The following is a 69,654-nucleotide window of genomic DNA, read 5'->3' as shown; positions in this document are numbered from 1 at the left end:
CTGTGAGGGGAGAACAGGCTACCGTGGAAAGCGGGAGGGGGCTCGTTGGAGGGTCTTGCCCACATCCCCCTCCTGCGTGCACAGCACGTCCATACACACGCACTGAGTACCTGCCTGAGGAATGGTGGGCCTCCTGTACTTTCTTAGAGTCCAGGAGGAAGAGGAGGAAGAAAAGGGAAAGAGGAAGACCCAGGTAGTAGGGTTAGGGGTCCTGGGCACTCCCCCAGTATTGACTGCCCCACAGGGTGACTCAGGAGGGGACCTGGTACTGGAGCCCACCTGGGGGTGGCAGGTCCCCATGCTTCTTGTTAGTTTCTTCATAGAGGCCCGAAGATGATTAAGAACAGTGTCATCCACAAACAAATGGAAGAACATTCCATGCTTATGGATAGGAAGAATCAATATCGTGAAAATGGCCATACTGCGCAAGGTAATTTATAGATTCAATGCCATCCCCCATCAAGCTACCAATGACTTTCTTCACAGAATTGGAAAAAACTACTTTAAAGTTCATATGGAACTCAAAAAAGGGTTCCAAGACAATCCTAAGCCAAAAGAACAAAGCTGGAGCATCACGCTACCCTGACTTCAAACTGTTACTACAAGGCTGTAGTAACCAAACAGCATCGTACTGTACCAAAACAGATATACAGACCAATGGAACAGAACAGAGCCCTCAGAAATAATACCACACATCTACAACCATCTGATCTTTGACAAACCTGACAAAAACAAGAAATGGGGAAAGGATTCCCTATTAATAAATGGTGCTGGGAAAACTGGCTAGCCATATGTAGAAAGCTGAAACTGGATCCCTTCCTTACACCTTATACAAAAATTAATTCAAGATGGATTAAAGACTTAAACATTAGACCTAAAACCATAAAAACCCTAGAAGAAAACCTAGGCAATACCATTCAGGACATAGGCATGGGCAAGGACTTCATGCTAAAACACCAAAAGCAATGGCAACAAAAGCCAAAATTGACAAATGGGATCTAATTAAACTAAAGAGCTTCTGCACAGCAAAAGAAACTACCATCAGAGTGAACAGGCAACCTACAGAATGGGAGAAAATTTTTGCAATCTACTCATCCGACAAAGGGCTAATATCCAGAGTCTACAAAGAACTCAAACAAATTTACAAAAAAAACAAACAACCCCATCAACAAGTGGGCGAAGGATATGAACAGACACTTCTCAAAAGAAGACATTTATGCAGCCAAAGATACATGAAAAAATGCTCATCATCACTGGCCATCAGAGAAATGCAAATCAAAACCACAATGAGATACCATCTCACCAGTTAGAATGGCGATCATTAAAGAGTCAGGAAAGGGCAGGTGCTGGAGAGGATGTGGAGAAATAGGAACACTTTACACGTTGGCGGGACTGTAAACGAGTTCAACCATTGTGGAAGACAGTGTGGCGATTCTTCAAGGATCTAGAACTAGAAATACCATTTGACCCAGCCATCCCATTACTGGGTATATACCCAAAGGATTATAAATCATGCTGCTATAAAGACACATGCACACGTATGGTTTACTGCGGCACTATTCACCAATAGCAAAGACTTGGAACCAACCCAAGATGTCCATCAACTGATAGACCACTGAATTAAGAAAATGTGGCACATATACACCATGGAAATACTATGGCAGCCATAAAAAAGGATGAGTTCATGTCCTTTATAGGGACATGGATGAAGCTGGAAATCCATTCATTCTCAGCAAACTATTGCAAGGACAAAAAACCAAACACCACATGTTCTCACTCATAGGTGGGAATTGAACAATGAGAACACTTGGACACAGGGTGGGGAACATCACACACTGGGGCCTGTTGTGGGGTGGGGGGAGGGGGGAGGGATAGCATTAGGAGATATACCTAATGTAAATGACTAGTTAATGGGTGCAGCACACCAACATGACACATGTATACATATGTAACAAACCTGCACGTTGTGCACATGTACCCTAGAACTTAAAGTATAAAAAAAAAGAAAAAAAGAACAGTGTCATCATCCAGGGCCCAGGTATGGAAGAACTGGTCTCGAAAACGTGCCCACAGGCCAGACCTGGACATCTTCATGTGGCGCTCTAGGGACAAAGTGGGCATCAGCCAGGAGAGTTCCCTGGGAAGAGTCAGAGCCTACACCCCATGGCCACTTCAGTCTCCCACTGGGCAGTGCCAGATCCTTTTGTGGCCACCCCGGGGGTCCAGATGTGCACAGAGCGCTGTGGCTGGGGGTGCGGCCTGGGCAGGGAAGTGCTCACCACACTCCTGACTTTCATCTGGGTCATGTGAGGGATGGGCTCGGTGTCACTGTGCCCTGCCCAGCCCACCTGGCCAGACCTCCCTCTGGGCCAGAACAGAGGATCATGAGGACAGTGTGAGGAAGCTGCCCTTAGGCTAGTCGGGGTTTGACCCCAGTGATCCCCAGGCCCCACTGGGCACACGTGGACTTACTCCTCTGAACCTTAAAGGCAGTGCTTGTTATCGGCATCAACATCTGTTCCCCTTCCAGCAAATACATGTCCCACAGGCGCAGGGTGAGCCCGAGACAGATCTGTGGGGAAAGTAGGCATGGGATGACCTGGCCCTTCCAGGCTGGGGCTGGTGGCTCGAGCTGGCCGTTGGGGCTTCAGTGACCCTCCCCATGAGGGTCACCCGACCCCTCCAGGAGGCTGGTCAGACAAGGTCTTGCAGCTTCTTATGGGGGGCACTCATTTCAGTGGAGAGAGGGGCTTCCCCAGGGGCCCCTGGACTTGAGGCTCCCTGAGCCCTCCCAAGTCGGTCCTGACCCAGTCTGTCCATGAGGCTGGGCCTGAGCCCCGCCCTCTGCCCTGAGATGAGCCGTCTTGGGCAGAGGGTCTTGCTTGTGTGTCCTGTGGGGATCTGCCTGAGCCTCCTGTGGGCTGGAGGTGAGTTGGACCCCCGGCCTGGGGAAGCAGGACACTGCAGGGCAAGGAGGGTCCCTGAGCCAGGGTCTCCCTGTGCCTTCTTACCCCATCATTCAGCATCCGGAGAAGCCAGCTGAACGAGGAACCCTGTGTGCATAGACCTTCCTTGTCCTAATGGGAGGAACAGAGGTGCTCAGGGCCCCCTGGGCTGCCCTAAAAACCTCCCTCTTCCAGGGCCCTCTGAAGATCCTTCCCCAAGTGCAGAACACTGGCCAGTGTCCCAGGCTCCCCGCAACATCTTCCCCTTCCGGCACTCCTGGTGGACACACTGCTCTTAGCCCTGCTCTGTGGGAGCTGGGCCCCCATCCCTGTGCCTCTGTCTCCTCCAGGGCTGGAAAGGAAACCCAACTCCCAGCCCGTGGGGAACCCGACATCCCAGGTCAGGCCCTGGCTGGGACCCAGCCTGTCACCAGCCCCACGAGGGGCTCCAGCCTCCGCTGCTCCTCCAGCCCCCCAAGATGCAGGGCCTCTGGGGAAGAGCCGAGGGGACCATAAACTCACCAGATGCCACATGGTCTTGGGTTGTGACGTGGGTACCACATGCTCCTGATGGTCTTGAAGCCCCTGGACTGTCCCACCATTTGGGCTGTGGAACCCTGAGAAGCCCTCAGCCCATCATGAAATCAGAGCCTCTCCCAAGTTGTGGAGCCATCAGCTGGAAGAGCTGGGCAGCTGCAGAGCCCCCCAAACCCCAAGGCCTCCCACCCTTCCATCTGGTAACCCCACCATGTGGCCTTGGCACTGGGGAGGAGGGGTGGGAACATCCCCTGGAGCCTGGCTGGAGGTTCTCCTGGAGGTCTCCTGGGCCAGGGTGCAAAAAGGGCAAGCCTGACTTTGAGGCCACGACAGGGGGCGGCCAGAACAGGGTGGGTGCTGGGCTTCGTGGTCATCTCCTGGAAGTGGCGTTGGGCCAAGGGACACGGGATGGGGAGATGCTGCCATCTGGGCTTGGCTGGCCCGTTTGTGGGTACCAAGGGAAGCTAGAGCCTGGGCAGCTGAAGGGCAGGAGGACTCTCAGGGAGGGGAGAGTCAGCTGCACAGAATCAGAGCCGGAGGGCGTGGCTCCATGATACCGAGGGCGGCCACGGGGAGGATGCGACGCCCTCTGCTGATGAAGATGAAAGGTGTCTGACTTGGGCTCTGGGGGTCAGCCCTGGGCTCCTGTGGGACCCTCAGGAGAGACATCCTAAAGGCTCCCAACAATCTGGTGACACAGGGAAGGTGTCTTCACTGAAAGCCGAGATCACCTGGCCAGGGTGGCTCTCCCTGGGTCTGACTGGGTGAGGCAGAGACATCCTAAAGATTCTTTCTTCTTTCTTTCCTTTCTTTTTAAAGCAAAGCATAACCTTTTAGATCCAAGTTACTGAAAACTTCTTTATGCAAGTTTAATTTACACTTCTCTTTCAAATTGTGTCTTTATTGGGACCATCAATTCTTTTTTTTTTTTTTTTCTGAGACAGAGTCTCTCTCTGTCACCTAGGCTGGAGTGCCGTAGTGTGATCTCGGCTCACTGCAACCTCCTGGGTTCAGGTGATTCTCTTGCCTCAGCCTCCCGAGTAGCTGGGACTCCAGACATGTGCCACCATGCCTGGATAATTTTTTGTATTTTTAGTACAGACAGGGTTTCACCATGTTGTCCAAGCTGGTCTCAAACTCCTGGCCTCTGGTGATCCACCTGCCTCAGCCTCCCAAAGTGCTGGGATTACAGGCATGAGCCACTGTGACTGGCTTCAATTCTCATTTTATTTAAAGATTTTTCCTTGGCTCTGGAGACCTGTCACACTCCTGACTCTCCTGATTCTCTTTGTGTGTGTGTGGGGGGTGGGGGGTTTACATATTTGTTACATAGGTAAACTCGTGTCATGGGGGGTTTGGTGCACTAATGATTTCATCACCCGGGTATTAAGCCTAGTACCCATTAGTTATTTTTCCTGATCCTCCCACTCACCATGGCCTTTCTTATCCTACCCTTCACATTAGTATTTCGACTGCATAGTGAGAGTTCAGGCATAACACATATTGTTAGTCAAATCAGTGATTTATTTATCCATCAAATAGAGATTATGTTTCACTATATGTCAGGCATTGCGATTATCACTGGAGACACACTGGTAACTAACACAGACAGTGGAATATAAAACTGACCAATTCCATCTGCATGACCCTGGGCACGTCATTTCAACTGGGAACATCAATTTACCACCTAGGAAATGTCTAAGACCCTCCCAACTCAACCGATTGATAGAGAAAGTCTTACAAATATATAAACACTGAGATAGAATTATATATTCAAGAAATCATCTTTATTAAAAAGAACACAATGTTAAGAAATACAGACTAGGTCGGGAGGCTCATCATGTTATAATCATCATGTGCTAGGATTTGGTTTAAATCAACCAACAAGACATGGTGTGAAGTTGGTTTACAATCTGAGAAGACACTCTAAAAAATCTGCCATGATAGGATTGTTGTGAGGATCAAATATAATAAGTTGGGGTACAGGACGTGTCGTGTGTGATACCTAGAGTCAGACTACCTGGATTTGAATCCCTGCTCTGGTAATCATCAGCTTTATGGCCTTAGGAAAATTGCTTAACCTCTATTTACTTTGGTTTCTTCACCTGTTCTACTGAGAAAGTATAATGGTAACTAAGTCCTAGGGCTGTTTTGAAGAGTAACAGTTCAAACATGTAAACCCCTGTTATGGAAATTGGCACATGGTGACCACTCAATAAATATTACTTATTGTGAACTAAAATTTGTGTAGTTGCTAATCTATCATTAGCATGAAATAAAAGTTTGTTTTCAAACTCCCACATTGCCTTTATTAAACTATAAATTTCTTGAGAACAAGAAACTAAAATAAAATCAACAGGACATGGTCTAGATTTTTGAAGAGCAAATTACATAGATAACTAATCATAACACACTGCGCTGTAATCACAGAGGTAGAGGATGCCCCTTATCAGAACACTGACTGATTCGGCAGTTTCCATTTCCTTTTCTTGCCATCCGCAACTCACAGAAGCCAGCTCTCAGAAACGGAATCACGAGTATGGAGGGGGTTCCCCTAAGAAGTGAGTGAGGGAATGCAATTCGGGGTATCAACGAGAGCTGGGAGGCAGAGGGTGGGGTAAGAAGGAGGCATTGCCTGTGATGTAGGTTTCTAATGAAACAAGTGGCAGAGATACCTTTATTTGGAATTGGTAGCAATATGGGAAGATACGTGGATGCCAAAGCTCTGGTGAAACCTACCATAGCCCCTGATCTTGTCTCTGCTTCTCCTCCCTCAAGACTGGCACTAGCCATCATTGGGGTGGGATGGAAACAGAGCCCATGTGTATTAAAAGACCTAACTCTGCAGACATTTAGGAAGGACAGAGTTCCAAAGGCATGGTCGCACTTGCTTCTGTCCTCCGCTGTTCTCCAGCATTAAGCGTGTCAACTCTAACGCCATTGGGGGGATTTCAAGGCCTGTCCTATTTTGGTCCCAATTTAGCTTTATCATCCATATTCGCCCCCACTGCTCTGCAGCTCCACTGAAGCATCCCCTCTTTCCTCTGAGCCCACAGTGGCATACCCAGGATTCTGCCTCAGCTGGGCCTCCACTACCCACCCCTCTATAGATGCCTAAATCCCGGGTAGTTATGCAGAGACAACTAAAGTTCCATCCCTTCCATGAACCCTTCCCCAACCCTCTGGTGGAAGGTCACTTCTTCCCCTCATGGGGTTCTGAGCTTTCATTTATTTTTCTACTAAGAGTCTTAGCGCTTTCTGCTAAATGCTACAATTACCTGTTCACATACTCTACCTGCCCCACGAGACCAGGGGCATCTCAGAAACAAAGATCATTAAAACCAACTAAATCTATTTCTCATTATAAAATGAGGTATGCTGATTGACTGTGATAGAATAAAATAATAAAGTATGGAAAATTTTTAAAAAGCATATAGATCTGGCAGAGAAGATAGAGACCCTTCCACACCACTGAAATTATGTATTGAAAAGAACAAGGAAAAAACTGCTTCAGTTGGCATGATTTATGTAAGTATAGTATAGGATCCTTAAAATAGTTCAAAGAAATGGAAAATCAAGACTTCATTTTGGCAAAGGCCATTGAACAGAAACTTTAGCATATTTATCAATAATTTCTTTCAGATTAAACAACTGACCACAACCCACTTTTCAACCAGTGATGTTCTAAGTTAAATTAAAAAAATTAAATTAAAACAAAATTAGTTCATAAATTTGTGGGCTGACCAAGAAGATAATAAAATCTCACTAAATAAAATGAGAAAAATTCAGAAAAAGAAAAAAATAATAAATCACCCATGGACCTATTACACAAATATAAGCACTATTCATTCTTTAAAGCATATATTTCCAAGCATTTTTATTTTTTCCATGCCTAGGGTTGGCATGGAATATATATATATATATTTGTACAATTCTTCAAATTTTGTAGAATTTGTATAATGTTGCTATCTGGCTTTTTTTCGCTTTTTTTTTAAACCACTGATGTTATAAGCATATTTATGCTACTTCCATTCATTTTATAGAGACTTAATAATAAATGATCTAGTGGATATATCATAATTTATCATTCCTTGATAGAGAAAAATTTAGCTTTGCTTATTTTAGAGTTATAAATGATGCTGGGTCAGGTATCTTTATGTTTGAAGATGGCTCCATATTTTGGTTGCTTCCACAGAACTCTTTCCTAGAAATGTTTTTTCTAGGTTAATGGCTACAAATATTTCTAGGCACCTGACATACTGACACCCACTTCTAAAGCATTTTTATCATCCACAACTAGCATTTAACACAGCCCCTACTCGCTCCGTGACTAATAAATAGACAAATGACTGAAACGTGACCTCATGCTTTCTATTCCTCCAGCTTTCATTGAGTTCCTTTCCTCTGGGAGCAGTGGGTGTTGTCCAGCCCTCCACAGAAGCAGCCCATCGACCCTATCCCTGTGGTTAGAGCGGCTGAGGAAGCAGAACTGCAGCTCTGTGGAAAGGAATGGGGCTGGAGAGTTCATGCATAGACCAGTTTTTTATTTTTATTATTTATTTATTTATTTTATTTATTTTTGGTGGGGGGACGGAGTTTCACTCTTGTTGTCCAGGTTGGAGTGCAATGGCATGATCTCGGCTCACCACAACTTCCGTCTCCTGGGTTCAAGCAATTCTCCTGCCTCAGCCTCCCGAGTAGCTGGGATTACAGGCATGTGCCACAATGCCCGGCTAATTTTGTATTTTTAGTAGAGTGGGTTTTTCCATCTTGGTCAGGTTGGTCTTGAACTCCTGACCTCAGGTGATCTGCCACCTCGGCCTCCCAAAGTGCTGGGATTACTGGCATGAACCATCCTGCCCCAGCCACATAGACCAGTTCTTATGAGAAGGGATCAGCTAAGAACAGCCTTGGGTCGACACACACGCCTCTTCACACTCACAGGAGAAACCATTTCCCCATGAAGCTAGAGATGAAACCATTTCCCCATGAAGCTAGAATAGCTCAGAGATGCTATTCTTGGATATCCTGAGCCCCGTGGTCACCAGGGACCACTCAGCATGACAGCATCACTATGCTTAACAATTTCCCTCCTCACCCCAAGATTCCATTTCCCCATCCTCCAGGGCTGCCTATAAAGAGAAGGAAAGATGGCTTCAGACTTCAGAAGGACACAGGCAACACAGAGTGGTCAGTCCCTTCTTGGCTCTGCCGACACTCGAGCCCAGATTCCATCACCTGCTCAGAATCATTCAGGTCTCCACTGCTGCCCTTGCTGTCCTCCTCTGCACCGTGGCTCTCTGCAACCAGGTCTTCTCTGTACCACGTGAGTCCGAGTTGTCATTGTGGGTATCACCACTCTCTGGCCATGGTTAGACCACATCAGTCTTTTCTTGTGGCCTGGGAGCCCCCAAGAGAAAAAAGAGAACTTCTTAAAGGGCTGCCAAACATCTTGGTCTTTCTCTTCAAGACTTTTATTTTTATCTCTAGAAGGGGTCTTATCCCTCCTAGTCTCCAGGTATGAGAAGCTAGGTAGGGGCAGGGGAGTTACAGTCCCTTGTACAGATAGAAAAACAGGGTTCAAAACAAATCAGTTGGCAAGAGGCAGAATCCAGGGCTGGTTACTTCCCAGTGGGATCTGTTGTTCACTCTCCAGCTCACCCTAGGTCTGTCCCTTGGATGTCTTATGAGAGATGTCCAAGACTTCTCTTGGGCTGGGGTATGACTTCTTGAACCAGACAAAATTCCCTGAAGAGAGCTGAGATAAGAGAACAGTCCGTCCAGGTATCTGGATCACACAGAGAAACAGAGAACCCACCATGTAGAGTCAAGGAGAAAGAAGGATATAGACAGAAACAAAGAGACATTTCTCGGCAAAAACGCCCAAATGCCTCCCAGTTACTTGGTCTGAGCAAGGCTGCCTTCCTCACCTGCTCGGGGATCAGAAGCTGACTGGCCTTTTCTTCTGAGCTGTGACTCGGCTCATTCTCTCCTTTCTCCGCAGTTGCTGCCGACACGCCGACCGCCTGCTGCTTCAGCTACATCTCCCGGCAGATTCCACAGAATTTCATAGCTGACTACTTTGAGACCAGCAGCCAGTGCTCCAAGCCCAGTGTCATGTAAGTGCCAGTCTTCCTGCCCACCTCTAGGGAGGTAGGGAGGGTTGGGGTGGGGGCAGAGACAGGCCAGAAGGCCATCCTGGAAAGGCTCAGTCTTCCAGAGCCAGGGCTCTGAGGTGTGACCTGACTTGGGGCTGGAGTGGGGCAGGTGTTACAGAGTCAGGAAGGGTTGCACCAGCCCAGAGGAAAGGGACAGGAAGAAGGAGGCAGCAGGGCCACTCCCCCGAGTCCCTGAGAGAAGCTCTCTAGACGGAGATAGGCAGGGGGCCCCTGAGAGAGGAGCAGGCCCTGAGCTGCCCAGCACAGACAGTGGGATGGTGGGGCCATGGTGGGCCCAGGGTTCCCCTGCTGGATTCCCCAGTGCTTAACCCTTCCTCCCTTCTCCACAGCTTCCTAACCAAGAGAGGCCGGCAGGTCCATGCTGACCCCAGTGAGGAGTGGGTCCAGAAATACATCAGCGACCTGGAGCTGAGTGCCTGAGGGTCCAGAAGCTTCGAGGCCCAGTGACCTCGGTGGGCCCAGTGGGGAGTAGGAGCCTGAGCCTTGGGAACATCCCTGTGACCTCCACAGCCACCTCTTCTATGGACTGGTTGTTGCCAAACAGCCACACTGTGGACTCTCCTTAACTTAAATTTTAATTTATTTATACTATTTAGTTTTTGTAATTTATTTTGGATTTCACAGTGTGTTTGTGATTGTTTGCTCTGAGAGTTCCCCCTGTCCCCTCCGCCTTCCCTCACACTGTGTTTGGTGACAACCGAGTGGCTGTCATTGGCCTGCTGTAGACAGTCATGGTACCAAAGCCACCAGACCAACAAATGTATATCGGCTGCTTTTGTTCAGGACTGTGATCGGCCTGGGGAAATAATAAAGATGCTCTTTTAAAAGGTAAACCAGTATTGAGTTTGGTTTTGTTTTTCTGGCAAATCAAAATCACTGGTTAAGAGGAATCATAGGCAAAGATTAGGAAGAGGTGAAATGGAGGGAAATTGGGGGAGATCGGGAGGACTACCACAGAGTTAACCACTTTACAACGGAGACACAGTTCTGGAACACTGAAACTACGAATATGTTATAACTCAAATCATAATATGCATGCTCTAGGATAATTCACTACTTGAATGGACACCATTAAGCAGAGTATTCTGTAGTGCATATTCATGATGAATCAAGCTGTTAATAGCAATTACTTACATTGTTGAGGCTTACTCCTACTGAGTGCTTTTTATACATTGTTTGTTTAATCTTACCAATGCAACAGTACAGCTTAGGTACTATTAATATCTCCATTTGACAGAAAAGTAACCCAGAGCTCAGAAAGGTTAGGCAACTTTGCTGAGGTTACACAGCATGTAAATGGTCAATTGCGTTCCAAAACTGGACTTTTATTGAACTACAGACTATACTCTTAACCACTGACCAAGGTATTTCCCAAAACATGATCCACCTATACTCAAATCTTACCCTATTCTTTAACAGATGATATTTCATCCATTGCAACCACTTTCTGATCAGGATTCTGAGTTGACGTAGAGTATTTGAGCAGTGATTGTTTAAGCCACTTACATCAGGATCTTTAGGTGTAGAACTGGGAACTGATATTTTTATCAAGCTCATGAGGTGTTCCACAGCCTGTTAATGACTGAGAGCCACTGTCAATAGAATTCACCACTGTTTTCTAAATGTGGTGAGTATCTTCATATGGCAACAGGTGTATTATACATTATTTCTCTAGAATCTACACTCTACAAAATAAATAGCTAATGTCAGAGAAGGAAAAGACAACCAGCTTCTGTGTGGAGCAGGATGCTGTCTATAGGTTTACTGTGAAAGGTAAGTTCTTTAATAGATGGATTGCTTGCATTATATGTATAAGAAGTGCATACTAAGGTAGGGCCCTTTTTGCAGAAGAAAGAGAAATTCAAAATGTTTGTGTGAAAATCAAACGTGTTAATTTTTATGAGATATGCTTATTTCATTTTGTTTAAAATAATCTAATTTTTCTGTCCAAACATGTTTAGAATTGTAGTGTTCAAACTCTTTAAAGTGTAATTAAACACTACTACTTAGCAAATATTAAAATGCACATACTATGTGACCTACATCCCATTTGACCTGATCCCATTTCTAGGAATCTGCTTAATAGAAACACTGCCAAAAGATAAGACTATGTAGACATGAGGATATTCTTTGCAGTATGGTTGATAAAGAGCAAACAAATGCAAACCGTCATTAGTAGAGGATAAATCAGCAGAGGATTAAGATGTCCATCAATGGAATATTCTGCAGTCAGTAAAAAAAGCAGCACACATCTGTATCTGTGGAAAGTGTCCATAATATTATATGTAAAAGGCATATCTATTTACATTCAGTATATGCATATATATTCTCTACATATGCTACAGAACTATCTGTAAAGGATATTATTTTGTTCTTATTTTTAAAAGCCATATACACATATATATTTACATAGGCAAATATTTGGAAAGATACACATCAAATAGCTAACTGTTGTTTCTGAGGAAATGAGGCTTTTTTTTTTTTTTAGGAATGAGGGTTTTTCCTTTTTATATTCTGCACATTTAAAACTTTGAGTTATTATTTGGTCAGTGATGACCAGCTACTCAGGAGGCTGAGGCAGGGAGAATTGCTTGAACCTGTGGCCCACACCTATAATCCAGCAGTTTGGGAGGCCGAGGTAGGTGGATCTCTTGAGGCCAGGAATTCAAGACCAGCATAGCCAACGTGGTGAAATCCCATCTCTACTAAAAATACAAAAATTAACCAGATATAATGCCACGCCCCTGTAATCCCAGCTATTCAGGGAGCTGAGGCATGAGAACTGCTTGAACCTGGAAGGCAGAGGCTGCAGTGAGCCGAGATAGGGCTACTGCACTCCAGCCTGGGTGACAGGGCAAGACTCTGTCTAAAAACCAAAAAATAGGCTGGGCGGGGTGGCTCATGCCTGTAATCCCAGCACTTTGGGAGGCCAAGGTGGGCAGATCACAAGGTCAGGAGATCGAGACCATCCTGGCTAACATGGTGAAACCCATCTCTACTAAAAATACAAAAAATTAGCTGGGCATGGTGGCAGGCGCCTGCGGTCCCAGCTCCTCGGGAGGCTGAGGCAGGAAAATGGCGTGAACCCGGGAGGTGGAGATTGCAGTGAGCTGAGATCACACCACTGCACTCCAGCCTGGGTGACAAAGCGAGACCCCCTCTCAAAAAAAAAAAAAAGAAGTAAACTGGGTATGTGGCAATATTTACTTTGGTCCACAGATTTTTGGTATCTTAACTGGTTTTGGATCTCTTCCACTAAAGGAATTGCCTGTTGAACGTTGTTAGGAATGTAAGTACTGAAGGCAAACTGCCTGGGTTTGAATTTTGTTCTGTCCCTTGCACCCTGCCTGGGTTCAAATCCTAGCTCTGCTTATTATTAAGTTCTTTTAAGGTGATGATCTTTGAGCAAATGTCTTAGCTTCTGTTTTCCCAAGTAAATGAACACAATAGTTGCTACCTTGTGAAAGATTCGTGTAATTGACCAGCATTTACCAAGTAGCATCAGTGGTCAGTTTCAGTCATTGGTGATTCTGCAGTTGGACTGTGAGGGGGTGCTGGGGTGGGGGATGGTGTGTGTGTAGCACTTAATTGCATGCAGAAAGGAAAAGATATTTTTGATAACTAAGAGGCAGCTTTTCTCTGCTTTTGTGTCAAAAGGGAAGAAGGGAGTTTGGAGAGGGAAACCAATTCTGTTCAATACTAAGCTCTCTTCCTCAGAATCAGAGGTAGATAGAATGTGTAATAACTTACAGAATTTCTAGACTTCAATAATCTGAATTTTTTTAAATGTATTTTTGTTTTTTCAGGTTGAGATTGAGCTAAAGCTAAGCTGTGGCGACATTCTGGATGTACTGGACAAACACCTCATTCCAGCAGCTAACACTGGCAAGTCCAAGGTTTTCTATTATGAAATGTAGGTTCTATACTAAAAATTAACAAGTGTACTTCAATAATTTTAAACACGCTCAGGAATAATTTCCTTTGTTTCTTTTTTTATTAGATATTTCCTATTATTTTCCTTATTAAATATAACCAAAAATCCCACAGAAATTAACTGAGGAGCCTCTAAATATCAACAAAATTATCACTTGATAGACTAGAATTAAACAAGCAAGTGGTTCCAAGAAATGGCACAAGTGTATTAATCGTAAAATAAAATTTCTACATGAAACATTCAGCCAGCACTGTGAAATGTGTGGCCGTTTAGGGGAGGGGAATGAGATAGGTCCCATGAAAGCAAAAGAATATAAATAAGTAAAGCAAAAGCTAATGCATTTTTATAATAGCCTGATCATCTTTTTATTCCAACATTGTCCTTCTAACATTAAACAATTATTTTTAAATAAAAATTGGAAACCTATATAGAAGAAAGTCATGATTCTAAAAAGGCCAACTTTTAATCTTACATTTTCCTTTCTAGTATAGAACCTACATTTCATAATAGAAAACCTTGGACTTGCCAGTGTTAGCTGCTGGAATGAGGTGTTTGTCCAGTGCATCCAGCACATTGCCACGGATTAACTTTAGCTCAGTCTCAACCTGAAAAAATAAAAATACATTTAAAAAATCAGATTGTTGAAGTCTAGAAATTCTGTAAATTATTGCACATTCTATCTACCTCTGATTTTGAGGAAGAGAGCTTAGTATTAAAGAGAATTGGTTTCCCTCTCCAAACTCCCTTCTTCCCTTTTGACACAAAAGCAGAGAAAAGCTGCCTCTCGGTTATCAAAAGTATCTTTTCCTTTCTGCATGCAATTAAGTGCTACACACACACACCACCTCCCACCCCAGTACCACCTCACAATCCAACTACAGAATCACCAATGACTAAAACTAAACACTGATGCTACTTGGTAAATGCTGGTCAATTACACGAATCTTTCACAAGGTAGCAACTATTGTGTCCATTTACTTGGGAAAGCAGAAGCTAAGACATTTGCTCAAAGATCATCACCTTAAAAGAACTTAATAAGCAGAGCTAGGATTTGAACCCAGGCAGGGTGCAAGGGACAGAACAAAATTCAAACCCAGGCAGTTTGCCTTCAGTACTTACATTCCTAACAACGTTCAACAGGCAATCCCTTTAGTGGAAGAGATCCAAAACTGGTTAAGATACCGAAAATCTATGGACCAAAGTAACTGTTGCCACTCATCTCTATTCATTTATAATGCTGAAAATGTACAGCACCTCTAAACGCACATACCCAGCTTGCTTCCTTTTTTTTTTATTTTTTTGAGACTGAGTCTCACTTTGTCCCTCAGGCTGGAGTGCAGTGATGTGATCTCGGCTCACTGCAAGCTCCGCCTCCCGGATTCAAGCTATTCTGATGCCTCAGCCTCCGGAGTAGCTGGTATTACAGGCACTTGCCATCATGCCTGGCTAATTTTTGTATTTTTCTTTTTCTTTTTCTTTTTTTTTTTTTTTTGAGACAGAGTCTCGCTCGTCGCCCAGGCTGGAGTGCAGTGGCACGATCTCCGCTCACTGCAAGTTCCGCCTCCCGGGTTCACGCCATTCTCCTGCCTCAGCCTCCCCAGTAGCTGGGACTACAGGTGCCCACAACCATCCCCGGCTAATTTTTTGTATTTTTAGTAGAGACGGGGTTTCACCGTGTTAGCCAGGATGGTCTCGATCTCCTGACCTCGTGATCCGCCCACCTCTGCCTACCAAAGTGCTGGGATTACAGGCGTGAGCCACCACGCCCGATCTTATCACAGTTTTTTTTTTTTTAAGAGACGGAGTTGGCCGGGCGCGGTGGCTCATGCCTGTAACAAAAAAAATCTTTCTTTTCCCCCAAAGGTTAAAATCTGGATTGAAAAAGCAAGTGAGGTTTGACGGCCTCTCAAAAAGTGGAGCATAGGCTGGGTGCGGTGGCTCACGCCTGTAACGCCAGCACTTTGGGAGGTCAAGGTGGGCGGATCGCCTGAGGTCAGAAGTTTGAGACCAGCCTGGCCAATATGGTGAAACCCCATCTCTACTAAAAAGACAAAAGTTAGCTGGGCATGGTGGCGGGCACCTGTAATCCCAGCTACTCGGGAGGCTGAGGCAGGAGAGTTGCTTGAACCCGGGAGGTGGAGGTTGCAGTGAGCCAAGATCATGCCACTGCACTCCAGCCTGGGCGACAGAGCAAGACTCTGTATCAAAAAAAAAAAAAAAAAAAAAAGAGCAGAGCACAGGATTCCCACATGACTCAACGATGCCACTCCGGCTACAGACCCCAGAGAACTGAAGGCAGCGCCTGGTGCAGACACGAGAGCACCAGAGTCCACAGCAGCCCTGGTCACAGCCACCAGGAGGTGGAAGCACCCAAGTGCCGTTGACCCATGAGTGGACAGACACACAAGTCGTGGTCCAGCCACATGTGGAACAGGGTTCAGCATTGAAAGCTTTTTTGCTCGCAGCCTCGTTGGCGGCTGGCCGCGGCGCTGCACTCTCTCTGCCCTTTGTGGCTCCCGGCTGGCCGGGCCACCTCCACCCCTCCCCATCCTCACCCCCACCCGGGCTCCAAACCCTCCTTCTGACCTCCAGCTGACCTCAGCTGTCAGTTGTTCCAGAAAACAGCTGCTGGGAGATTTCCCGGGGCAGGTGGGGAGGGGGCGACCTGGGGGGCCCATGTGGGATTTTGAGGATGGACGACCCTCAAGATAGTCTCAGCACGTCTCTGTCTCTACCCTCAAGGAAGAGTCCCTCAAGTACCCCCTCCTCAGCCAACAGCCCCCTCTGCGTCCACTGCATCCTGTAGAAGGGAGAGCCTGGCCCAATGACCTCAGAGTGAGAGGGGACAGCTAAGGCCAGGTGTTCTGGGCCCAGCTCAACCACAGAGGGCTCGGTCCAGGGCTCCCGGGAGGCCCGGGCGCCAGCGCCACCCGGAATCCCCTGCAGCGGGAATCGGGGCTTGCACCTGGCATGCAGGGGCTGAAGGAACCCGGCTGCCACCCAAAACAAGGCCTGGCAGGCTGCCACTCACAGTGCCCCCAGGATGGCCAATCAGAGGAGGACCTGCTCTGATCACGTGATTGGGTTTGACAGAGCTGAGCCAATCAGCCTTCTCAGCAGTGGGACTCTGGTGTCAGCAGAGGGCGCTGTGGTCTTTGGGGAGTCCAGTGGGGATGGGGATGGGGATGGGGGTGAGGATGGGGGTCAGAGTCAGGGCCGGACTCGGGGGATTCCCTCCATGGGCAGCTAGGATGAGGCGGAGGGGCCGGTGGCAGCAGCTGGTGCAGGGCCCCTGACCTGCTCCTGTCACCCCAAGTGCAGCTTCCCTTTCTGCGTAGTGGGGGTTGGATCCTGGGGTCTGTGCCGGGGGACTCAGTGCCGGTGAAGGGTAGGTTAAGCGGGGCCACAGGTGACAGGCGTCGGCCACCACCCGGGGATCCCGCTCTCCAAGTGTGGTCTGCAGCCCCACGGCAGGACCCACAGCGGGCGCCCCTGAGAAGCGCAGGTGTGGGGCTGCTCCCAGGAGGCCCACGTGCGGAACTCGGGCTGGGCCCGCCATGGGGCTTCCCACGTGAGACCCTCTAAGGTGTGCCCCACTGGGGAGTCCAGGTGTGAAGCATGAGTTGAGACACCGGGGCGGGGAGAGTTGTGGTGAGAGCGATGGGCAGAAGCGAGGCGGGACTGGGGCCTCCAGAAGGCAGGTGGGCACCGGGAGCCAGGCTGCGGGGAGAGGTCCCAGCAAGGGTGGTGGGGAGTGCCGACTGGTGCCCACCCCCTCGGCACAGGTCTGAGCTGCTCCCACATTGATTACTTTGATGCTGTTTGGAACCATCAAATATCAAATCATTTCTAAGAAGCCCATAGTGTCCTGGCTTTGCTGGTGCCCTTCCCTCACTTTTGTCAGTTCCTGGGTGTCCAGGCTGGCCGGGGGCTCAAGCAGCCTCCAAGATGGCTCCTGTGGTCCCCTTTCCCACCACACTGGTTTGCAATCAGCCGTCCATAACTTAGGCACTGGGCCACAGGGGGTGCTGGGAAACGCAGCCCTGTGCCCAGGAAGAAGGACAATGAATGGGGTTCCCTGAGTCCCGGTGGGACAGGTAGCTTGGGCTCACTGGTCAGGGTGAGACGCCGCTCTGTCTCCCTGCTGGGCGGCCTTGGCCTCTCCCTGCAGCCAGCTCTCTCCCCTTTGGGCCCTAGCTTCCTGCATGTGGGCTCCTGCCTTGGGTTCCAGAGCTTTTGACTGGAGGGGAGCTCTGAGAGTGAGAAACAGGCAAAACGGTTTCAGGTGCAGCATAAACACTGTCTTCGGCCCAGACTCCTGGAGGGCTGTGACCCCAGTTAGCTGCAGGACAGGCCCTGGCATGGCATCAGTGACCCAGGTGGACAGAAGTGTCTGTCTGCACAGCTTTCCACAAAGCTCTGAAGACAAGCCATGTGGCCAGAGTGAAGAAAGCTGGGGTGGGGGTTGTGAGCCTGGGCACCAGTTCCATCACATTGGAAACTCCTAAAAGTAAATGGGGGACTTAAGCCAGTGTCACTGGGGTATTTTTTTTTTTTTTGAGACAGAGTCTCACTCTCTCCAAGTCTCACTTGGCTCACTGCAAGCTCCGCCTCCCAGGTTCACGCCATTCTCCTGCCTCAGCCTCCCGAGTAGCTGGGGCTACAGACGCCAGCCACCATGTCCGGCTAATTTTTTTTTTTTTTGTATTTTTAGTAGAGACGAGGTTTCACCGTGTTAGCCAGGATGGTCTCGATCTCCTGACCTCATGATCTGCCCGCCTTGGCCTCCCACAGTGCTGGGATTACAGGCATGAGCCACCACACCCGGCCATCACTGGGGTACTAAAGGAAACTGTGATGAAATCCAAAAGCCATAACCAGAAATAAATGTATTACACAAAATGTTTGACATTTCTGCATGATAAAGACATCATCCTTTATTTTATTTTTTGAAACAGAGTCTTGCTCTGTTGCCCAGGCTGGAGTGCAGTGGTGTGATCTCGGCTCACAGCAACCTCCGCCTCCCGGGTTCAAGGGATTCTCCTGCCTCAGCCTCCTGAGTAGCTGGGATTACAGGTGCATGCCACCATGCCCAGCTAATTTTTTTGTATTGTTAGTCGAGATGGGGTTTCACCATGTTGGTCAGGCTGGTCTCAAACTCCTGACCTCGGGTGATCTGCCCACCTCGGCCTCCCAAAGAGCTGGAATTACAGGTGTGAGCCACCACACCCTGCCAAAAGAGATCACTCTTAGCAAATGTCAAAACACAACACACTGATCAGGGAAATGCAAATTAGAATCACAGAGAGATACCACCACACCCCTTCCAGTGTAACTAACATCGGTAGGGCAGACACTGTCTGTTAGCGAGAATGTGGAAGAACTGGAACTCTCATACTACGGTGGGAATGTAAATGGTGCAACCACTTTGGAAGGCAGTTTGGCAGTGAGAGAAAAAATTAAACATCCACCTACCGTGTGACCCAGCCACTCCACTCCTAGGTGTTTACCCCAAAGTGAAAACACGATTCACACAAAGCCTTATACACAAGTGTTCATAACAGCTCTACGTTATGAACTGGAAGAAACAAGCCAAATGCCCACCAGCAGGTGAGGGGTGCACATGCTGGGCACCCAGACTGTGGGGGCTGCCACATGCTGGGCACCCAGACTGCGGGGGCTGCCACATGCGGGGCACCCAGACTGTGGGGGCTGCTTGGCAGCTAGGAGGTAGAACTGTCGGTGCATGAAACAGCACGGGTGAATCTCAAATCGCCATGCTGAGCCAATGAAGCCAGAGCGTGCTGCCTGACTCCATTTCTATGAAATTCTAGAAAGGGCAAAACGAACCTATAGTAACAGAAAGTAGACCCATGGTTGCCTGGAACTGAAATTAGGTGGGAGATTGAAAAGGAGCCTGGAGGAACTTTCTGAGTTTCTGAGGTGCTGAGTATGTTCTGTGTGTTTTACTTTTCTTTTCTTTTCTTTTCTTTTTTAGAGATGGGATCTTGCTCTGTCACCCAGGCTGGAGTGCAATGGTGCGATCACAGCTCACTGCAGCCTCAAACTCCTGGGCTCAAGTGATTCTCCCCCCTCAGCCTCCCAAGTAGCTAGTGTTCTATGTCTTGATTGTGGTGGTGGTTCCACAAATGTAAACATTCGTCAAAACTCATCCAACTGTACACTTAAAATGGGTGCATTTTCTTGTATCTAAAATGTCATCTTGGCTGGGCACAGTGGCTCACGCCTGTCATCCCAGCACTTTCGGCGGCTGGGGTGGGGTGGATTACCTGAGGTCAGGAGTTCGAGACCACCCTGGCCAACATGGCAAAACCCCATCTCTACTAAAAATACAAAAAATTAGCTGGGCATGGTGGCAGGCACTTGTAATCCCAGCTACTCAGGAGGCTGAGGCAGGGAGAATTGCTTGAACCCGGGAGGCAACGGTTGCATCATTGCACTCCAGCTTGGGTGACAGAGCGAGACTCTGTGTCAAAAAAAAAAATAAAAATAAATTTAAAAATTAAAAAATAAAGTATATCTCAATAAAGCCGATTAAAATTAAAATCCAAGATTCTATTTGTTACCTATCAGATGACAAGGATCGAAATGACCAACAATATACTGCTTTGCCATAGATGCAGGGAAACAGGCAGGTTCTCATCCCTGGGCAGGAGGGATGTGCACATTGGCACACATTTGCTGGGCCATTTGGCAATATCAATCACAATTTGAAATCCGCATAGCTTTCACCTGGTAATTTGTTCTTCTAGGAATTTCATCTTCCAGATATACTTGCATAAGGTCACAAAACTACATGAACAGAGATGTGCGTTGCAGTGACATTTTGTTACGTTGAAAAATTAGAAGCAACCTAAATGTCCAACAGTACAACTGGCCAAATACATATAAACTGTCAACCATCCCAGTTTGCCCAGGGCGATCCCGGTATTAGTACTGAAAACCCTAGGCCCTGGGAAACTTTTTTTCTTTTTCTTTTTCTTTTTTTTTGAGATGGAGTCTCGCTCTGTCACCCAGGCTGGAGTGCAGTGGCGTGATCTCGGCTCACTGCAAGCTCCGCCTCCCGAGTTCACGCCATTCTCCCGCCTCAGCCTCCCGAGTAGCTGGGACTACAGGCACCCACCACTGTGCCCAGCTGGCACTGGGAAACTCTTTAATCCCCTAGAGCCCTCAGGCAGCTGGTGGCTCCAAATACACTACAGTGTGGACAGGCAGAGAAATACTACATAGTCATGAAAAATGGCCTATGGGTCTCGGTACTACTATGGAAGATGTCCATGTGACAGTAAGTGAAATTAAACTGAATGCCAAGTTGCGAGTGGCAGGTATGGCAGGATTTGAATTGTGTGAGGATTTGATGTGTGTAGAATGGACCTCTCTGCATGCACAGTGCCTGGGAGGGGAACAAGGAGCCAGCCATTCATACACGTCTCTCTGGAGCCTGCGGTGGGAGGGGTTTGCTACTTTTTGCTTTAAATCGCATTGTGCCATTGGCTTCATTTACTTTGTGTGTGCATGGATTTTATAATTAAAAAAATATTTTCTATAGGAAGTGTGACCTTGATCTGCATTGAAAGGCAGGTGGGTGGGGCCTCTGGATCACAGCCGCAGTAAGGCCAACTCCGAGGGGTCCAAGGCTGCTGAAGCCTTTAGCAAGGGAGGGAGATGGGGAGAGGGAGGGGTGTCCCAAGGTCAAGGTCCCGGGGCAGGCAGAGGCAGCAGACTCCTCCCCTGAGCGAGACCCCTCGCCTGGGGCCACCTTCTGGCAGAGGCTCTAGCCCCTCTTGTGGCAAGCAGCCCCTGGTCTCCACCAAAACACGGTCAGCCTGGGATTGTTAAACAAATTAACTGGCTGGACCCTGAGCCCGGCTAATTCTTGTGTCTTAATGAGTGGGAAGATGAGGTTTTATTCATCACTGGGCCTTTAAAAATTGCAGTAAAGGGCCGGGCGCGGTGGCTCACGCTTGTAATCCCAGCACTTTGGGAGGCCGAGGCGGGTGGATCACGAGGTCAGGAGATCGAGACCACGGTGAAACCCCGTCTCTACTAAAAATACAGAAAATTAGCTGGGCGTGGTGGCAGGCGCCTGTAGTCCCAGCTACTCGGAGAGGCTGAGGCAGGAGAATGGCGTGAACCTGGGAGGCGGAGCTTGCAGTGAGCCGAGATCGCGCCACTGCACTCCAGCCTGGGTGACAGAGCGAGACTTCGTCTCAAAAAAAAAAAAAAAATTGCAGTAAAGTGGCCCACTTTATAAAGAAAAAATCAATAGCAAAAAGAAAACAGGAGTATGTAAATGAACAGGGTGACAAAAAGCAGGCCAATTACCCCCAAAATGAGACAAAGTTATGGCTCCATTAACTCAATTATATTTTCAAAAGGATTTCTTACAAGGCCCCCACCCCACCCCACCCGCACATGCCTGTAATTTTTACATCAACTTCAAGCCATTAAATTGCATTAAATTATTTTGTGGGAGAGAGAGGTGTGTTTCGGAAGACAGAGCTGCAGGCAGCCCTGTCCAGCTCCACTCGGGGGATGGGGTTCAGGGGTAGGCAGGCAGGGAGCCCCCACGAGGGTCGGTCCAGGGGCGGGCTCCGGCAAGCCAGTCCTGAGGGGTGAGAGGAAGAGGAGCCATGGGATCTCCCAGGTGTGGCAAGACCAGGGCCCAGCCAGGGACAGCAAGGGATTTGGTTGTTCCCAAGCTCCTAAGTCCCCATGACATATTCATCTCCAGATGGTTCCCTACTCCATCCACACCCCCAGACGGGTGGCCCCGAATATGCCAGTCCACATGTGGGCGCCTAACCTTGCTGGCTTCATGAGTTTCTCTTTGTTCCATTAGAGTTAGAAAACATAATTTTTTGGAGATATGGAAAAATAAAGTTGTATGAAAACACATCAGAATGGGGGACTAACTAGGGGATGTTTGAAGCCTATCCTTTTTTTTTTTTCTTTTTTTTTGAGACGGAGTCTCACTCTGTCGCCCAGGCTGGAGTGCAGTAGCACAGTTTCGGCTCACTGCAAACTCCGCCTCCTGGGTTCAAACCATTCTCGTGCTTCCCAAGTAGCTGGGATTACAGGCGCCCACCACCATGCCTGGCTAATTTTTTATTTTTAGTAGAGACAGGGTTTCACCATGTTGGCCAGGCTGGTTTCAAACTCTTGACCTCAGGTGATCTACCTGCCTCAGCCTCCCAAAGTGCTGGGATTACAGGCGTGAGCCACCACGCCCGGCCTGATGCCTATTCTTCATACCACCCTTTGCAGGCATAGAGTGAGTCCCTGGAACTCGGGTCTTTGAAGTGACACTGGGCATGACTCACTTATTCAAGCGTGGATCACCCTGCCCATGCCGGGGAGGCCTTGAAATCCCAGAGTCCATGCACAGCTCCTGGCTGCTTCTATAAATGTGCCCCGCCCTGAGGCGTGGTGACTGGAACCGGCTTGTCCCCGTCAGCCGGGCCCTGGGGAGCCCAGGCCTGCCCTACATAAGTCTGCACCTGGGCTGCACGGGACTGAGCAGTTAATATCATGGATTTCAGGCAGAGTGGAGGTGGAGGAAGGGCTGGGGTGTGGAGGGGACCCTCAGACAGGTGTCCTGGGCAGAATGCCAAGGGCCACCTGGCCAGGGTCAGCGACCAGAGACTATAAACCCAACGGCGATGGACAAACAGAGGGTACAGAATTGGGCTGAGCAGTGGGGCTGGGGGGACCCTGAGGCAGGAGCCAGGGCCCCTCCAGGGCTCAGGGCCAGGGAGCCAGGGCTGGCATGATGAAGCTTAAACCACAAAACAGAAGAAAGCAAATCTGCCCCATTCTGCCTTCCGGGAAGTCTCACCCACGCGGCAAGGGGGCTGCACAGGACAGGACTCAGGGGGTGGGGCTGCCCCGGGCAGAGTGTGCAGACCAGTCCTGCGGGGCTGCCCTTCAGGGTCCCTAGGCCGCTGGCCCTGCCAGGGGCTATGGGAGCAGCAGTGAGGGAGGACGGAGAAGGCAGCCGAGGCAGAGGGACCCCCTCCGGCCAGCTCCTGCAGGGCTATGGCTCTGCGTTGCCACTTGCCTGTCCTCCAGCCCCTGTAGCCTCCATCCCTCGCACAGCGCCCCAGACTGGCAGAGCCCATGCAGCTGCCAGACAGTCCCCCCTTCCCCTCGCAGCCAGGCACACCCTCAGACTCAGTGTGAGGGTCTGGGACAGCAGACTGATGGGGGCAGGTGGGAAAAGACCACATGCATGATGTGTGCACGTGAGTACGTTTGTGTATATGTCTACACACACATGTAAGAGACAAGGATATACCCTCAACTCTTACTGTCCCCCGCACCAGACCCTCAGGGGAGGCTCCGGACCCCAGCCTGTGCTCCCAGGTGGATGGCGAGGCTGCTTAGAACAGTCCTAACTCCAGGCAATGCCTGGGGAGGATCCTGGGCGGGAGAGTCGGTGCCATGTGTGGGGCCCAGAGGAAGGTCTGGGAGGTCCCAGGAGAGGGAGTGATGCCCGGGGCAGGGCAGGGCAGGGTGAGGGGAGGCTGAGGCCGGGAAGCCAAGGAGACCTGGGCAGCTCTGGGGCCCCAGAGGCCTCAGCCTGGGGGAGCTGCCAGGTGCTAGGGAGAGTGTGGGTGCAACCCAGCCCTGCCTGAGCAATGCTTCTCAACCCGTGCCTTGTCACCACCCCAGGCTCCGGGTCCTCCCTACTCTCCCAACCCTCAGGGACCCCCTCTCAGCCCCCAGCCCTAAGGATGGCGTGTGGCTGCCCTCCCTGGCTGCCCGCCACACCTGGGCTGGAGCTCCAGCCTCTTTCCCACTCCCTCAGGCCCTGTCAGTCATCTGCCTGCTCCTGCCGGCCAGTGGCCTCTTGCCCATGTGCTGAAAGAGCCATTGTTCAGGAGGGGATGGAGGGGAAGGGCCGGCTGGTCAGGCCTGGGTACCGGTCAGACTCCGGAGTGTGCCAGTGGATGGACTCGGCTGTCCCCTGGAGCCAGCTGGGCAGCCCATGGGACCTGGAGGCAGTGTCGGGCTGCTGGGGAGGCCTGAGTGAGCTCAGAGGCCACCTCCCTCCTCTCAGCACCTTCCTTCCCAGCTGAGCCTGAGGGAGGCTGAAGAAGATGCATTTTGCCCTGGTCAGCTGCTGCAGCCTCTTGTCCAGCAGAGACCCTGGGGACGGGGGACACACGGGGGCTTCCTGTGCGGCCAAAGAGGCACTGGAGAAGGGACTTCCCTGAGGCAGCCTGATGCCTCTGGCTGATGGCTGCTGGGAGCCCTGTGCTTGAGGAGCCGCCGGCACAACATGGGCCCTGCAGGCCGGGGCTCTAACGCAGTGCTGTGGGGCTGGCAGAGCCTGGGCATGGGGCCAGGCAGAGCTGGGGTCCCAGGCCCTGCATGCTGTCCACTAGCAGGACACCAGGTAGTCTCCCGAGCCTGCCGGCCTCCCTGGCCTCAGCCATAAGATGGGCTGAGAGAGAGCGGAGGCTCTGCGGCAGGATTGGGTGAGGAACATTTGAGCCAGAGGCCAGCCTGTCTCTGCGCGGCCCCGGGAGGCCAGAGGTGCCCCTCCGTCATCTGGAGGAGCCGACTGCAGAGGCCTCCCATCCTGTTCCTCAGGCAGGGGCCCCGTCTGGCATTCCCAGGCCACCCTGGTGGTGGGGGAGTTGCAGGTGGTGGGGTCACCTTGGAGGGGTGCAGCCCGTCCACATCAGCTCTGCTTCCCTCTCTCCCTGCCCCCACAGGCTGGCTTGGCTGAGCCTGGCGCTTCTCAAGGTGAGGAGGGCGTCCTTGAAGCCTCCGGTCGCCCCACACCAAGGTCTGTGCACCAAGGTCATGGCTGCGCAGGAAGAGGGGAGGGGTGGCGGGGAGGTTATGGTCCGGAGGGAGGAGGGAGGGCAGGGGAGGGAAATAAAAAGAGATTACAGGCCGGGCGCGGTGGCTCACGCTTGTAATCCCAGCACTTTGGGAAGCCGAGGCGGGTGGATCACGAGGTCAGGAGATCGAGACCACGGTGAAACCCCGTCTCTACTAAAAATACAAAAAAATTAGCCGGGCGTGGTGGCGGGCACCTGTAGTCCCAGCTACTCGCAGAGGCTGAGTTAGGAGAATGGCGTGAACCCGGGAGGCGGAGCTTGCAGTGAGCCGAGATTGCGCCACTGCACTCCAGCCTGGGCGACAGAGCGAGACTCCGTCTCAAAAAAAAAAAAAAAAAAAAAAAGAGATTACATTTTTTAAAAGGTACTCTAGCTGTCTGCTGACACCGCCCCTGGTCTCCATCCGTTTTAGAGCCTGACCGGCTTGAGCAGCTGGGCCTCGTCCGTCAGGGGTGTGCAAAGGGCGGGGGCTGGGAGCAGAACCCCCGCAGGAGGTCTGGATGGGGACCACCTCTTCCCGAGCCTGGGTTCCCTCTGGGGTTGCCCAGGCCAGGCAGGGGTGCTCTGTGCAGGTGGGATGGGTGGAGGGAAGCTGGCCCCGGACAGGCGGCCACTATCTGGGCCCATCCATCCCCCTGACAGGTCGATTTTCTCCAGTGTTTTACAGTAGCTTTCAGGGCAGGAAATGTGATCGGTCAGCTGATTTATCTCCTTGCCTGGTCTTTGTTCACAGCCTAGCTCTGGCCCCCCACCCTGCTGCAGGGCCCGAGGACGTCTCCCCAGGGGTCCCCACCTCGATCTCCTTCGGGGGACTGTGATGACGATAAGAAGGTGAAGACATGAAGGGCCTGCCTGGGGGCAGTCTGGCTTTCTCGCAGAGGGGCTGCACCTGGCTCCCTCCTCCCTCTTGCCAGCAGCCTGCGGGGTGGTGAGGATGAAGGCGCTGTGGGGCCGGGGGGCAGGGATTAGAAGGAGGTGACTGCCATCTCTTCCTCCTCATCGTGTTTTTCACCTGTTAAGTCAACTTTGGTTTCTCGGACTCAGAGTCCTCTTCTGACGGTGGCGGGGTCCTCAGATCACCGGTGCAGACAGGGCCAGACAGGGCCAGTGTGGGGACCCACTCAGCCTGTGGCCTCTGCAGGAGGGAGGCTGGAGGCCTCGGCAGCCATCCTGGCCACCTCCTGAAATAGTGAATGTCCTTTGTTTTCAGCTGACAAGCTCTGATCTTATAACGAGGTATGGAAGTGTTCAGAAAACTTTCAGCAGACGTTCGAGGGAAAACAGCTCAGCTTCCCGTGCCCCCTACCTCTGCCAGGAGCGACCCCATATCCCTCAAACAGAATTCTGGGAACCTGGGACCACAGGGTCTTCCTGTGCCTCCCCTGCCAGCTCTGCACGACTTTGTCATGTACTTGAGTGCTGGCTGAGATGATGCTACCGCTACAAAACAGGTGGGAGGCCAGCCCCAGCCCCAGCCCCAGCCCCACTGGGGCCGGAGCTCCGGGTGAAGAAGCGTCTGCCTGGTTCGCTGGTGCCCAGGACACACCAGTCGCCTGACTCCCGGTCAGGCGAACGCACACATCAAGTTCTTGCAAGCCAGGGCTCTGCTGGCATCTTCAAGAAGAGAGAGGGTCCTGGCCCTGACCACAGGGCTCCCTTGACAGGAGGGGTTACAAACTCGGCTTCCTAGGGGGCATCGTGGGGTGCGCTGCCTGCCAGGAGACCCCACTCCCGGTCACGGGGTTCTGTCCCACACAGTGGCAGGAGCCATGCGTGATTCTTGGCTGAAGAAGGACCTGCACAGCTATGTGGTCTCTGCTGCCCAGCAGGGAAGCCCCCACATCAGCCCTAAGGGAACTTCCCAAAGTTCCCTTATGCTGAGAGCAAGATACCTGTCTGTGTGGGGCGTGGGAAAGGGAGAAAGCCTGGCAGAGGGTAGGGGCTAAGAAGCAAAGGGCATGGAAGAGCCACCATGCACTTTTGAAGCTTCTACTTGCCAGTGGCCACCCCACCTCTCCCTGCAGGTGCCTCTTCCTGCCATCCCCTAGGTCTTCTCTTGGCCCCTCTCCCAAGCCTTGACCCATAGCTGACACATCTAGAAAAGTCTTTACCGAGAAATGGACCAGCTGCATGGGTGGCGAGGAGTGCAGTTGGCCAGGGCCTGGAATCAGAGGGGCCTGTGGCTAAGGCTGTCCTGAAATTCTTAATCATTTTACCCCTGAACTTGCGGGTTTTTGTTGTTGTTTTCTGAGGCAGAGTCTCACTCTGTCACCCAGGCTGGAGTGCAGTGGCACGATCTCGGATCACTGCAACTTCCGACTCCCAGGTTCAAGCGATTCTCCTGCCTCAGCCTCCTGAGAAGCTGGGATTACAGGCGTGGGCCACCACACCCGGCCAATTTTTGTATGTTTAGTAGAGACGGGGTTTCACCATGTCGGCCAGGCTGATCTCAAACTCCTGATCCACCCGCCTCGGCCTTTCAAAGCACTGGGATTACAGGTGTGAGCCACCGTGCCCGGCCAATAATTTAAAATTTAACATTTTTCTTTATTTTAGAAGGACATTTAATAGTAAATAAACACCGTGGCAATTCGTGTGGCTGTGAAAGAAAAGGAAGCGCCTCCCCTGCCAGCACCTTCACGGAGCCTTTTCCTGCCCTGTTTCGCTCTTGTTGCCCAGGCTGGAGTGCAATGGTGCGATCTGGGCTCCAGCGATTCTCCTGCCTCAGCCTCCCGAGTAGCTGGGATTACAGGCATGTGCCACCACACCCAGCTAATTTTTTTTTTTTTTTTTGGATTTTTAGTAGAGACCAGGTTTCTCCATGTTGTTTGGGCTGGTCTAGAACTCCTGACCTCAAGTGATCCACCCACCTCGGCCTCCCAAAGTGCTGAGATTACAGGCGTGAGCCACCAGGCCCGGCCCTTTTCCTGCCTTCTAAACAAGTGGCCAGGAATTCTCCTCCTGCACTGGCTCCCCAGATTGTGTGGCAGGCCCTGCAGATGGCACAGGGGACTGATTCTTCCTTGTGGAAAGCCAGGCCTGGTCACCTCTTGGGCATCGCCTGTTGGGGTGACCCTCCCACACCCAGCCTGGAACCCTAGCCAGCTCAGCCTCCGTCTGCTGAGAAATCAAGGTGACCATGTGGCTCAGCCCTCAGGGGGCACTCACCACACAACAGGTCCCTTTCAAGACTCCCTGTTCGGGGCTAGGGCCCCCAAGAAGGGTTGGAGCAGCTTCCTGGGGCTCTGTTCTTCCCCAGGAGCGGGGCATGGGAGCTGAGGACATCTCATCTCCCCCCAGGCATCTGCTGCTGCTCCTGGCTGCCACCCACCCCTGTGAGATGCTGAGAGCAGGATACTTGTCTGTGCAGGGCGTGGGAAAGGGAGAAAGCCTGGCAGAGGGTTGGGGGCTAAGAAGCAAAGGGCATGGAAGGGCCACCATGCACTTTTGAAGCCTCTACTTGCCAGTGGCCACCCCACCTCTCCCTGCCCTCATCCAAGGACGGACAGGCCTGGCAGGTGGGCCGGAGCCATGGGGCAGAAGCATCCCAGGCCTGGCCTCAGAGCAAGGAGGCCACAGTGAAAGTGGAGGCTGTCTGCATCCACCTTCCCAGCCTTTGTCACTGGGACCTCAGCCTGACCCCAGGCCCACCCCAGGCTGCTCACCGAGGTGGGTACCCTGCCCACTGCCAGCTCAGATGCAGTGTGTGTGGACTCCCTTCTCTCTGGAGGTGAGCAGGAGTTCCCTCCCCTCCACATCAGGAGGCTGGGAGAGAGCTGGAGGGCCCTGGGATCTCCTTGACCCTGGATTTGGAGCTCAGCACCCCACGGAAATTCTATTAAATCTCCGATTTTATCTGAAAACTTCACCCACATGTTGCATCGCTCTGTGAGGTGTCTGTGTGTGTCCAGGCAACAGTAACAACGCTACTAATGCTGGCGGCCATCACAGGAAGCCAGTCTGAACATGCCTGCTGCCCCCCCAGGGCCTATTTCACCGTCATGACACCAGGCGTGGCAGAGACGGGGACGAGGAGCAGAGGCCTGGACCTCTAAGGGTCTCAGCAGTGGGAGGCCGGCCTGTCACGAGTGTTTGATGACCATGAAGAGGAGGTGGTGGAGGTAAGCGTGGCTGCTTCCAGGGGAAGGGCGGGCAGTGCTGGAGGAGGGTTCTGTATTGATTAAGTGCCTACTGTGTGCTAGGTCCTTTGTGGGCTTCATTTAATTTATTGCCACAGCCACGGGAGGGAGGGGTGGTTAGCGCTGTATTTCAGATAAGGAAACGAGGCTCTGGTGAAGACACTTGTCCAGTCCTCTGGCTGTGGAAGGTGGGGAAGGGATGTCAACCTGGGCTGGGAGAGATGAAGAAGCTGAGGTCTAGAGCCTTGTCAGGCCTGGAGCTGCTGTCCTCCTGCCGGGGCAGCACCGCCTGCCTTCATTTAGAGCAGCAGATCCTACAGCACCCACGTCCTCACCTGTCAAAGGCAGACACCATTCCTGACCATGTGATGGCCTGGACGAGACCAGCGTCTGGGTGTCTGGGTGGGAAATGGGAGGGCCGGGCCAGGCCCAGCACATGGTGGCTCTGCCTGCCCTTTGCAGCTGAGAGCTGGCCTCTCCTAGACCTTGCTGTCCACTGACACCCAATGCCCCTGCAGCCTTCTCTTCCTGCCCCCACGAAGGTGGCACTCTCCTGGGGGCCGCTCCAGCCCTCTGCCTGGGGAGCAAGCGGAGGGGCCTGGGACCCCAACTGTGTTCCTGTCTCTATCCCTCCTCAGCTGTCACCAGCTTTAATTACCCCGGCTCCATCCGCCCCCGCCCCTGCGCAGCTGGAGAGCCTCTTGGGCAGGTGCAGGGCCCCTTGCCTGGGCACGCAGCATTCCTGCATTCCTTCCCGGGGCCCACCGACCTGCCCTGCCTGTTGCGGGCAGCCTCGGGGTGCAGGGAGCCCGGTGTGTGTGCGGCAGGAGGGGGTGCACAGCTGCTGGATGGGGAGCCTGGTGAGAGCCCGGCTGTGCCCCGGGACTCCCAGCTGCATTGCCCACATCCCTCTGCCACCTTGCATCATCACCGGAGCCTGGCAAGAAGTCAGTGATTCATCACTCGGACCCTGGGGGTGCCTGGAGGGGCTCGGGTGCTTCTAACAGCAGGGAAGGGAAGGCAAGAGGGAACCTTCCACAGTTGGGAGCAGCGAAGTGGCCCAGGAAGCCCCCCACAGGATGGGACCATCTAAGGTTCCAGTGACCCCAACCCCCTGGAGCAGGGCCCCCAGCCTAGTGGTATCTGGACAAGCCCTGTCTGGGGTGCACCTTCTCGGGGAGCCCCTCTGCTCTTTGGGCTACTGTCCTGGAGAGCCTCCCCCTTCCTGGGGCGCCTCCCCCTTCCTGGGGCTGGGTGGACCAGCTGCGGAATGGCAGCTCCCCCTGGAGAGGCTGGGGAAGAAGTGGGGGGTGCTGCCCACCGGACCCCTCCCTACCCCAAGGCTTCCCAGATGATCTGCCTCCAGCTCCAAACAGGAGGGGTGGCCACCTGTGAGTTTCTCTGGGGCCCAAGTGGTCACTGCCGGCGTTGCCTGTGTCCCTGGGTCCGGACAGGCTCCTCTCCACCTCTGTGTTTGGGCAGCTCTCCCCTTGTGTCTGGAATTTTTAGAAAAGGGAAAAAATGTAGACGAAAGCCGGCTTTTTATCTCGTTGAATGCTCCAACACCCTCACTCGCTACACCACGGTGGTGGAAGATTCAAAGGAAGTTTCCTCTAGGTGGCCGTGATTATCATCTGCAGTTCTTGTTCTGGGACATCGCAAAGGTCACATTGTCTGTCCAGCCCCACCCGGCTCTGACGTTGCTCCAGGAGTGGGGACGGGGTCTGAACCACCCCAGCTCTCAGGGGCCCCGCCCTGGCGCGGTGGCTCACACCTGTAATCCCAGAACTTTGGGAGGCTGAGGCGGGTGGATCACCTGAGGTCAGGAGTTGGAGACCAGCCTGGTCAACATGGCAAAACCCCATCTTTACTAAAAATACAAACATTAGCTGGGTGTGGTGGTGGGCGCCGGTAATCCCAGCTACTCAGGAGGCTGAAGCAGGAGAATCACTTGAACCCGGTGGTGGAGTTTGCAGTGAGCCGAGATCTTGCCATTGCATTCCAGCCTGGGTAACAAAGCGAGACTCCGTCTCAAAAAAAAAAAAAAAAAGTAAGAGTTGGGGTGTTCCATCCTCAGGGCAGGGGTCAGAGCCACATCCCTGGGGTGCCCTGAGCTTGGGGATCTTCACCCTGCATGCAGCCCAGGCCCACACCTAGAAGTCTTGTGGCCTTGAGCATACTGCGTTGCCTCTCTGAGCCTCGGTTTCTCCATTTATAAAATGGAGAGGGTAACATGAGAGATTGCTATTGGCTGGCTTCGTTCATTGGGCCCTAAACCAAACAGTGGCTTAAATACCAGAGGCTTGCTCAATGGGTGGTGGGCAGGCAGTCGGGCTGGGACAGTGCCTCCCCCTCTCCACGGTGCCCCCACCTCTACAGTGCCTCCCCCTCTACGGTGCCTCCCCCTCTCCATGGTGCTCCCCCAACACGGCCTCCATCCCTGGGGTCCAGGTTTCATTTGTTCCTCAGCAAATGCTACAGAGCTTTTGTAGGCCCACCAGCAAGAGTGGGGCTGCCAGGCAGTGAGCTAGGGGGTGCTGGGAGGGCCCGAGGGGAGGCAGGGCGCATTCTGCAGGGTGCCTGTGAGGACCTGGGCTGAGGGTGGGTTTGAGCAGAGGCTGACATGGTCTCACCTCTGGCTGCTGGGTGGGAACAGACCATGGGGAGGCCAGGGCGGAAGTGAGGAGAACATCACAATCCCGGAGAGAGGTGAGATAACCCGGATCTCAGTGGAGACACAGGAAGTGGGGAGAAGTGGTCCAAGCTGTGGATATCTGAACATGGACTCAACAGAATTTCCTGACAGATTGGATGAGGGGTGTGACTGAAAGGGAGACGTCAAAGATGGTTCCGTAGCAGTGGCAGGAGCTCCAGCTATTGCATCTGCATTCCAGGCAGCAGGAAGGAGAAAGGAGGGAAGGTAAAGGCTATTGAAAAGCTTTCAGCTGGGGCCGGGCATGGTAGCTCACACCTGTAATCCCAACACTTTGGGAAGCCGAGGCTGGTGGATCACTTGAGCCCAGGAGTCTGAGACCAGCCTGGCCAACATGGTGAAACCCTGTCTCTACAAAAAATACAAAAATTAGCCATGTGCACCTGTGGTCCCAGGTATGATCTCACCACTGTACCTCAGCCTGGGTGACAGAGACCCTGATTCAGAGAAGGGGGAGGGGAAGGGGAAGGGGAAGGGGGAGAAGAAAGGGAAGGGGAAGGGGAGGGGAAGAGGAGGGGAAGGGGAGGAGAAGGGGAAGGGGAGGGGAAGAGGAGGGGAAGGGGAGGAGAAGGGGAAGGGAAAGGGGAAAGAGAAAGAGAAGGAGGAGGGGAGGGGGAGGGTCTTTTGGCAAGTCAGGAAGTCGGCCCAGCCCTTCTGCTTATGTTGCTCAGGTTGTAGTCACGGGACCATGCCCAGCACACGTGAGGATGGGGAGGTGATTGCTAGCTGGGAACTGCGCACTCAACAATGACAGAGAGATGCCTCCGGGTGGGGAAAGCAGTGCATGGACACTGGTCAGCCGGCCACTCCAGGCAGTGGGAAGGTGCTCGGAGGCCGAAGGAGTGAACTCTGGTGGGCGCTGGCTGTGCAGCCAGTGCTGGTCCCTGAACACGGCAGAGGACCAGGCCAGGCCTCACTTGAAGCAGGGAGACAGGAGCGGGCCTGTGGGCTTCTCTCAAGAGCTGCCAGGCAGCCAGGCAGGCTGGGAATGACATTTGCCATGCTGTGCCCCCGGCTCTGCCACTGGGCGGCTCCTGAGGCCCAGGGAGGAGCGTGACCTGCCCACGGTTCCACCATCATCGAATGCGAGTCAGAGTCAGACCAATGCTTGACTCCAGGACAATGCCGTGTCTACTCCTGGGGCTCAAAAAAGCATGACAGGGATTTGGGGGACAAGGGTGTTCACTTCTGCCCTCCAACAGGCTGAGGGGAGGGTCTGGTTTCTCTGCTCGCCTGTGCTGAGACGGTGCTGGAGAAAGGCAGGCGGGAGCCCCAGCTCCCTCCGTGTTTGCCAGCCCAGGCTCTGTCCTGTCCGCCTGCCTCCCTCTAGGGACCATGGGGACAGGCCTGGAGCACTGAGCTCAGGGCCCCAAACCGTCTAGAGGGACAGCTTCCTCACGCCATGCACCTGGGCTGAGCTCAAGTCGCTGCAGCCCCTGACCCCCAACTCAGACATCCCTTTGCAGCCCACCCACCACCCAAGAAGCTGCTGTGTAAGGGCAGAGGCCACCAGGGCACTGGGGACACGTGGCACAGGCCAGAGAGCTCCTGAGGCCTGGGAGGCTGCCATGTTGGGTCCCAGATGGACACACCCCAGTATACCCAGCCTCAAGGCCTGAGGCACCCATTGGTTCTAGAATTCTTTCAGGAGAAGAGAGCCCCTCACGGCCCCCTTCATCACAGGCTGCGCGACCTCAGCCTGGCCAGCCCCGAGACCCTTCCAGCTTGCGGATCCCCCTCCTGCTTCCCCGACCCTGACTCTCCCAAAGTGGACTGGCCAGCTCTGGGTCTGGTCTGCAGGCAGGAGCCCTGCCCAGGCGGCACCTGGCCCAGGCTCCCGCGCTCCGACAGCAAATGCGGCGGCGGCGCAAAGTCGCGGCAATCCATGCCGGGCCCCGGCACCGGTCCGCCGCCGCTTCCTCGGAGCAGCGCGGCCGGGGCCCGGGGGCGACTCGGCGCGCGGGCGGCGCAGAGGCGGCGGCGTCCGGGGTCACAGGCGGTGGTGGTGGCGGGGCCGGTCAGCACGCGGGTGGACTGGGCTTCTCGGCGGGTGGCTGCGCACCCAGCCGGCGGCCGCTGTGCGGGCCCATGGTCTGTGGAGGCAAAAGCAGAGGAGACACGGGTCACTGGGGGGCTTGGCTCTCCCGGGGGTCCCCGCCCTGCCCGCTCGCCCACTCTCCCCCACCCCCCACTCCCGCCGGCCCGAGCGAGCGGCGGCCAGGCCGGGTGGCGGGGCCGGGGCGCTCGGTGTCTCCCCGCCGCACGCGCGTGCAGCCCAGCAGCCGGGGCCCCGCGCGCGCACGCACCGTCCCGGCCACGCTTGGCCCGAGGCAGCCGGGGGAACCCAGCCGCACTGCTCGCCGCCTCCCGTTCTCGCCCCCGCCGGTCCCTGCAGCTAGGGCGCCGCGGCGACGAGGCTGCTGGCTCTGCTGGGTGATAAAAACCCAAATCTGCGAAGCCATCACGCACACTCGCACACACTCACACGCACACCCTCTCCCCTCCCCCGCTGCCCAAAGGTGTCTCGGAGGAAAAGGCCTGGGGTCCATACTCGCTCTCTACCTCTCCCCACCTCATGCCGAGGTCCAGCTTTTACTGCATTCCGCTTAACCGAATAACCATGCTAATTAAGAGAGTAATTTTATTGATTGTAACTCAAGAGTTTTTTTTTTTTTTTTTAATAACCTTTTTTTCTCCCCACTCCCATCCCCCTCATGCATCTTTCGGCCCATTCTTCTGAATCCGCCGTCGTCCCCTCTCCCCAGCCCCAGCGGGACCAGCTCCTGTCCCCAGCATTGCGCTAGGACCCCAGGCCGGCTCCTAAGAGCCACGGGCGCCCCGCAACCGCCACCGGCATCACCTGGGCCGCCACGCCGCAGTGCCCGGCCTGCTGTCCCGAAGCCGGGAGCTTCCTGTTGAGGCTGTAACAATCACCCCGCCCCCCAATCAAATTCGCCCAGGATCTTCCTCTGCGGATTGGGGGCTTGGGGGTGGGGGAGAGATGCTTTCAGAGTCAGAATGCTCTCTCTCAACGGCCCAAATCGGCCCTGGGATTTCTTCCTTCAGCGCCTGCCGGGGACCGCGAGCAGAGGCCGGTCTCTGCATGGCCGGGCGGCCTGAGTACGCGGGGTCTGCGGCGCCCAGCTCGGCCCTCTAGCCAGGGAAGGTGGGTCCGGCCCAGCACAACCTTCTGCCAGCAGACCCCGCCCGGACCTCCGGCAGGGCCACCAAAAATGACCCTCACCTCCATTTTCTTCCACCCCCACCCAACGCGGAGCATCCACTCGGGCGAAAGTGGGGACAATTTCAGACTCTGGGTGCGGAGGGTCGGAGCCAGTGATAGAAGCTGCGTGCACCACCGTGCTCCCAGGCGTCCCCCCGAAGGCGCTCCCTGGACGCACTTCACATATTACTCCTCATCTTCTAAACACGTATTGTTTTAATGTTTATCACCTCCAACAAGAGGGAGATGGATAGGCTTGATATTCCTAATTAGGAACTTTGCAGAAAACCTTGTGTTTTTGTAACCATCCCACCATGACAACAAAGCGATTAAGATGTTTTCCATCTACTGAATACCTTTTTAAATTGCGATATTTTATGATTCGGGTTCTAAAACGTCTTATTTGCAGACTATTTTGTGTCTGATTTAATCTATAACCGAAAACATAATGTATTAAGTGAATACATATTTGCTCAGCTGATAAGCTTTTTAAATATTTATTCGGAGAGCTTTTGCATTGTAAATAAATGGGTCTACACAAAGAGTTCTCTTTGTCTGGCAACTACATACAAAGGCGTTTGGGGCTCCCTTCCCTCTGGGGATCGCCAGCTCTCTTCCAGGGTCTAACAAATAGCTCGGCTTCCAAGCCCCGAGCCCGGCCTGCAAAGCGAGCGCCCGGCCGCCAGGGCCCGGAGAGTGCTCTGGCGAGGGGGCTGCGAGCGCTGGGGTCAGGGCAGGGGCTGCCCGGGCCGGACTAGGGATGTGGGGGCCTCCAGCCCTGGCCGTCGCCTCCCGAGCCCCGGAGGGCGCCGGGCGGGACAAAGGGAAAGAAGGGAAGGGAGAGAGGTCAGAAACCTGCAGCTTCAAAGGCGCCGAGGGCCGCAGAGGGGCCGGGGGCTGCGCACGCGGGGGTGCCAGGCTTCCTGGCGGCCTCCGGGGAGTCGTGTGTGCTGTGCTTTTGTTTTGTGGTTGTTTTTTGCTTTGTTTTGCTTTGTTTTTTCTCCAATGAGAAATTTCAAAGTTGAGAAAGCGCGAGCTGCCGGCGATTCTCGGGACGCGGGCTCGGCCACGAAGCAACAATTTTAATCTCCCACCCCCTGCGGGCGGATCGCAGGCCCGATTGTTCCTTTCTCACCAGCCTGCTCGACTTTTTAAGCAAACAGGAGGTGGATTACTGTCGCCCGCCTGCGCCGCCACGGCTCTCACCGGATTGGAGAGAGCTTTTCTTTGTGTTCTCTCCTCCCCGGGAGAGGCGGCGCCGCGCCTCCGCGTCTGCCAGCGCCGGGCTTCGGGGGCCTGGGGAGCCTGAGGCGGCCAGGAAGCGGGGCGAGGAAGGGCGGCCACACGGCCCGGGCTGGGAGCCCCACAGTCCCGCAGCGGCGACACCGCCACCCGCCGAGTGCCGAGGCCCGGGGCCCACCCGCAGCCCAGCTCTAGGAGAGGCCGCGCCGGAGGGCCGCGAGGACGGCGCCGCAGCGCCAGGTCGGGCTGAGCTAAGGGAGGAAACTGAGCGAAAAGTGGCGGCGGGCAGAGGGCCCCGGGCGGGCGGAGAATCGCTGACGAGGGCATTTCGGGAGGAGCTGAACCTAGGAGCACAGGGCTCCTTCCCCGGAAGGCAGGGCGTGACCCCGGAGCCGCGGGTCCCTCTTCCCGCGGCCCCAGGCGTGGCTGGCGCGCTCCAGGATCTGGGGCTTCTACAAGTTTGCTTTGTTTCCTGCTTTTGCATCTAAAAACCCACTCTCTCCTCGCCCGCCTGCCGGAGACCAGGACTCTGGCCCGTCTGCCTCCCTCTGGCGCCGTCTCTGGGAGCGCGGGCGCGGTGGGGCCTGCAGGCCGGGCTGGGACCAGGCGCGCCCCGGGGCGCGAGTGGCTCGGCCGTCGCCGCAGAACGCGCTCCCTGCGAAACAGCAGCACCCGCTCCCTGGGAGAGTCATGAGAACTGGGGTCGCGCCTGAACCCCGCGCCCGAAGAAAACCAGCCCGCGGACCCCGCCACACGGGCCGTGACCCTCACCTGACCCTGAGGTCTCTTGGGGTACAGAAGGGTGAGAGGAGTGGAAGGGGGCATCCCCCTCTCAGTTGGTTTAGATCCTCTCTTAGCACAGCCCACCGTTTCCCCATCCTATAGCTGAGCCCCTGTTTGCCCACCCCAGCCTGGAGTGTAAACCTGGGCAAAGGTTTGCACAAGGAGACTGGGTTAGCAAGGGCTTCTAGGGATGGGGCAGGGACAGAAGCCGACTGGATGGAACTGTAGCCCCTAGAGTGCATTCCTGGGTGTCCGGCTCTGCAGAAGGGGCCAGTGTGGACACTGCACCCCTCTGGAGCCCCAATTTCTTTATCTGCCATGTGGGTTGGCCTCCAAGGCTTGATGGCATTTCTGTGCTGTGAGGTGGGCCTGGTGGGTTTGGGCTCAGTTTCCAAGGCAGGATCGGCTCTCGGTCCCCTCTTTCTCTTCAGCACCCAGCTCCGGGCCAGCACCGTGGGTGGAGCAGTGTGGGGTGAAAGACAGCGACTTCGGGGGGGGGTCACCTGACACTGCAACCCATTTCCCCACCAGACAGGGTTGAGGCGGGCCGGGCTGGGGTGGTGGCTGCCTGGGAGGGCCTGGGGACGGTGAAGTTCTGCCTTCTCCTGTTCTCCATATTAGGTCATGGGAAAGCATAGCTGGAGGGCCCGCCCGAATCACAGGTGACGGGCCTGAGAGCAGTGGCACGCACACGCACACGCACGGCACCCAGCACGAGGATTTGGAGAAATGAGGCAAATTCCTGATGATGGGTGGGGAGGGGGTCCCCAGCCACCTGGGAGCTGGCAGGTGGCCCATGGTGATGAAAGCCCAGGGAAGCGTGTGAACCCCGCAGCCCTACACAACTTGGGGCCCCTCTCCTCTCCAGCCCTTCTGTGTGCCTGCCTCCTGCCGCCACCACCATGACCACCACCATCTGCCAGTTCACCTCCTCCAGCTCCATCAAGGGCTCCTCCGGCCTGGGGGGCGGCTCGTCCCACACCTCCTGCCGGCTGTCTGGCAGCCTGGGTGCCGGCTCCTGTAGGCCGGGATCTGCTGGAGGCCTGGGCAGTGCCCTTGGGGGTAGCAGCTACTCCAGCTGCTACAGCTTTGGCTCTGGCGGTGGCTATGGCAGCAGCTTTGGGGGTATTGATGGGCTGCTGGCCGGAGGTGAGAAGGCCACCATGCAGAACCTCAATGACCGCCTGGCCTCCTACCTGGACAAGGTGTGCGCCCTGGAGGAGGCCAACACTGAGCTGGAGATTAAGATCCGTGACTGGTACCAGAGGCAGGCCCTGGGGCCCACCCGTGACTACAGCCAGTACTACAAGACAATCGAGCTGCAGAACGAGGTAGGGCCTGCTGGTGGGAGGGGTCTCCAGGGGGCATGACTTCTTCCCCCGCAACTCCTGCCCTGGCCAAAGGCCTGGAGTCCAGCCATAGGGTCTCAGGGAGCCAAGAGTGGTTTGGCTGTGGCTTAGCTTCTGGGAACCTGCCTTCGGGCCCCTGTGTGGCCCACATACCCCTTTTCTGGGGGCAGCAGGCTGAGTCAGGAACAAACAGGCCTCGTGGAGCCCCTTGCAGCCTCAGTTTCTCCCTCGTGGAGCTCCTCCACCTGGAGAGGTTGTAGGATGAGGCAGGAGGATGCAGATGGAGGGCTGGGCCCGTGGGCCGCTGGATGCGTGGTGTCTTGCTCCTTTGGAGCAGGGGTCAGCAGGAGGGGATTTTGGGAGATGTGGAGTGGGGGTGTCTGAGTGAGCTCCCCATAGCACCTGCTTCGGGGGGAGGCAGAAGGGAGGGGCGGGACCTCAGGGTGGGGAAGGCCTCTGATGTGCCTTATTTGGGGATTTTTCTGGCTTCTCCTTTCCTCCTGCTGTCCCTTAAGATGGGCTCAGCAAACCCCAGGGGGCAGGGCTGCTGGCTGGAGCCCAGGGTTAAGGGATTAGGAGGGGTCCTGACTTGTGATTTGGAACCACTCTTTGGTCAGGGCTCCTTTAGCCTCCTTTTGGGGGAGCCTGTCAGGGTCACCCTCTAGCTGTCTGTAAAAGGATGGGGTTGCCCACATCCCCTCCCTTGTTCTAGAATTCTGGGACAGCTTCTGCCCTGGGGACATTTTCCCTTTCTTTTCTGGTTGCCTCATAGTCCCAGCCAGCTGTCTCTTCTCCTTTAAGGCTGAGCCTGGCATGGGGGTCTGGGGGGGTACTGAGTAGCGGGGGAAGAAGAGGCACCTTTCAGCCCTTCAGACTCCTGCTTGCCCCTCCTCTGCCAATAATACAGCACGGGGCAAGGGAGGGGCTGGGCGGGAAGAGAGGCCCCCAGGCAGGAAGATCTGCTCAGAACCCTGGTGTGGGCTCAGCCACCCCCATCCAGTGACCTGACTACTCTCCCATCTCCTCAGATCCTCACAGCCACCGTGGACAATGCCAACATCCTGCAAGAGATTGACAATGCCCATCTGGCTGCTGCTGACTTCCGCCCCAAGTGAGTCCTAGCTGTGGGCTTGGGCAGCTTGGGCCAGCTGGGGGAGGATCTCAGGGTACCCCTCCTGACTCCAGGACTCCTTGGTTGCTTGTGGCAAGGCCCAGGAGCTCAGGGTGGGGCAGTCCTAGGAGCCCCACTCCTTAGTCCAGGATGCAGTAAAGGCAGCCAGTTCTGAAGGTTGCTGGGCTTAGGCGGGGAATAGAAGAGAGGGAGGGGAGGCGGGAGGCAGACAGAAGTAAGGAAGCTGGTGGGCATGGGATCTGGCCCTGTGATGGTCCCAGGGCCCCGGGGCTGGAATTTGTCTCCACTCAACCCTCTCATCAGCCTTTCCAACCCCTTAGAGTCCTGGCAAAATGAAGGCAGGTGAGCAGCCAGGACCTGGACCTGGACCTGCAGGTCCAAGCAGCCTGGGCTGAAGTCCCTGATTCCCACGGCAGGTTTGAGACAGAGCAGGCCCTGCGCCTGAGTGTGGAGGCCGACATCAATGGCCTGCGCAGGGTGCTGGATGAGCTGACCCTGGCCAGAGCCGACCTGGAGATGCACATTGAGAACCTCAAGGAGGAGCTGGCCTACCTGAAGAAGAACCACGAGGAGGTGAGGTGGCTGGGGCAGAAGGTGAAAGATGCTGAGGAGTGGGTGGCAGAGCCCTGGGGCTGGGCCATGGCTGAGGCCGTAGGAGAGAGTAGAGCAGGTGCACTGGGATTAGTCACCTTAGAGGGCTTCCCTGTCTACAGAGCCCTGATCCTTGGGGTCCAGCGTGCAGGGCAGACTCCTCTTTGTACCCCATTGCTTCTCTGTACCCGAGGAATCTCCCAGGGTCCCGCAGAGGCTCCCTCTACCTGCCCTGGCCTCCCTCACGAGGGCGGGGGATAAGTAAGGAAGTCTCCTTCTTGTCCCATTTCACACTCTCAAAGCTGAGTGTCTACATAGAAGCTTGGAAATTAGAGGGGAAATTTTTGGGGCATAGGCCTAATAATTAGATTTTATTTTGGAGAGCCGTTGGTCTAATGGGGGAGGTAGAGTCTGATGGTGGAGGCAATACTGAGCAGATGAATAAAAATCATTTAGAGGGTCAGATAGAGCAGAGGGAGAACAAAGGAGGGGTCCTTGTGGGGAGTGGGGTCCCCTCGTGGGGGAAGGCTTGGGAATGAGAGGTCAGGATGGGTCCAGATGCGCACATCCACATCCTCTTTTTCCACAGGAGATGAACACCCTGTGAGGCCAGGTGGGCGGTGAGATCAATGTGGAGATGGACGCTGCCCCAGGCGTGGACCTGAGCCGCATCCTGAATGAGATGCGTGATCAGTATGAGGAGATGGCAGAGAAGAAACGCAAGGATGCCGAGGATTGGTTCTTCAGCAAGGTGGGGGCTGCTGCAGGCCAGAGGTCTCTCTTAGGGGCTGGGGCTCAGGGGCCTTAGCACTGACAGTAAGCCCACAGCCAGGTGTCTTGGAGGTGCCCCCTCCTCAGCAAGCTGCATGGACCACAGGGTCACCCGCTGCATCAACAGACCTGGAGCTGAGCTCAAGCTGGGATCTGGGGGGTGGGTGGGGAGGTAGGGAGCCCCCACAGAATAAAGGCAAAGGGTAAAGACCTTGGGAGTCCCCACCTCTCTCTCAAGAAGTCAGGAACTAGCACCAAGAGCCAGGCTACATGTTCTGGCTGGTTCTCAAGTTTCCGGTCTGTGCCTCCCACACGCAGGGATTAACCATACAAGTTAACATTTCAAATGGCATATTTCTGGGCTTTGGGACGTGGGAAGCTGGTGAGAAGGCACCACTCTCTCCACAGTTAGATTTGGGAGGAGGCCTAACTTGGGAGAGGGATCCAGGCTCACACCACCCTGTCCTGTGTCCTGTCTGCAGACAGAGGAGCTGAACCACGAGGTGGTTACCAACAGCGAGCTGGTGCAGAGCGTCAAGAGCGAGATTTTGGAGCTCCGGCGCACCATGCAGGCCTTGGAGATCGAGCTGCAGTCCCAGCTCAGCATGGTAGGAACAGTCCTGTGCATGGGGGTGGGCCCAGAAGAGGACACTGACAACCCTCACTGACCCCTGGTCTTCCTGCCGTCCTGCAGAAAGCATCCCTGGAGGGCAACCTGGCGGAGACAGGGAACCGCTACTGCATGCAGCTGTCCCAGATCCAGGGACTGATCGGCAGCATGGAGGAGCAGCTGGCCCAGCTTTGCTGCGATATGGAGTAGCAGAACCAGGAGTACAAGATCCTCCTGGACATGAATACGTGGCTGGAGCAGGAGATCGCCACCTACTGCCACCTGCTGGAGGGCGAGGATGCCCAGTGACTGGGGGAGCCTGGGGTCAGGGCTGGGGGCCTCTTGGCAGGGCTGGGGCTCTCAGACTCACATCTAATTTCCTCTCTGTTTTTGTTTGTTTTGTTTTTGTTTTTGTTTTTGTTTTTTGAGACGGAGTCTCTCTCTGTCGCCCAGGCTGGAGTGCAGTGGCGCGATCTCGGCTCACTGCAAGCTCCGCCTCCCGGGTTCACGCCATTCTCTTGCCTCAGCCTCCCGAGTAGCTGGGACTACAGGCGCCCACCACCATGCCCGGCTAATTTTTTGTATTTTTAGTAGAGACAGGGTTTCACCATGTTAGCCAGGATGGTCTGGATCTCCTGACCTCGTGATCCACCCGCCTCAGGCTCCCAAAGTGCTGGGATTACAGGCGTGAGCCACCGCTGCTGGCCCACTGCTGCATTTTCTAGCAGCCGAGCTATAGTTCATTTCTGTGAGCTCCTGAGACACCTTAGCTTGTCTCAGCCCGCTGGATCGTTTCTCTAATCCCTGCCTCGCTCAGGTCACCTGCTGCTGCCCTAAGCAGAGCCCACATGCGCCCCCTAGTGGTGGGAAACCAAACGATTCCGCAGATCCTGTTTATTGAGGGAGGAGGTGAAACGGGATGCCCACGGGCGACCCAGCCTTCCTGGGTTTTGTGAATTCTGATTCACACCTACTTTGGAGAGACTCTCTGGCATCGTCTCATGATGGGAACCCTAGTTCTGGTCACCCACTCAGTTATTATAATTAATTTTGCGTTCATAATATATTTAACTGGTTCAAAAATCAAAACCATATAAAAAGGATACAGTGGGACCGGGCACAGTGGCTCACACCTGTAATCCCAGCACCTTGGAAGGCTGAGACGGGCAGATTGCTTGAGCTCAGGAGTTCGAGACCAGCCTGGGCAACATGGTGAAACCCTGTCTCTACTAAAAATTTTAAAAAATTAGCCAGGCATGGTAGTGCACGCCTGCAGTCCTAGCTACTCGGCAGGCTGAGGTAGGAGGATCACTTGAGCCTGGGAGGCAGAGGTTACAGTGAGCAGAGATCGTGCCGCTGCACTCCAGCCGGGGTGACAGAGTGAGACTCTGTCTTAAAAAAAAAAAGAAGTGTGCAGTGCAAAGTCTCACTCCTTTCTCTGCTCTTATTCACCCACTTCCTGTCTATGTACAAGTCCCACACAGGCAACCACTTTTGCTTCCATGCGTCCCTCTAGAGGCTTTCTTTTGTTGGCTTTTTGTTTGTCTGTTTGGTTTTTTGTTTTTTGAGACAGGGTTTCATTCTTTCACCCAGGCTGGAGTGCAGTGGTGCAATCTCAGCTCACTGCAACCTCCGTGTGCTGGGCTCAAGCAATCCTCCCACCTCCGCCTCTTGAGTAGCTAGGATACAGGCTCATGTCACCACACCCAGCTAATTTTTGAAATTTTTGTAGAGATGGGGTCTCCCTATGTTGCCTAGGCTGGTCTCAAACTTCTTGGCTCAAGTGATCTTCCCACCTTGGCCTCCCAAAATGTTGGGATTATAGATGTGAGCCACTGCACCTGGCCTAGAGTTTTTTGTTTGTTTGTTTGTTTTTTAGTAGAGACTGGGTTTCACTATGTTACCCAGGATGGTCTCCATCTCCTGACCTCGTGATCCACCTGCCTTGGCCTCCCAAAGTACTAGGATTACAGGCGTGAGCCACCACACCCAGCCAAGTTTTTTATACTAATAAAAAAGATTGTATTCTTTGTTCACACCTCCCTTTTTGTAATTAAAAGGTGTCATGCAATTATACCATTCTGCATCTTGCTATTGGTGAGCTTTCCATTATTCATTCCTAGAGAGCATCTTCATTCTTTTTCAGAGTTGCATGATATTCTGCTAGAGATGTACCATATTTGCTTAACCTGTCCCCTATTGATGGGCATGTGGATGGCTTCCAGTCTTTTGCTGTTATAACTAAATAATCACGCAGTTATATCTGTAGGACGCATTCTCAGAAGAGGGGTTACTGGATCAGAGGTTATTTGTAACATTAATGGAGAGTGCCATATTGCGTCTATACGGGTTGTAGCATCTCGCCTGCCCACCAGCAATATACGAATGGATTCAGCAGCTCCCCACGTCCCTTCCATCTCTGTCTTCCTGGCGTCTCCTCTACTCTAAATTGGGCCTCTTGGAATGGTGGAATCGGGGTGTAAGGGTTGGGGGCAGGGGCCCCATATCTTAGAATGGTGAGATCAGGGTGTAAGGGTTGTGGGCAGGGGCCCCATATCTTAGAATTGTGAGATCAGGGTGTAAGGGTTGTGGGCAGGGGCTCCATATCTTAGAATGGTGAGATCGGGGTATAAGCGTTGGGGACAGGGGCCCCATATCTTAGAATGGTGAGATCGGGGTGTAAGGGTTGGGAGAAGGGGCCCCATATCTTAGAATGGCGAGATCGGGATGTAAGGGTTGGGGTGCCCGTAGGATTCCATCAGCATTTGTGGTCTCCAGCCACATGTAGCATTTGTTAAGCTGCATAACTTGATGGCTTTGGGATCACACCAGGGGCTGGTGAAGGGAGCCCCAGGGCTAGTCTGAGTCTGTAGTTCCTAGCCTTTCCCTGGGAAGATGGCTCCAGACCTTTGTAGGGGTGCCCAACAGTGTGCTGGAGTTAAATGCAGTTATGCTCCTGCCCACTCAGAGTTGCAGTTCCTTGAGCCTTGCTGTCAGCAGGATGGGATGGGCTGACAGGGTAGAGAATGTACCTGGGCTCAGCTGGCCCAGACTCCAAAGGCCACCAGAAAACCAGGGTGGCAAATGCCCATCATTCAATGAGTGGATAAAGAAACTGATATATACATACAGTGGAATACTACTCAGCCATAAAAAGGAATACATTCATGGCATTCACAGCAACCTGGATGGGATTGGAGACTGTTATTCTTTTTATTCTATTTTATTTTATTTTCTTGAGATGGAGTTTTTGCTCGTCACCCAGGCTGGAATGCAATGGTGCGATCTCAACTCACTGCAACCTCTGCTTCCCAGGTTCGAGCAATTCTTCTGCCTCAGCCTCCCGAGTAGCTGGGACTACAGGTGCCCACCACCACACCCGGCTAATTTTTGTATTTTTATCAGAGACGGAGTTTCACCATATTGGCCAAGCTGGTCTCACACTCCTGACCTCAGGTGATCCGCCTGCCTTGGCCTCCCAAAGTGCTGGGATTACAGGCGTGAGCCACCACGCCTGGCCACTAAAGTCATGTTTCTCTCTTCTCCATTTTGATTCATTTGCCCAAACCTTTCCATGCCAACCAGTGTTGGTTTTTATTAATTAGTTCACATTTTTTCTCATGAAATGAGCCGAATGATGTCAGGGTTGTCACCTTGTGGTGCGCCCAGGGTGGCCGTAGGTGGTGCTGGGACCCACTGGATCAGGGGTCCTGAAGCCTTTACAGGTGGGAGCCCAGGGCCCGGACAGCTCAGTCAGCAGGCAGGTGGGTTCAGCTAACCTGGTGCTTTAGCCCCACAAGTATCTGCTGCCACCACCCTCCACCCTGGGAGGTGGAGTCATAGTGGGGGCCTGGGGAAGGAAGGAGTAAGGGGAGTAAGGCCCTGGAGTTCTGCTTGGTGCTCTGGGCCTCCAGTCAGGACGGGGGATAAGCTTGCGCCGTCATGTGGACTCTCCCTGGGGAAGGGTCCTTCAGTGTCCCAACTCGGTCTGTCTGTGAGACACATCCCCAGGGAAGGAGGACACTGTTGCTGCCGGCTTTGCAGGCAGTTCTGAGTGTGGTATTCACTAGATACGGGATGGTGTGTGTTTATGTCTCCATGTATGTTTCGATTAGTGACAATGCCCGGGTTTCTGCTCGACTCAGAAGTCTCAGAGCCGGGCTCAGTGGCTCATGCCTGTAATGCCAGCACTTTGGAAGGCTGAGGTGGGAGGATCACTTGAGCCCAGGCGTTGGAGACCAGCCTAGGTGACATAGTGAGACCCCAGTCTCTACAAAAAATTTTTAAAAATTAGCCAAGCTTAGTGACCCAAGTCTGTAGTCCCAGCTGCTTGAGAGGCTGAGGTGGGAGGATGGCTTGAACCCAGGAGGCTGAGACTGCAGTGAGCTGTGGTTGCACTGTTGCACGCCAGCCCAGCCAATAGAGTGAGACCCGGTCTCAAAAAAAAACAGCTTCTTAATCTTTTTTGGGTCAGAAGCTGAGAACCATATACCCACTATCCAGGAAAAAAAGCACTCTCCTGATTATTCTAGAGCACATCAACAATTTGCATTCAAATTACTCCCAATTTCAGGGAGGGGCTCTTTTTTGTTGTTTTTTGTTTTTTTAGTTTGTTTGTTTTTGGGACGGAGTCTCACTCTGTCACTCAGGCTGGAGTGCAGTGGCACGATCTCAGCTCACTGCAACCTCTGCCTCCCAGGTTCAAGCAATTCTCCTTCTTCAGCCTCCTGGGTAGCTGGGACTACAGGCTCCCGCCACCATGCCTGGATAATTTTTTGTATTTTTAGTAGAGACAGGGTTTCACCGTGTTAGCCAGGATGGTCTCGATCTCCTGACCTCGTGATCCGCCCGCCTCGGCCTCCCAAAGTGCTAGGATTTCAGGCATGAGCCACCACGCCTGGCCCCATGGAGGGAGTTTTTGGAGCCCCAGAAGCCCATCCACAAAGTCCTCTCAGGTCATAGTTCTCAAGTAGTGGTGTTATTATTATTTTGCCTGCACACTGCACGCGATAACATATTCATCACACGTGCACACTCTCGGTGGAGGACACCTTGTGGGCATGGCATAGGACAAGTGCAGTGTGAACAGTTACTGGCCGGGAGCCCACAGAGCTGAGTCGGTAATGCCTGGCCTAATGGCCTAACCAGTCTCAGCTTGGAAAGTTGATGCATGAGAGAGATTTCTCCTTCCCCAGACACTGCCTGGCACCTTGCCGGGGTTGCACAGAAGGAAATTAGGGACCGTGGGGGTAAAGGGGGGACTGAGCGTGATGCCTGGCTTCTCTCAGTATTCCTTAGTTGTGGTAATTGCTTAGGAATACCTCCTCTCACCCGAAAGAACCCCATGGCTGTGCTCAGAGGCTGGCCAGGAAGGTAGGCGAGGCCACTCCGATGGGAGTGCTGGGGCTAGCCACTCGCCAGTTCCCCCTGGCCTGGCTGCATTTGTGGTTGCCTAAGGAAGGTGGGAAAGCGAATGACTCATTATCCCAGCAATTAGTCACACCACTGAGGCACGTGATGCATGCAGGACGTGTGCCACCTGCTGCCCCTCTGCCCTGTTCAGTGCTGCTTCTCTCCCCACTCTGAATGGGAAGTGCAACCCCAGGAAATGATCACCCCCTTTCCACAGGCACAGATTTGTAGCTGCAGCAGCCCAGGACCAAGATACTGGGACAAAAGGGTCATCCGCCTATATATCCCAGGGCCACTGCACAAGACCTCCAGCGACCAGGGGGACTGATCATGGAGAGGAGCATGTGGACGCTTAAGCCAAAGATTTCCCCATGTGGGCCGGGCGCGGTGCCTCACACCTGTAATCCCAGCACTTTGAGAGGCCGAGGCGGGCGGATCACTTGAGGTCAGGAGTTCAAGACCAGCCTGGCCAACATGGTGAAACCCCGTCTCTACTAAAAATACAAAAATTAGCCGGGCGTGGTGGTGCACACCTGTAATCCCAGCTACTCGGGAGGCTGAGGCAGGAGAATCACTTGAACCCAGGAGGCGGAGGTTGCAGTGAGCTGAGATCACGCCACTGCACTTCAGACTGGGTGACAGAGTGAGACTGTCTCAAAACAAAACAAGATTTCCCCCTGTGCCCCATACAGACACGATAGGTGCACATAAATCTGTCAGGCTGCACATGTGTGTAAATGTACGGACACACTGTGAAGAAAGGGCTGTGCCTTAACACAAAACCCTCCAAGGCCTGAGCAGTGAAGAGCTCCAGCAGGTGGCCCTCAGGGGGAGGAGGGGTCCTGCCTGTTTCCCCAGCCCTGGGATGCTCTCGCTGAGCTGGCTGCTCTCCAGATTGGCCCCCAGGACTCTCTACCTTCTTGACTTCAGTCCAAGAGAGGAACAAACAAAATTCCTTCATAGACCGGTGGTGACTGCTAGTCAGTAACTAAAAACAAAGGCAAAATACAGGTGAGAAATCCTATTTTCAGTAATTATTTCCTAACTCCAGGTTTCATATTCTAACAGTACTAGTCAAAATAAACTTGACGGAGGCTGGGCATGGTGGCTCAGGCTTGTAATCCCAGCACGTTGAGAGGCCGAGGCAAGCAGATGGCTTGAGCCCAGGAGTTCAGGACCAGCCTGGGAAACAGGGCGAAATCCTGCCTCTACAAAAAATATATATATATATAAAATTAGCCGGGCATGGTGGTGCGTGCCTGTAGTCTCAGCTACTTGGGAGGCTGAGGTGGGAGAATCACCTGTACCACAGAGGCCGGGGCTGTATGAGCTGAGATTCCACCATTGCACTCCAGCCTGGGCATCAGACTGGGTCCCTGTCGCCAAAAAAAATAAAACTTGATGGACCTCAATTTCCCCATCTCCACCCACTTCTGGGGCAGCCTTGGATCCTCTCTCCAGTGCACCCTCTTCCTGTCCCTGTCGGGGTGAGGTCCTGCTGAAACCCAGCTCTTAGAGGCCAGCTGTAGAACTGTATCTGAACAAACAGGGTGAGGACTCAGGAACTGACCTAGACCCCGCGCCTCCTGAGAGCCAGACCCCGCGTGGGCGATTTCACATCCTCCGTCTCATGCGACTTCTCACGCTAGCCCTCTTCCCATTTCACAGAGGATACAACTGAGTCTCAGAGCAAGTGACCGTGCCAAGCTCAGACCTCGTTCTGTCTGACTGTCTCCAGCACAACTCACTGTTTCCAGTCCATGTGGAAAAACCACCTCCTTCTCCCTGCAGTGTCCCTGCCCCCAGCCAGACACACCTGGACGTGGCGAAAGGGGCTCGGGCCAAGGTTTGGAGCCCTGGGTCCTCGTCCTGGTGGCTCTGCCACTTTGTGACTGTGATCGAGTTTCTTCCCCTCTTTGGGCCTTTCCTTCCTCACCTGTAAAGCAGTTAGCTTGGCCCAATCATGTAGAAGCTCCTCCGCCCCACACACAGACACACTCCTGTTTTTAGAGTCTGTCTGGGCACAGGGCAGCTCCCTACCATCTCCTACCAAGCCCTTCTTTTCTTCCTGCAGGGTCTGTCTGTGGAAAGTCCAGACAGAGACTAAGCCTAACCCTAAACCATGAATGAATGGAGGGAAGCGCTCCTAACATGGAAAAGAGAAATCTCTCCCTCAGCTGCTGGGCTCATCAGTCCAGCGGCCACTGTCGGGTCCGAGCTCTGCAGTGACTTCATCAATATTTTAGCTCCTGCAGAGCCCTGTTCCTTTGCAACCACATCCTCCGTGCCCTCCAGAAAGGCTCCGGAGTTGGGTGCTCCTCACATCCCCGTCCTGTGGGTGCTGTGCCTTGCTGTCAGGTTTGGAGCCACTCATGCCACCCTGAGCGGGGAGCTTTGGTCCTCACGACCCCCAGGGGTGAGGCTGCATACAGGAGGCGCGTGCGCACCAGGCGAGGGAGAGGGACAGCTTGACATGTCAAAGCTCTTCGCCCCTGGGCAGGAGCCGAGGGACAGGGAGGGGAATTTTGGAAGGAAGGCCAGGGAAATACCCTGGCCTGTCCGTGGCTTGACCTTACCCCTTGCCTCACCAGAGGTATGGGGAAGAGGAGCTTTTCTCCCTGTTCCCCCGTCTTTCCCAGGCTCAGATGCTGTTTCCCTTTGTGGCCTAGGTGCGGTGGAGGCTTGCCTCTTGCATCAGCTGAGATGCCATGCCACTGGCTTCCTGCGCAGTGACAAGATGGCAGCCCTGTTCACCAAGGTGGGGAAGACGTGCCCAGTGGCAGGGGAGATTTGCCACAAGGTAAAGGAGCTGCAGCAACAAGCAGAGGGCAGGTGAGCCCTGGGCCAGCCCCTTCTTCCCTCCTTTCAGTTCTTCCCACTTGGCAATTGCTACTTCCTAGGACAGCCCATTGGAAAGTTGGCATCCTGGGCCTGTTCCTTGCAGGGCCTCTGGGTGAGGGATCAGCCTGAGGGAGGGGATTGGTTCCTTGTGGGCACAAGGCTCTGTATCCCTCCTTCACCTCAACCCCAGTCAGTTCTCCGTGCTCCCATCTTGGGGTACCAAGCCCCACTCCCGATGCCAGCATTCTGGGGTTTACCTCTAGACCACTGCACTCCTGGAGCCCTCCCCGCCTTTGCAGGAAACCCTCAGGGGTCAGCCAGGAGGCCCTGTGGAGACAGGGCTGAGTCAGCGGGAAGGCCCCGGCCCTCAGCCCTCAGGCCTTGAAACACATATGGGTACGCGCGGTGCTCATCGAGAAAGTTCTGGACAGGGTTGTGCAATACCTGGCAGAAAACTGCAGGTGACTGCCCCGTTCCCCAAGCAGCCCCTCCCTTGACCTGTCTCCCGACATCCCTCAGCCCCAGCCCTCAGGATGCTTGCCTGTCCGTGACAGCCTGTAAGTAACCCTCCATCTCCCCATCCCCTTCGGTGCCCTCAAGGCGTTGGCCATACCAGGCACCTCACGAAGCCCAGTCCCTAAGGACTCACTGTTTCTTCGTGACTGATCTGAATCTGGTCTTTGTGGGGACGTCCCTACCTGGTGAGCTTGACTGCCCTGGAATGAGTGCCGGAGCCTCGGCAGTCACACTGTCTGTCTCCTGGCAGCAAGTACTACGAGAAGGAGGCATTGCTGGCAGACCCTGTGTTCGGCCCGATCCTGGCCTCTCTTCTAGGTGAGCCTGAGAGCACAGGGGCCTGTGCCAGGCCCGCGGTGGGTGTGGGGCAGGTGCTGAGGCAGCATCGTCTGAGCTGGCTGTCTCTGTCTCCACAGCGGGACCCAGTGCCTTGGAATACACTAAGCTCAAGACAGCCAATCACTACTGGACTGACCCCTCTGCTGATGAGCTGGTCCAGAGGCACCGCATCCGGAGTCCGCCTACTCGCCAGGACTCCCCTGCAAAGCGCCCAGCCCTGCGGGTATGTGCCCCCTCCCCACCCCTTGGGCTCATCTGGGCTATGCCCTTGGGCCTGTAGGGACAGGAAACCAGCCTCTCTACAGGACAGGACTTGGAGATGCCCCAAGGTAGTGGCCGCCTCAGAAGAGCCTTCTCCGCACAATAAAACTTAACAGAAATGCCAGGAGCCCATGCTGGTCCGTGGCTGGAGAGCAGAGGGTGGCTGGGAGTAAACCGGGGCAGGAAGGACCCTGGGGTCAGCTGGAGAGGGTCAGCAAGGAAGCGTGAGGGTGCTCAAGCCCTGAGGCCAGTTTCCCAAGGCTGGAGGCTGAGCCCTGGTCTTCCACACAGATCCGGAAACGGCACTCAAGCGGCAGCGCGTCGGAGGACAGGCTGGCTGCCTGCGCCCGCGAGTGTGTGGAGTCCCTGCGCCAGAATTCACGGACGCGGCTGCTCTATGGCAAGAACCACGTGCTGGTGCAGCCGGTAGGAAAGCTTCATCATGCCACCCCTCCGCGAAGGTCCCAGAATGAGACGACTGGAAGCCTCTAGCCATGGCTGTTCCTTTCCTGAGGAGCTTGACCAGAGAGGGGGGAAGAACGGCCCCAGCCTCTCAACTCCCTGTTTCACACGACTCACGCCCAGCCTTGAGTTGGCAGGGGACAGGAATGGCAGCCAGCAGGCGAGGGGAGTCCGCAGCGTGGGTATGGCTGGCCTGGAATGGACCTGGCATCCAGGAGGCTGGCAGGAGAGAGTCAGTGGCACCAGGCTGACCAGGGAAAGGACATGTCCAGATCTGCTGCCTGGGTCCTGTTGTCCCGTGCTTCTGCCCAGTCCCTAGTCCAGGACGCCGTGACTAGCCTAGTTTGGCCTCCCCTCCTCCCAGCGGGAGCTCATTTTTCACAGGCCATCCCTGAGAGCCTCTCAGCCCTTCATCGTCTCTGTCTTCCAGTGGCTTCCGCTGTAGAAGGAGGATATGGAGGCGGTCCCTGGCTACTTCTCCCTGCACCAGTCTGCAGAGAGCCTGACTCTGAAGTGCTGAAGTGGACCCCCAACCAGCTCATGAATGGGACTCTGGGGGACTCCAAGCTGGAAAAGAGGTAGGGGCTTTGGGACTTGCTCCCAGGAGCCAGGGCAGGGAGTGGGGTTGACCTCAGGCAGAGGGATGGAGAAACCTCACTTGCTCCAGGAGGCCAACCTTACTCTTTATCTGGATGCCAAGAATAGCAGGGAGCAGCTGCCTGGAGTGATTCCCAAGCTCTCTAGGATGGAGCCAAGCCTGGCCATGAAGAGGTTTGTCTGAGCCTAGCTCTCAGCGGCTGAGACCGACAGCTGTCCATGTGCCGAGCGGGCAGCACAGATCTCAGGGGTCATGGCTGGCTGTGCACACTTCTTGGCTATGGTCATCCTATCTTGAGGGGAGTTTCGTGGGGTGGTAGGACCAGGAGACAAGGAAGGAAGGAAGGATGGCAGGTCTTTGGACACAGTGACAGCAGTCTGGTTCCTTTCTAGCGTTTACTGGGACTATGCCCTGGTGGTGCCCTTCAGCCAGGTCATGTGCATCCACTGCCACCAGCAAAGTAAGCCTGCCTTGTCCTCGGCTTGGGTGGGAAGGGAGAAGCTGCCTTCTGCCAGCTGTGCACTGTGCATGGGGCCTGTAACACTCCTCGTCCTCCTCCCATCCCTGTTAATGGGGCTCCCAGGCCATGCTGTAGCCCAGCCATCTGCCTCCTACCCAGCCTTGGGGCGCTGGCCGGCAGGCTGTGATAGCCGATGAGAGGGCCTCAGCCCCACTCCCTGCGTTCACCCCCAGAGAGCGGTGGCACGCTTGTGCTGGTGAGCCAGGATGGCATCCAGAGGCCGCCGCTGCATTTCCCGCAGGGAGGACACCTACTGTCCTTTCTATCCTGTCTGGGGAATGGGCTGCTGCCTCGGGGACAGCTAGAGCTCCCGCTGTGGACCCAGCAGGGGAAGGTAACTCGGGTGGGAGGCTTTGGGGGAAGGATTGTGTGTGGGGGTTCTCTGCCCGCCTCCCTTCCTTCCCCACATGGAGTTCTTAGGAGCAGCCTTGTGTGGAACCCTGGATGAGACTCTGCCCTAGACAGCCTGACCACCTACCCCTCCTTCCACAGGGGAAGGTGTTCCCCAAGCTACGGAAATGAAGCAGCATTCGCTCCGTGGATATGGAGGAGATGGGCACGGTGCGGGCCACCGACTATGTGTTCCGGATCGTCTACCCCGGCCACAGGCACGAGCACAGTGAGTGTCCGGAGCCTCATCCCTGGGGAGGAGCAGAAGATGCTCGGGGAGGCGGGGAGCGCAGCGTCACCCAGGAGGGCAGCAGGCAGGGCCCACTGACCAGGCCAGGTTAACACCAGAGGCTCATCGCCTAGCCTCTCAGCTGGACCTTTCACCCACAGGTATTGCCTTTGAAAAGGTGCATCTCTTCTACCCAGCTCCCTTCCCCACTTCTCCACCCCAGGACTCTTGGCTCAGCAGACCTAGGTGTCACTACACAAAACTCTTAGTTATCCTTTTGGAACCTGTCCAGGGGTAAAACGTGGAAAAACTAGAAGTAGAAGGTGGGGAACCCTCCATTGCTCTTCACCTCCTGCTCCCCAACCCCCACAAGACAGCCCAGGTATGGGACCAGTGCTTCTTTTTTTTTTTTTTTTTTTTTTTGAGAGGAAGTCTCACTCTGTCACCCAGGCTGGAGTGCAATGGCGCGATCTCAGCTCACTGCAAACTCTGCCTCCCGGGTTCAAGCGATCCTCCTACTTCAGCCTCCTAAGTAGCTGGGATTACAGGTGCACACCCCCATGCCTGGCTAATTTTTGTATTTTTAGTAGAGACAAGGTTTCACCATATTGGCCAGGCTGGTCTCAAACTCCTGACCTTGTGATCTGCCCGCCTCAGCCTCCCAAAGTGCTAGGGTTACAGGCGTGAGCCACCGCGCCCGGCCCAGCGCTTCTTTTTGGATGGTGAATATTGTCCACTGACTGCCCTAGAGCCAGAGCCCTCCTCGAACCAACCTACTGCTGAGCATTAGCTGAAGGAGCAGGTTGCATCAGAGACAGACCCGGGGCTGCCTGGGGGCTTTGGGGACTGGCAGGTAGAAAAGTGGCTTGGCCCTTGTGGGTCCTGCCCCACCCTGGACACACACCCCTGGGCCTAGGGGGGTCTCTCTGTCCATGTGCATCTGCCAACACCAAAGTTCCCTTTCTGGTCAGAGTGCTGCTGCTGCCCATAGGCTTCTCTGGGCCAGACTTGCTTTTCTTACAGATGAGGTCAGGGAATTTGCCAGCCCAGAGCGTTTATTGCTAACAAGACCACCTGCTCCCTAAATTTCTAACTTGTGCCAAAAAGTTGTCAACAAGTTGTCTCTGTATTAGGGACCAGACCGCACACTCAGCCACAGCACAGATAGCTCCACCAGGCTCAGAGGGCACACGGCACAGGGATGTCCCCCCCTTCCCAGATGTACCCGACAAAGAGACGCATCTTTGGCCAGAATGTGTTTACACACTTGCTGCTTAATCTCAGGCTGTTGCTTGGTTTAGCTTCTCCAGTCTCTGCCTCCCCTCTTTGATCTTTGCCATTTCCCAATCCTGCTCACTTCACTTCAAGGACCACCTCGCCAAGGCCAAGCCAGGGCACCCAGAGGCTGAAACTCCACCAAGCGACTCCAGCTGCTTGAGGACAGCTCTGGGAAAACCCTTTCCTTTTCCTGGGAGGGAAGAAGGTGGAATTTATAGTCTGAAAAAGGGGATTTGGAGTAATCTTCAGATTTGGTCCAGCCTGAGAGGAGCTAGAGAACGATCAGGACCCATCTGCCAGCTGTCATGCACAACCACTGCGAGGGTGAGGACCTCCTGGGCTGCCAGCCTGTCCCAGACAGTCCCAGTCTTTCACATCCTCCCACCTCTGTTCTCTCTCTTCTGTTCTTCCTAGAGAGGCTGCCTCCGAAGAGTGAGGCTCTGCAGCTGCCCCAGCCCCTCGCCTCCTTCCACACTCTCCCAGGAAAATCATCCAAAGAGCTTTCTGGTCCCCCCCCCTTCCCCTCTTCTGTGCCCTGCAGATTCATGATGACCCCGGCCTCCATTCCACTCACCTTAAGGGGGGAGTCCATCCTGCCCAGGGATGAGGGTCCTCATGCCTCTGCCTCTCACTGTTCTCTTTGAGCAGTCACTATTAACTACCACCACCTAGCGGCCAGCCGCGCGGCTTCTGTGGACGATGATGAGGGAGAGGAGGATAAACTGCACGTGATGCTCTCGATCTGCTCGCGGAACATCACAGCTCCCAATCCGATGAAAGGTTTTTATCCCTCCCTCTCCCTGACCCACCTCATCCCCACCCTCCCTCCCGGGCACACCTGCCACCCACCACGGGCGCAAACGGCAGTGTTGGCATTAGGGGACTTGCACCCGGGGCAGTTCCCTTCCATCGGGGGCAGATCAGGGCAGAAGGAGGCCAGACAGGTGCTGGCAAGAAAAGGGGCTGGCCCAGGGCAGGTGGCTCCAGGCTGCGAGGAGGGCGCTTGGTGCCTGAGGAGGAAGAGGATTTGCTAATAGGAAGGTCTGATAGTATCTGATTGCCTCCTGGGCACCCTGAATGGCTCTCTGAGCCCATTCCTACTCAGGGGGTCAGGCTGGCAAATGTCAGACAGAGGTCTCTTCCTTTCTCTCTGCTGATTGGGAAGACCAGCCTCTGGGCCTGGTGCTTCTGACTCCTGACAACAGAAACAGGACAGAGGTACTGGGTCCTTCCTGGGGCAGGGGCAGCAGCTGTGGGTCAGGTGAGGGGTTGAGGGTTGCCATGCGAAGGGCCCCAGGGCTCAGTCTTCCTAGGAGGCCTGAGGGCCCCACCAGGCAGAGCCTGGTACTTTGGCATGAAATCTAGAAATAGCTGCAGCATGGTGTCCAGGAAGGGGCCAGGCTCAGGGCCTGGCAACATGAACTCCCGCCCCAGATATGCCCCTGCTTCACTGTATGGTTTTGAGCAAGTTTCTCACTATCCCAGAGCTCCGTCTCTTCACCTGTGCCAGGGATATAAGACAGATGTGTTCCTGCCCTCATGAACCTCAGGGTCCGCAAATGGAGAGGCCCCCTTTGTTGGAGGTGACAGCATAGTGCCCTCAGCCTCTCAGGGTTCCTCTGCCTACCACCCATCTTTCCTAGCACAGAGTTGGCTTGGTAGAGAGGGAGCCCCACTCTTTTCAGCAAGCAATCAGCCAGGCGACCTGTGAGGGCTGGGATGGGTGCTCCAGGAAGTGGTGGGTAGGAGGAGGCTGAGGCCAGTTCTCCCAGAGACGAGGGGAGCTTCCCCATTCCCACCCATTCCCATGCTACAAAATCAATTGCTTCTCCCTTTCCCCGCCCCTGCAGAGGAGGTCCTCAGAATATGTCACACTCCCCTTAGGCTTCCAAAGTTCTGCCGGGAAGCCCAGTTCCTTAGCTGGCCACTAAGCCAGTAACAGTTTCCCGGCAGGCAGGGCGGCCTGGTCTGTGTGAGAACACACCCAGCACACCCTCCACACAAGCTGCCAGCTGCCCTCCTACTGCCAGGCACCTGCTCTCATGCCCACCCTCCCTCCCAGCCCTTCCAATATGAGCCTGTAGGCCAGGCCTAGGTGGGAACATCCTACTTCTGATGTTTATTGCCTGCACACACCCCTGCCATCTGGTTCCTTGCAAACCTGGACTTGGGGCTGTTGCCTATTTACAGTGAACTGACTGAGCAGTGTGGGAAGGTTGAGCTCTGAGGGGACCCACGGAGCTACTTCTTCCCCCACGAACTGGTAGTCAGGCTAGAGGCTGGAGGGTCCTAGCAGAGCCCTTGGCAGACTGGGTGACAGAAAGCCTATCCCTGACTAGTCTTAGGGCTGAGGCCTCTGGGATCAGAGAAACTTCCAGACCCACTTCCAGGGGTCCAGAGGCCTCAGGGCTCATCTGTGCATCCTCTCAAAGAACTCAGAGGCTAGACCAAGCCAGTATGGAGCTTCTGGGCCCCTAATACTTGGGAAAGGAAAGGAGGCATAAGAGCAGAATCAGCAGGCGGTTGGGGAGAGGGCTGGGGAATGGGGGCCCCCACCTCCATTCCAGTCCATAATGACAACACTGTTGAGCCCGTTCTGCCAGCTGTTGCTTTTCGGGCCTGCAACATGCTTGACTTCTGCATGTGAATCAGTGGCAGGGTGTCCAAATTTCCTCTCCCTCCATCTTCTTCTCCCATTCCTTTTCCTGCTGCCTCCCCATAGAGCAGATGCTATTCACTCTAATTCTGCTCCAGGCCAGGCACCTTTCACTCGGAGTCTTAGGGGCTGTGGGGTTTGCCCACCCTGTTTTCTTGCTTTACACTTTCCTTATGCTCAGAGGAGAGAGTCAGAGTCAAAGCTGACCCAGCAGACCCTGCCCCGCCCGCCGTCCAGCCTGTGCCCTCACCCAGTCACACCATAGCCCCAGCTGTCTGCACTGGGCTCGTTCAGAGACACAGTGTTCAAATGTGGCTGGTTCAGCTCCTTCCTGGAGGATTAAGGTGAAGAGCATTGACGCAGGAGACATGCCTTGGCTGGCCCTCCTTTCTGGGCATGAGCTTGGTTCCCTTTGCCCATCCCCGCCCTCGCCCCTGTTGCCCTCCCTGCCTGCCCACCTGTTGCCTGCTGCCTGCCTGGCTGGGCCTCTACCCACCCCGGCTCCTCCCAGGACTGTCCTCTTCGCTCCTGCCTGCTGCAGGGGCCTGAGCTGAGCTCCTGCCCCACTGCACCTGCGCCCTCCCCTTCTTCCCAGAGTCTCAGGCATGGCTTGCAACACCCTCACTCCCAGAGCCACAGCCCCTCCTCACCAGTGTGTTTCCTTAATTTGCCTCCTGGTGGAGCTGAAGGGCCAGATATCTGCAAAACTCCCGGCCGTGGGTCTGGGAAGAGAGCCCCGGCCAAGGCAGGACAACTGCTGAGGAAACTGGAAGGGAGTCAGCTCAGCCCTCCTCACCAAGGCACACCCAGAGCTGGAGTCCGGCTCCCACCAAAGCCAGGCCAACGCCTGCGGCAGGCCACGGTGGGCCCTGGCCCAGGCTGAGCCAGCCGAGCAAACCGCTGCTGACAGGACTCCCTCAGCACACACGGCTCTCTGTCCCTGTTCTTCCGAACTCTTCTCCACTCTCTCCCTCCCTCCTGGCATCACTCCCCAGTGCTTCCACTTCCTCTCTCACTTTGCTTCATCTCTGTGGCTCACTGGACCTGCCAGAGTCCCCCTTAAGCAGTGCCCTGCCCCACTTGAGCCGTGGAAGCTCTAGAGGGTCTTGAGTTCTGATTCAGACCGCCTGGGCTGGCTGAGCAGGCCCTGTCTGCTGGCGGCGTAGCTGTGTCCAAGGAGTCATCTTCTGAGGCTGCAACTGGGCCTGTTCTTCTCTGTCACATTGGATGGTGGGCCTTTGTGCCCAGCCACCACCCCCGCCCCCGCAGTGGCCTCATAGCCCTGGGACCTGTGGCTTCCGTCCAGCTCCCTAGTGTTTTCGGGAGGCCACCATGCTAAGTGCTGTCAGACTAGGCAGGGATGGAGCAGAGCTCAGAAAGGGGCCGTGGGAGCTGACAGCAGGGGTGCCTGGCCTGGGCACGGGGTACTGCTCATCCGTAGCCACTAGCCACCAGATTTAGACTCCCCCAGAAGAGCCAGGCCTACGGGCAGGTGACTCAGATTCCTCAGGGGCTTTGAACAGTGGGGACTCCCTGGAGGGGAGGGTTCAGAGTTGGAAGTATTCTAAACACCTCCTTGAGCATCTCAGAGTTTGCCAAGAGGACCAAGCTGAATCCACGAAGGCTGAGCTAGCTGGTGGCACTTTGAGGAGCTCAGGTCTTTGTTCCTTCTCTTTCTTTCCCTTCCCTCTAGAAAAGCAAGTGTTTGCTGGTCGCAGGATAGAGCTAGGCACAATCATCCAAGACTCAGTCCAAGCATTTTACCATATGCAGAACGATCCCTTGCTGCCCCTCTCCAGGCTTGCTGGAGGCTAGGAAGTGTCAGGCTCTCTCCCTACCGTTTCCATCTCTGGGCTCTGGACCAGGCAGGCCCCACCTCTGTGACTTTCCACCCATGGGTGACTTGATGCTGCAGCTCTGGGCACAGAGGTGGGCATGCTGCAGGGTGCCTGGGAGAGAAGGTGTCTCGGGCCCTGACCATGCCACCCTTCCTGCCTGCAGATGCTGGTGACATGATCGAGATGCAGGGCTTTGGGCCCAGCCTGCCAGCTTGGCACCTGGAGCCCCTGTGCAGTCAGGGCTCCTCCTGCCTCTCCTACTCCTCCAGCAGCTCCCCACATGCAACCCCCAGCCACTGTAGCTGCATCCCCGACCGGTGAGTGGGCAGCACTGGGCCCCAGCTTTCCGTTAGTGTGTCCAGCCACATGTGTGTCCATCTGTCCTTAAATGCCGTGTCACTTGCATGACAAGGTGGCCTCTAGAGTGGGACAGATCTGGGTTCAAATTTCACTTTTGCTACCCACGTGACTTGCAAGTTATGGAATTACCGTGAGCCTCTACGTTTGTGAACCTCAGTTTCCTCTTCTGTAAAATGGGGATGATGCCACTTGCTGCCTATGTACTTGTGAGGACAGAATGAGAGAGAACCCAAGTGAATGTTCAGAGTTGTGCCGGCACATCATCGGCTCAGTCCCTGAGAGCTCCCCTTCCCGATGTGCACACAGACCCTGCTGACAGGCCGTCCACCTGATGACACTCAGCAGCCACCTGCCGTGTGCCAGGGCAGTGAGTGAATGGCTTTTATGGGAGGTGTTCTCTTTTACCTTTACTTCGTTTTTCGTTTATTAATCCTGATGACCCTCCGGTGCCTCTCTCCATTTTTCACATGAGGAAATGAAGATTCACACAGGTGAAGTTCAATGACCAAGATCCCTGGGTGGTTGGGGGCCAGGCGGGGGCCCCACAGCAGCTCTGTCCAGGTGGCAGTCAGGGACCGGGCGCCCACTGACAGCTGCTGGGCTGCGGTTCTTCCTCCTTGCACCCTCCCCATTGCCTTACCTGCCCCCCAGGACAGAGCCTCCTCCCTTCTCTCTCTCCTCCCACCAGAGGGGCTGCAGCCCCTCCCTGCTGAGCCTGGTTGTTCCCACAGGTTGCCACTCAGGCTACTGTGTGAGAGCATGAAGAGGCAGATCGTGTCCTGGGCCTTCTACAGCTGTGAGTGTGGGGCGCGCCGGGCTGTGGCGGGCTGGGGGCGGGCGGCCCTGGGTCCCAGCCCCCTGCTGCCCACTGCAGGGCTGGCACACTGCCGCCACCTGTCCACGGTGGGGACCCACCTGTCAGCACTGGTGCACCATAGCATTATCCGACCTGACCGGCCCCCGGGGGCCTCCGCGGGTCTCACCAAGGACGTGTGGAGCAAGTATCAGAAGGACAAAAAGATGCCAGCCCTGGGGTTCCAGGGCCACAGGTCGAGGGGCTGGGGCGGGCAGGAGTGAGGGCTTCAGGGTAAAATGTGGCAGTGGGCGTGGTTGACAGGCCAGGGCCGATGCCATGGAGTGACCAGGGTCCTGGCAGAATCTCTTGCAGCTGGGCATGGGGCTGACAGGGGAAGGGGGCTAGACTGGGAAGCCGTCCTGCCTCCACATCGCCCTGTGACCCTGGACAAAGCTTTGCCTCTCTCTGGGCGCCATTTTCTGCCCCTTAAGGAAGGAGAGCAGAACGAGATCTCATCCCGCTGTGAGCTGGGGCACGGGAGGACGTGGCCACCCCAAAGCAGGCTTTGCCTGGGTTTCAGCAGTCACTAGAGGCCCCGCCCCAGCCCGTTCTCTATGGGATGGGGCTCACCCCGCTGGACCACAGTGACTGTGGAGGCTGCACAGTCTTGACTCCCCGGGTCCCTCAGAACCTCAAAGAGCTGGAGCTGCTGCGGCAAGTTTACTACGGAGGCATAGAGCACGAGATCCGCAAGGACGTCTGACCCGTTCTGCTTGGCCACTACAAGTTCGGCATGAGCAAGAAGGAGATGGAGCAGGTGAGGGGAGCCTGTTCCCATGGGGCTGGTGAGATGGGGAGCTGGGCCAGGGGACGCCAGGGAGGGGACTTTGGAAGCCTCAGCCCCTTCCCAGCTGGAAAGAAGCATGGCAGGGCAGCTCAACCGTCCTTACCCTGAGGCCCATCTTGAGTCTGAGACTCAGGACCCAAGGTCCAGTGCAGGCACAGCTCCTGAAGGGGAGGGCCTGGTGCACGCTTCCCCCATGGTCATGGTGTGGTCTGAGTACAGGTGGACGCAGGTGGCAGCGAGGTACCAGCAGGTGTTGGCAGAGTGGAAGGCCTTCGAGGTGGTGGTGAGGCAGCGGGAGCGGGAGGCCCACCCAGCCACACGCACCAAGTTCTCCTCAGGCAGCAGCATCGACAGCCATGTGCAGCGCCTCATCCACCGAGACTCCACCATCAGCAATGATGTGAGCCAGATGGGGCCTGGAGGGTTGGGGGTCTCGGGGGCCACCCGCATTTTATGCACAGTGGTCCTGAGCACCAGCCTGACCTCTGGGAACTGGTGGGGCCCTGCAAGAAAGGCCTAATGTGCCTGTGTCTCATTTTCTCCAACTGGAAATGGCTAACTGTGCCTCTGCCGCCTACTTCTCTGGGTATTGTAGGAATAAAGCGAGAGAGTGCATTGTGCTCAGTTTTAGCCAAGTATAGGGAAAGATGGACTTACTGGGATTTAGGGAAGCCCTCCTCCTTGTAGAAAGACCTCAAAGCTAGCAACAGGCCCCACTGGGTTCTAGTCCCAGATCCACTACTGACAAGATGAATGTCTCTGGGCAAGAACTTCCCATCTCTGGGTCTCAGTTTCCCCTCTCCACCCATATCCTCTGACTGCAGATGCTTCCTGAGAGCTGTGGGCCTGGGAATAGGGGAGCCCGTAGAGCAGCCCCATTGGTGTTGACTGGCGAGATCCTTCCTCCCCACACTGTTGCCTGTCACTGTGCAGAACTGACTATGCCAGGCTCGTTCAGAGCATGGGAGGGTAGCTCTTTCTGGCATCACTCCTGCCTTTCGAACAGTAAGTTCTAAACTGTGACTGCCTGGCCCAACCAACACTGGTAAGTTTCATTTTTAAGGACACTTTTATTAATTTTTTTTTTTAAAATTGCCTCTTTAGGTGATGTGTATTCTTGTTGCTTTACTAAATCCTTACTAACATTAACAGAGAATGTAAGTTGAAGCAAGTTAAATACAACTGGCTGGGTGTGATGGCTTGTGCCTGTAATTCCAACACTTTGGGAGGCAGAGGTGGGAAGATTGCTTCAGTTCAAGAGTTCGAGACCAGCCTGGGCAACATGGCGAAACCCTGTCTTTACAAAAAATGCAAAACTTTGCTGCATGTATTGGGGTGCACCTGTAGTCCCAGCTACTTGGGAGGCTGAGGTGGGGGGACCACCTGAGCCATGGAGGTTGAGGCTGCAGTGAGCCACCACTGCACTCTAGCCTGGGCCATAGAGTGAGACCCTGCCTCAGAACTACAAAAAAAAAAAAAAAGAAATAGAACAAACAAGGCACATTGTCATTTCCCACATGCTTTGTTCTTAATTCCCTATCCAGGAACACATTCTCCCTCTCTCTGGCTTTGGGTTTTGTAAAAATCTCAGTCTGTGCCGGTGCCACTGCTGAGCTCATGGACGGCAGCAGCCTTCCTCGCTGGCGTATTCGATTGCCACAGAACTGTGGCCTTACCCAGCACTTCCCCCCAACTAGAATGGGTACCTCCTGCAGGTAGGCACTCTAGTCCTCCCATCCAAGTACTAACCAGGCTCAACCCTGCTTAGCTTCTGAGAACAGGGGAGATCAGGCCTGTTCCAGGTGGTATGGCCCAGGAATTTTGATTCTGTTTTATTCGTTGCTGTTCTGTTGATTCTCTTTTGTTCCTCCTCCTAGTGCTGAGAACACTACTTGTACATAATAAGCATTCGATAAATATTTGTTGAATGAATGAATTATTGAATGAATTAATCCCAGAAATGCAGGACTGGTTCTACATTAGAAAATTTTTCAAGGTCATTCTCTGTTGTTGTAACACATTAAGAGAGGAAAATTTTGTACTCTAAATCATTTGATAAAATACATACTGATTTCTGTTTCCAAAAACTCTTAGTGGCCGGGCGAGGTGGCTCACATCTATAATCCCAGCACTTTGGGAGGATGAGGTGGGCGGATCACTTGAGGTCAGGAGTTCGAGACCAGCCTGGCCAGCATGGTGAAACCCCATCTCTACTGAAAATACAAAAATTAGCCAGGTGCGGTGGCACATGCCTGTAGTCCCAACTACCTGGGAGGCTGAGGCAGGAAAATGGCTTGAACCCAGGAGGCGGAGGTTGCAGTGAGCCAAGATCATGCCATTGCACTCCAGCCTGGGTAACAGAGCGAGACTCCATCTCAAGAGAAAACTCTTAGTGAGTTTAGGAATTCAAGGAAAACCCTCAAACTAAATAGATAATCTAGCTACCAGAAGCCTTCAGTAAACCTTAACACTCCATGATGAAACATTAGAAACATTCCTACTAAAAGACAGGCCAAGAATGCCTGCAATCTTCGTGACTAGTCCAAGAAGTCAAAAAGAAGAAATGAGCGCTAATTAAAAAAAAAAAAAAAACTACTGATGCAGAGGCTGGCAGCAAGGACTGAAGGACTGTACAGTACCTGCCCCGAGCATGTGGATGGCCACACCCCTGTGAAGCCTGCCCAGCTGGCTGGGGGACGCTCCGGTGTGTGAGTGGCAGGATGCAGGGTACTTCCTCTGCCAGGGAGTTGTATTGGGGAGATCCTCCCCGACTCACACTTTGGCAGTTGGGGCTTTGGAATGTGACTTAGCTTCTGTCAAAGGGTCAATCCACCCTTTGATATATGATGCAAAGGCGAACATATGACGCAAAGGTGAGAGAACAGCCCAAATTAGGACTTTTATCACAGCTGTGGAGGTGGACAGCGACAGTGGTGGGCCCTGGCCAGACTTTTCATGCTCAAAGGTGGTGGTTGTTCTTCCTACTTCTTGTCCCTCCAGGGCTTCCTTTGCCTGTTTGCTGAACCTGCTTCTTTTAATTTTTTTGTAACTTTTCTAAATTTTTAATTGTTTTCATTAAAACAAATTTTGAAAACTGTCTGAACCTGCTTTTGAACCCTGCTATGGTTTGAATGTTTGTCCCCTGCCAAACTAATTTTGAAACTTAATCTCCAAAGTGGCAATATTGAGGTGGGGCTTTAAGCAGTGACTGGATCATGAGAGCTCTGACCTCATGAGTGGATTAATGGATTAATGAGTTGTCATGGGAGTGGCATCAGTGGCTTTATAAGAGGAAGAATTCAGACCTGAGCTAGCATGGTCAGCCCCTTCACCATGTGATGTCTTACACTGCCTAGGGGCTCTGCAGAGAGTCCCCACCAACAAGAAGGCTCTCACCAGATACAGCTCCTCAACCTTGTACTTCTCAGCTTCCATAACTGTAAGAAATAAATGCCTTTTCTTTATAAATTACCCAGTTTCAGATATTCTGTTATAAACAATAGAAAACGAACTAAGACAAACTCTCATGTTTCTACTCCCATGCCACTCCAATAAACTCCTTTTATGCTTAAGAGAGACAGAGTCGGCCAGGCGTGGTAGCTCATGCCTGTAATTCCAGCACTTTGGGAGGCCAAGGCGGGTGGATCACAAGGTCAGGAGATCGAGACCATCCTGGCTAACATGGTGAAACCCCATCTTTACTAAAAATACAAAAAAATTAGCTGGGCGTGGTGGCGGGTGCCTGTAGTCCCAGCTACTCAGGAGGCTGAAGCAGGAGAATGGCATGGACCGGGAAGGCGAAGCTTGCGGTGAGCTGAGATCGTGCCACTGCACTCTAGCCTGGGCAACAGAACCAGACTCTGTCTCAAAAAAAAAAAAAAGAGAGCCAGAGTTTATTTCTGTTGCTTGCAACCAAGAAATTTGGCTGGTGCACTGAAGTTTCCATACATAATAGCAATTTAAAGACTCTTTCCAAGCCAGGCAATGCCTAGCCTTGTGTAGTCCTTGTGGTAATCCATTCATTCATTCATTTGTTCAACCAATTCTGCTCCAGAGACTAAGAATACAACAATTGGGGCTGGGTGTGGTGGCTCACACCTACAATCCTAGCACTTTGGGAGGCCAAGGCAGGTAGATCACCTGAGGTCAGGAGTTCGAGACCAAAACGGCCAACATGGTGAAACCCCATCTCTACTAAAAATACAAAAAATTAACTGGGGGTGGTGGCAGACACCTGTAATCCCAGCTACTCGTGAGACTAAGGCAGGAGAATCACTTGAACCCAGGAGGCGGAGGTTGCAGTGAGCCGAGATCGCACCACTGCACTCCAGCCTGGGCAACAAGAGCGAAACTCCACCTCAGAAAAAAAAAAAAAAAGAGGGCCGGGGCTGGGCACGGTGGCTCACGCCTGTAATCCCAGCACTTTGGGAGGCTGAGGCAGGAGGATCACGAGGTCAGCAGATCGAGACCAGCCTGACCAACATGGCAAAACCCCATCTCTACTAAAAATACAAAAATTTTCGGGGCATGGTGGCGCACACCTCTAGTCCCAGCTACTCAGGAGGCTGAGGCAGGAGAATCGCTTGAACCCCGGAGGCAGAGGTTGCAGTGAGCCGAAATCACGCCACTGCACTCCAGCCTGGGCAACAGAGTGAGACTCCATCTCAAAAGAAAAAAAAAGAATTCAAAAATTGTAAAGTTAAAGTGTGCTTCTAGTTTAGTTGACAGGACATCTGTCCTTCAAGGAAGGCTAGAATCTATACCCTGATATACCCTGAGTCCTAACTGAAATCAATCCAGCAGTCAAAACATGGGACCAACGATCACAGCAGTAAGATAGGAAGAGCACCTTTGTACATTTAGCCCATGTTGAGATAAACCACTGACAGAGCTGAAGGAAGCTCACGGTTCTGTGTTCCATCCTTTGGCATTTAAAAAGAAAAGTGATAAGAAAATTTGGTCAGTCGCAGTGGCTTATGCCTGTAATCCCAACACTTTGAGAGACCAAGGCAGGCAGATCACGAGGTCAGGAGTTCGAGACCAGCCTGGCCAACATGGTGAAACCCCGTCTCTACTAAAAATACAAAAATTAGCCAGGCATGGTGGCCCATGCCTATAATCCCAGCTACTCGGGAGGCTGAGGCAGGAGAATTGCTTGAACCCGGGAGGGGGAGGTTGCAGCGAGTGGAGATCATGCCACTGCACTCCAGCCTGGAAGACAGGGCAAAACTCTGTCTCAAAAAAAAAAAAAAAAAGAGAGAGAAAGAAAAGAAAAAAAAAGAAAATTCAGGCCAGGCCAGGCCTGGTGGCTCACACCTGTAATCCCAACACTTTGGGAGGCTGAAGTAAGAGGGTGCCTTAGCCCAGGAATTTGAGACCAGCCTGAGCAACATAGCGAGACCCTGTCTCTATAAAAAACATGTTTTTTGGCCGGGCGCGGTGGCTCACGCCTGTAATCCCAGCACTTTAGGAGGCCGAGGCAGGTGGATCACGAGGTCAGGAGATGGAGACCATCCTGGCTAACACGGTGAAACCCCGTCTCTACTAAAAAATACAAAAAATTAGCCGGGCGTGGTGGCGGGCACCTGTAGTCCCAGCTACTCGGGAGGCTGAGGCGGGAGGATGGCGTGAACCCGGGAGGCGGAGCTTACAGTAAGCCGAGATCGCGTCACTGCACTCCAGACTGGGAGAGAGCTAGACTCCGTCTCAAAAAAAAAAAAAAAAAAAAAAAAAAAAAAAAAAAAAAAAAAAAAAATTAATTGCCAGGTATGCTGGCATGCAACTGTAGTCCTAGCTACTCGGGAGGCTGAGGTAAGAAGATCGCTTGAGCCCAGGAGTTCAAGGCTGCAGTGATAGTGCCTCTCACTCTACCCTGGGTGACAATGAGATCCTGTCTCAAAAAGAAAGAAAAAGGGGGAAGGGAAAGGAAGGGGAGGGGAGGGGGAAAAAAGAAAGAAAAGAGAGAGAAGTTCAAAGACCAAAGGGTCAGGATCCCAAAATAGTTTTTATGTTTTATTTATTTACTTATTTATTTTTGAGACAGTCTGGCTGGCTCTGTCGCCCAGGCTGGAGTGCAGTGGTGCGATCGCGGCTCACTGTAGCCTCCAACCCGGGCTCAGGTGGCCCTCCCACCTCAGCCTCCCGAGTAGCTGGGATCACAGGCGCGTGCCACCATGCCCAGCTAAGTTTTTAATTATTTGTAGAGATGAGGTCTCTACATGCTGCCCAGGCTGGTCTCGAGCTCCCGGGCTTAAGCCATCCACCCGCTTGGGTCACCCAAAGTGCTGGGATTCCAGAAGTGAGCCACCGCGCCTAATCGGGTGTTTTGTTTGTTTGTTGACGGGGTCTCGCTGCTGCCCAGGCTGGAGTGCCAGCGGCTGTTCACAGGTGCAGTCCTGGAGCAGTGCATCAGCTCCTGGGCTCTAGCGATCCTCCAGAGTAGCTGTAGCTGGGACTCCAGGAGCGCCACCGCGCCGGGCTCAGAATGGGTTTTTATATTGAGTGTTATGCTGCCACCTAGAGGACGTATATAGTACTGAACTGTGTGCGCAGAAATTGAGCCTCAAACTGGAGGCTGCTTTTAACAGAATAAAGCAGAATTCCTCGGAGTTTTGAACAAAAACGTTTAGATGTTTTATGCTAGCAATTAACACTTTGGGTCATGGACTCATTTTAAGATATGATGAAACAATAGACACTCTAAGAAATGCATATGCCACACGTTTCCAGGGATCCTGAGACCACCGAAGACCACACTAAAGCCTAATCCCAGTTAAAACCTGTTTTACATGGGAATTAATAACTAAAAGCTCAGAATACAAATTCAAGGATAGGTTTAACATTGATCTATTTGCAAACTAGAGCCTACATTTTCCACTTGACAGTGAAGTGTTCGCCAGACACGGGAAAGTGGAGGGGCTTTCCGCACCTAGCCAGCAAGGGGCGCCCTGGGACCGGAAGGACCGGCGCCGGGAGCCGGGGGCCGGGACGTCTGCGTACTGCGGATCCCGCCGCCCAGGGCTCGGCCCTCACTAGCCGGCTCCGCCACGGCCAGCTCCAGTCGAAGAGGCTGTTTCCGGGTCCCGCCAAGCCCCGTCCCTTTCCCGCGTCGTCTGCAAGATGAAGCTCCTTGGCCGGGAAAACAAAATAGCCATAGGTGTGGGGCCCGGGACGGGTGGCATGGAGGGGCCACAGCTGCGTGCCGCGTCCGGGCGAGGTCCCCGCCTTCCGCGGATGTCCTGGCCTCCACGCCGTGGCCCTGTCCAGGTCTTGGGTCCTCGCCAGGGCCAGAGGTGGACCCGCTTTTCCCCCAGGCCCGGGGAAACCCGCACAGCCACCAAGCCCTGTGTCTCCTCCGAGGGCTGGGAGTTTGAGAGCCCCAGAGGCCAAAGGGCCAGCGCGGCTGCAAAAGCTAGGCCCGATCCTACCCTCTTACTAAAGAGACTTTGGGCCGGGCGCCGGGCTCACGCCTGTAGTCCCAGCTACTCCGGAGGCTGAGGCGGGCGGATCGCTTGAGACCAGGAGTTCGAGACCAGCCTGGGCAATAATGGCGAGACCCCTGTCTCTACCAAAACATACAGAAATTAGCCAGTCTCATAACTCGGTCTCAAAATAAATTTTAAAACATGGATGCTGTGGGGGGGAAAAAAAAAGAAAAAGAAAGTGGAGAGGAATCCAGAGCAGAGCGTCAGTCAGGCCAAACCAAGTCATCCTTAATGCCCAGCACAATGCTGGAGGTCCTTTCTGCTTATTCTGGAGCGGGGCCAGCCCTGGAGTTGGATAGGCTCTGCTGGAACACAGGCTACAGTGCTCATCAGGCATTCAGCCTTGGATCTCAGCCATAGTTTCCCCACGTATACAATGAGTAAAAGGTACTTACCTCATGGGTTTGGGGTGAGGGTTAAACGAGATCATGAATGTAAACGGTAAGTTCGGAGCCTGTTACACAATAAACATTTAATGAATGTCAACTGTGCGTTTCTTTTAAATAGGTTTCTTGGTCAGGAGTTGATAGAACTTACACAAAAACCTTGGCTTTGCAGTGTTTCTATTAAAATTGAGTGAGAGGATCGGGCGCGATGGCTCATGCCTGTAATCCCAGCACTATGGGAGGCCAACGCGGTGAAACACTTGAGGTCAGGAGTTTGAGACCAGCCCGGCCAACGTGATGAAACCCCGTCTTTACTAAAAATACAAAAATTAGCGGGGTGTGGTGGCACCGCCTGGAATCCCAGCTACTCGAGGCTGAGGCGGGAGAATCGCTTGAACCTGGGAGGTCGAGGCTGCA

At 54.0% G+C, this 69,654-nt stretch overlaps 2 protein-coding genes, 1 long non-coding RNA gene and 1 pseudogene across 3 annotated transcripts; 3 read left to right on the top strand and 1 right to left on the bottom strand.

The window, feature by feature from the left end:
• Positions 1 to 5,921: 5,921 nt before the first annotated feature.
• On the top strand, positions 5,922 to 10,081 carry LOC100594017 (C-C motif chemokine 3-like 1). The gene is made up of 4 exons (XM_030827071.1): positions 5,922 to 6,043; positions 8,729 to 8,808; positions 9,487 to 9,601; positions 9,991 to 10,081. The coding sequence occupies exons 1-4, from the start codon at positions 5,922 to 5,924 to the stop codon at positions 10,079 to 10,081; spliced, it is 408 nt and encodes a 135-aa protein (XP_030682931.1).
• Positions 10,082 to 29,859: 19,778 nt separating this feature from the next.
• Positions 29,860 to 31,804, bottom strand: LOC115838328. Its single transcript, XR_004033332.1, has 3 exons — positions 31,764 to 31,804; positions 30,947 to 31,106; positions 29,860 to 29,945 (listed from the first exon to the last, which is right to left on the bottom strand). It is a non-coding gene; the product is annotated as an uncharacterized LOC115838328 (long non-coding RNA).
• A 6,669-nt stretch (positions 31,805 to 38,473) lies between these two features.
• LOC115838327 lies at positions 38,474 to 42,482 on the top strand (annotated as a pseudogene).
• Positions 42,483 to 48,837: 6,355 nt separating this feature from the next.
• LOC100598783 (small G protein signaling modulator 2-like) lies at positions 48,838 to 68,402 on the top strand. The gene is given in 20 exon segments (XM_030827070.1): positions 48,838 to 48,923; positions 49,228 to 49,282; positions 49,795 to 49,852; positions 50,076 to 50,268; positions 50,577 to 50,738; positions 51,044 to 51,111; positions 51,210 to 51,355; positions 51,685 to 51,819; positions 52,301 to 52,369; positions 52,372 to 52,433; positions 52,846 to 52,913; positions 53,147 to 53,307; positions 53,466 to 53,592; positions 55,519 to 55,650; positions 59,528 to 59,681; positions 60,456 to 60,520; positions 60,599 to 60,750; positions 61,209 to 61,346; positions 61,597 to 61,767; positions 68,229 to 68,402. Coding segments are annotated over 20 exon segments (2,376 nt in total).
• The last annotated feature ends 1,252 nt before the right edge of the window (positions 68,403 to 69,654 follow it).

Source organism: Nomascus leucogenys, chromosome 14 (assembly GCF_006542625.1).
Source record: "Nomascus leucogenys isolate Asia chromosome 14, Asia_NLE_v1, whole genome shotgun sequence".
Classification (NCBI taxonomy): Eukaryota; Metazoa; Chordata; class Mammalia; order Primates; family Hylobatidae; genus Nomascus; species Nomascus leucogenys.
This window is presented reverse-complemented; position numbering and strand designations above follow the sequence as displayed.

Excerpts from the sequence above, each read along its gene's own strand:
- LOC100594017 (XM_030827071.1), top strand. The coding sequence starts at position 5,922 with ATGCCCCTTATCAGAACACTGACTGATTCGGCAGTTTCCATTTCCTTT. Across the intron at positions 6,044-8,728 it reads GGAGGGGGTTCCCCTAAGAA|AATCATTCAGGTCTCCACTG; the intron begins GTGAGTGAGGGA and ends TCACCTGCTCAG. Across the intron at positions 8,809-9,486 it reads CCAGGTCTTCTCTGTACCAC|TTGCTGCCGACACGCCGACC; the intron begins GTGAGTCCGAGT and ends CTTTCTCCGCAG.